This window comes from Gopherus evgoodei, chromosome 2 (assembly GCF_007399415.2).
Source record: "Gopherus evgoodei ecotype Sinaloan lineage chromosome 2, rGopEvg1_v1.p, whole genome shotgun sequence".
Classification (NCBI taxonomy): Eukaryota; Metazoa; Chordata; order Testudines; family Testudinidae; genus Gopherus; species Gopherus evgoodei.
This window is the reverse complement of record NC_044323.1, coordinates 251,434,495-251,493,032: the sequence shown is the minus strand read 5'-3', so window position 1 is coordinate 251,493,032 and position 58,538 is coordinate 251,434,495. Positions and strand designations below refer to the sequence as shown.

Genomic DNA, 58,538 nt, shown 5'->3' with positions numbered 1-58,538 from the left:
TGCACCCATAGGTTGGGGGAGAATGGGGCATGAACTCACTGCCTGGTCCCCAAACCCTCGCTGCTGCAGTCCTGGGGTGAAAGGAGCTGTTACTTGCTCCCTGCTGCAGTCACAGCCTGTGGAAAATGGGGCATGACCTTGACATACCAACTACCACCCACCCACCCACACCCCCTGCCTCCACCTCATGCTAGCAAGACTGTACCATCTCAGCTCTGCACTTCAAATCTACCCCCATTCTGCCATTAGCTGCTGAGCCTTTGGCCGACCCCGCCTCTCCCACACTCCCATTGGCAGAAGCAAAGCAGAGGGCAACTACATCAGCTAAAATCTTGGGCATCAACAGTCACACATGTGCATGTCTGTCTGTCTCAGGGTATGTCTACAATGGGGAGGGGGGAGAAAAAAAAAATCACCAGCAGCAAATTTGTAAGAGTCCAGGTAAACTGAATCAGGCTCATGCTACAAGGCAAAAATTATAGCACAGATATTCCCTCGCTCAGACCCACGTTTCCCCTCCCACCCATTGTGACTGTTATACAGACTACAAACACTTCAGGCAGATCCTGGCTGCGCAGTGTCTAGGACAGTGGCTCTCAAACTTTTTTACTGGTGACTCCTTTCACATTGCAAGCCTCTGAATGCGACCCTCCTTATAAATTAAAAAAACTTTTTTATATATTTAACCCATTATAAATGTTGGGGGCAAAGCGGGGCTTGGGGTGGAGATTGACAGCTTGCGACCCCCAATGTAATAACCTCACGACCCCCTGTGGGGTTCCGACCCCCAGTTTGAGAATCCCTGGTCTAGAACAATTGGGCCCTAATCTCAGCAGAGCGCTCTCAAACATAACGCAAGGCCTATACCCCGGTTAAGAACTTTACAAACCCGAAGTTCATATTTGATCTGCCCTCTTAAGAAAAAGATGTAAAGAGAGAATATGGTTGTAATGACCAGAGCATTTTGCATACCAGTAGTCAAATCACCCTATTTGCATCAAGTAACAAAGATGAACACCAATAGGAAACACAGGTCATTGGTAACATGCCAACAATGTAGCAAAAGGAGGTTTGGAGCCAGACAGCACTGAAATGCCTTGTTTGATGAGCTGATTGTGAATTTCATTAAAGTTCTGTTCACTCTGTTTTTCAGTGATAATACCTGTAATAAAGAGATTAATGTTAAGTATCCCACTGACCATCTCTCCCTACTGCAGTTTTATAAGCCTGTAGCCAGTTTTCAACACATGTGAATGTTGCTACTCAAGTCATCCTGAACTAATTCTGGAAAAGTCTGATAGGATGTTTCTCATTGAAATGCTTCACTAAAGTTCACATGTATGGCAACTCCTTTAGCCACCAATTCTGTAACTTTATCAAAAGCAAAAAAGTGTTTGCCTGGAAAAAACAGGAATAATCTAAAAGCACCAATTTATGCGAAAAACAGCTGAATGTTTACAGCTTGGCTAAACATGCCAAAAAGAGGACATTTATAGAGCCCTGCAAATCCACGGATATCCGCAGACCATTCTGGGGAATCATGGATTGGATGCGGACGTAAATTGCATACCCGCGCAGGGTTCTAGACATAACTTTCTAGAGTATTTGAAGGGTGAGACACCAATCAAAAAGTGGAGGAATATTTTGTGGCACAAAGGACATAACTATAATAATGGGATAAAATTGAGAAATTAAAAATGTGAATTAAATAGCAAGAAAGACTTCAAAGCAGATCTATAATTTTAGAAGCGTCAATGGAAATCATGTAAGCTATGTTTCAATATGCAGCAAAAAGTTAAAATGCAAAGTGAAACAGGGAGCTTTTGTAATATCTAGCTGGCACATTTCACTTAAGATGGGAAAATTCTATAGTACGACAGAGTGGATGCTACCAAAAAAAGCCATGGCAAGTACAACTGGTAACACTAAGAGATAATTTAAAAACAGGAGAAAATGAGCTTTTGGATCTCTATTTCTTTAATAGAGAGTTGTCTTCTTGAATGGAACTTGTGGTTGACTAATACATGATGTTGTTGTAGGATCATGACAAAAGTGAAAATCATTAAGTTCACTAGTTTCAGAGGGAACAGGAAGTACTGCAGAGAAATTCTGTGATAGATAATCTATTTCAGGACAAATGATAAATGGAAATCTTATCCAATTCAATAAATACAAATCAGTTTCTAACTTCTTAATTAAAGCAGATTAAAAGCAATGGAAGTTTCCATATTTTTTTGGGGGTGGGGGGGAGGGGCAAGGAGGGGAAAGCAAGGCCCATACAGCATGAGCAAAGGTCCTTTGCTCACTATAATTAAATATTATTTTGCTTTGTACAAGTTGAAAACATCTTAAATTGGACAAATTGTTGGATACAGACATATTCCAGAATTCCAATATCATCTTTTCCCCCTTTCAATTAGGGACCCAGGAATAAATTCTGATCAAATCTCAATTAACTGACAATTATTCACCATTCAGCTACATAAATCAGCATGTACACTGCCTAATACATCAATTTTAGGTAACACTAAAAACAGTATATTATTGTATTATGGTGAAAATCTTTACGGCATTAAAGAAGATTTCTATATTAATTCTCTCTCGCTAATGAATCAATTTCTGGTAACAGGCATTGCAAAAAAAAGTCTGACTCCTGCAATCAAGACATCAATTGGGTTCATCCAGTTCTTACAATAAATACCAAATGAATAAAGATTGCCAAACAATGTTATATTTGGTTAATACTTGTTTTGCCTGGCAGGCTCTATGCTGTGAAATTCATAATCAAACATTCTTTATGTGGTAAGACTACAAATTTACTTGTTTTATAGGTAAAGTCCTCATTTGCATCTCTTTCAGCAAGACCACAAAGTGCTTTCATTAAATGACCTACAGAAAAAAAAAATAGTTGGTTGTGTGTCTTCTTTATATATTATAAAAAAGTAAGGCATGAATTAGTATCAGGAATGTCAATTTGTTTTCTGGTTTTACTGTACAACTCATCTATTTTGGATGTGGACTATAAACTCTTTCAGCCCTCAGCTGAGGGGCAGCACTGTTGCATCTTTAACAACTGCTTTTCTCCCAAATTGTTTATTCAGGCAGTTAAAAAAAAGTTTTTAAACAGTCTATATAAAAAAAAAATTTCCTGGTATTGGCAGGCTTTCCTTATATGTTTCAAGCCTTCTCTGTATGTCACAAATGACAATTTTTATAACTGTTTGCAACTGGCTGTATAAGGCAGTGTCTACACTACAGGGGCTATATTGGCGTAACTACAGTGCTGAAGTTTTGCCGGTATAACCCCATAACATAGACATAACCTACAACGACAGGGTTTTTTCCATTGCTGTAGGAAAAAACATCTCCCCGAACGATAGTAAGTAGGTTGATGGAAGCATTCTTCCAGCGATTTAGCTACATGTACACCAGGGATTAGGTCAGGAAGACTACAGTGCTCAGGAGTGTGGATTTTTCACACTGCTGAGCACCGTAGGTACATTGACCTAAATTTTAAGTACAGACCACACCTGAGTATTGTAAATTGCATTCCAAACTGCAGATCTGATGGAATGGCAGCACTATGAACAGTATGTTTGGACTAGTTCACTAAGTCTTCATCTGAAATGCCAACTATTGTAAAGAAAAATAAATTACAAAAGAACAAAAAGTTGAATGTCCCCTGTTCTACAGGTGGGACTATGTGGACCAGCAATGCTGTTATCAATTCTCACCCATGTGCTGTCATTTATGGCCATAAGCAGAAATGCCAGCAGCAGAAGACAAGAAAGTTTTCAAAACCTGATTAAAAAATTAAGAAGAGAATCCATAAAAGCGGAAGTTAGGTTTGCAACCTTTTGAGTCAGTTAAGGGTATACTCAGCATCACTGGCGTTGCCTCTGGCTCTTATGTAACTAAAGTATTAGGAGGGTCCTTACTATTGTTTACATGTTTTAGCTATGATCTGTTGGGACTATTAAAGCAGTATCTTGACGGTCACTCCAGTCCAGAATATTATTCAACAGTAATTTAAATGCCTTAATAAAATCTCCATGATCACCATATAATCTACTTGAAAAGGCCTAATAAGAGCCAGCAAGTCACATCAACTCTTCAGTAGAAATGCACAGAAGCAGGAAAAAAAAAAAAAAAAAAACCTCACACACAGGCTACCTGAAACATATACTATTGATCTTTTCACTGTGGCAGAGTATGTTATGTAAACCAAAATACTCAAACTATGCAAGTTGCAACGGCTTACACAGCCAGCATTTTAGAGAATATTTTCTAAAACATAATCTAAATCAGCAGTCTAGGTACTGTTTTAAACTGCTACTTCTGATATGTAGCCAAATCTTTTGTCTTTCTTAAAAGTTCCTTCCCGTTACTTTTGTTTTCCAGTTTTCTTGGGAACCATCCACAGATGAACAGCCCAAAGTGTCAAGTGGCACCCATTATCCACGTGGACTTATGACTTGTATACTAGCTACCATTTTCTGTAGCAGTGTCCGTTAGCAGTTTTACGGAATTATAATGCTCTCCTAATCCATATGCATGTCTCATATACCTAAAAATAAAACAAAAAAGCCATTTAAAAAATTTATATTTAACTAAAATTAAAACATATACCTACTTTCTACTCTCAGATAGTTTAAAGACATTCAATTAAAGTTAAAGACAGCATGAAAAATGTATTATCCTGGAAACCACAGAAGTTTGATTGCATGTTTTCATGAGAAAGGAGTGCTTCTTTAGTTCTACTAATAATGATAAAACCTACACATCATTAATGGAGCTTTAATATAAAATAATATATTAAATCCATTTATAATTGTGAATAAAATAGCTTTTGTTGAATAACTGAAGGCTGCTAACAAATCAGTCAACTGACAGAAAAGTAACAGATGTCTAAGTTCCCTCTAAGCTACACAGCCGCCTATTAAGCCCTGCACAGGGGCTCAGGGCTGCAGCGGGGAGAGGAGCCAAGCCCCTCCCCACCAACCCCAGCATGGACCTGCCACGACTGGGGGAGAGGCAGCTCTCTCCGCCAGCCCCGGCACAGACCTGCCCTGGACTTGCTGCAGCCAGGGGAGAAGAGCCCCTTCCATGGCTCAGCCCAGCCCAGCCCAGCCAGAGCTGCCACGGCCAGGAAAAGGCACCTCTCCCCTGGCCCCAAGCTGCTGCAGAGAGAGAGGACTGGGCGGGTGCAGAGACCTCTCTCCCCACTGCATCCCCAGGGCAACCTGCACCCCAATCGGTCATCCCCAGCCCCACCCCAGAGACCGCACCTCCCACACTCCAACCCTCTGCCCCAGCCCTGAGCCCCCTCCCATACTCCGAACCCTTTGTCCCCACCCCCACCACATGAATTTTGTTATGCGCACCAATATGAAGGTCACCTGTCACATATTACTTCCATATTGGTACACATAACAAAATTCATTTTAAGATGTAAAAAAATTAGAGCGAACACTGAGAATGAGCTTCTTTTGTTTCCTAACCTGATTTATTGATGGCTATTTTGCATTTTCAAGCCAATTTTTTCTGTAACATTCTCTAATCAGACAAGCTAGATAAAATATTGCAATCACTATCAGTCCTTAAATACTCTCCTGTGGGAAAAAACATGATTAAAAAATAGGAATAAAAATATCTACTTACACTAGTATTAATGGTTTGCTTGAATATTCACCACCAACAATAATGGGAGGAGAATCCATTTGCACTACTTCAATTGGTTTTTGCAAAATGTGTGATAGAGCCCTTAGCTTTAAGACAGAAAAACAATATGCTGAGAAGCATAATTAAATACCATGAAAAATACTTAGTTCTAACACACATACCATTAAGTCAGTTTAGGTCTGAAATTAAGGGGTTTTTTAGAAGTGAGAATTTACAAAATCTTCCTGAGGTTAGTTTTTAAAATTCCTATGAAGAGTTTCTATGAACCGTCACTTGCTTTGTTGATAAAAGCAATGCAGCATGGTGCTAGTTCAAAAGAACTCGAGAGAGCAACTATTCTATTTTCAATGCTGAAACGGAATGAAATGCAAAACCAGAGTTTAAGTGCTAAAAAAAGTTTTTTATTTCAGATTTAATTATAAATCTCACTCTCCAATTACACTTTGCTGTATGATAGCTTGCTGGGCTGCAAAGTATGTTGACTCTGTTTAAACAAAGAAAATAAAACCAACTTTGTCTCTATTTTTTATTCTTTCCCTCCATGTTGTCAATCATCACATTAGAAAACACCTGTTCTACAAGTTTTAAAGACTTAAGCTGCTGTAAGCAATACAGACACAGACAAAACTGGTAACATTCTGAGAAAATATTTGTCCACAATGTAAAGTTTGTTAAGAGGTTAAAAATGGGAATAATGATACCTACTTACTTTCTTTGTAAAGTGCTTTGAGATATACTGATGGAATACGCTATACAAGAGTAGGTATTGTTGTTATATTTCTTTACAATCGTGCTTGCTTAGGCCTCCAGAAATTTTTCTATTACAGAAAAGCCCCTTCTTTGAAGTGGAGAAGGGGCATTTCTAAGAATCTGTATCTAAAAATCCATTAATATTTTCGACCACTTCAGAGTTCCATCAACAAAAATAAACAGTATCATACTTACTTCCAGCTGACCACCCCAGGCAGCTGTGTTGACTATATCATCACAGTACTTTTCAAACTCCCCTGCAGGAAGGGGAAAAAAAAAAAAAAAGAGTAAACCTCTCAGTAAATCTCTTTCCTGGATGTGGGTCGGAAAGATATTGATGAGATAAATTAAAAATAAATGTTGGCTTCTAAAAGTAGAACATAATGTAGGAGAATAAAAATATTTAAGTGCAGGGAAAGAGAAAACAAATAGGAAACAAACATCTACAACAAAGGAAAAAGTATAGTATGTTCTCTTGTTGAAAAGAACAGGAAAAAGGAGAGCAAAGATAGGGTAGCAAAAATACAGGAAACAGCAAGTTATATTTTAAGCATTTCCTGAATAACTGTTATGGACAATATAATCTTATTACATACCGTACCCAATAAGTGGTACACAATAGCTTTACACTGCAGGAGTCATAGCTTTGGGAGACAGCATGCAGTGGAAGTATCTTTCTATCTAATTACTGGGCTTGGCTCTTGTGCAAGATAGATGTTAGATAAACTTTCAGGTCCTGTAACTAGCTGCAGTTCTACTATATTTTTCTCCAAACTGACTGGGTTGTTTATTTCTCATTAAACTATAATATTTAGAATCCAGAGAACATTCCATTCTATGCATGTCTCCAGAAGACAGTTTTAAGGCAAGTAAGATTGGGGGTTGCAAGTAAGATCTGTGCTCTTATAAATAAAAGGAATTAAAAGAATAAAGTTAGCTGATCTCTTCATAAAAAACACTATTAAATATGTTCTGGGTGAAGAATAAACTGAACAAAATTATACACTACAAGACAAAAAGCATTTTCTTAGAGAAACCACCCTTCTCAACAATTAAAGAAAATCAGTTTGGATTTCAAAAAGGCTACCAAGGTTAAAAAATTATGAGGCAAACTGCAGGTTTATCTATTTTGATACACACAAAATAAACCTACCAATAAAAATAGAAAGGTAATTTAAATTTAAGAAAGGAAGTTTAGCCTAAGACAAGAGAGAGACGGCCAGAAGTGCTACCGTGCTGCTAATAACACTGCAGCAGTACGTATAACATTGTCTTTCTCAGGGAGCTAATATGAAGAGGAAGGGAATATGAGGATGCTAGCATCACAAGAGGCGAACATGCAGACTAGCTAACTTTCACAATACTGTACTAATACTCAGCTCTACAGCACGTGGTAACTATGTGAACAACACTTGACTCCGGACTTTCTAACTGTCATGTTAACAGGAACAGCAAAACATACCACACCTTTCTGTATCATGGTTCCATGGAAGTTTAAGCTTTTCTTGAAAATTCTTTTGCAGAATGATTTTTTAGGCTATTGAAACATGCTTAAAGGCTCCCTTCTGTTAAATGCCTATTCCAGATACAGGATATCAACAGTACCACTGAGCATTTTTAAAGAGAGAGCTATTTTACTACTGAGGCATAGATGACTTGAAAGCCATTCTCCAACTAAATTTTCCATTATTTCATGCCAAAGTCTCAGTGGTTTGAGCACTGGCCTGCTAAACCCAGGGTTGTAAAATTCAATCCTTGAGGGGGGCATTTAGGGATCTGGGGGAAGAGGAAAAAAAAACACCACCTGTCAGAGACAGTACTTGGTCCTGCTAGTGAAGGCAAGGGACTGGACTCAATGACCTCTCAAGGTCCCTTCCAGAATTTTAGGGGGAGGGACAGCTCAGTGGTTTGAGCATTGGCCTGCTAAACGTAAGGTTGCAAGTTCAATCCTTAAGGGGGCCATTTGGGGATTTAGTTGGGGATTGATCCTGCTTTGGGCAGGGCGATAGACTAGATGACCTCCTGAGGTCCCTTCCAACCCTGTGATTCTATGATAGGACAGATTAATCAAAGGCATATATTTTTCCACAACAAGATTCAGCAAAGAGAATAGTAACATTGATCCCTGCAGGATTTCAACTGTAAACAAGACCATCCTTCTGTTAGGAGGTCCTACCTACATTACCATTTCAGCTCACTCATGGAACATGATTACCACACCATTGTTACCTGGTCAAGATGTAACACGGTTCCATTTTGTATCATAGGTGAGATTAACTGTGTTACATAACCAGGCTGAAGTTGTCTGTCTACATGTAAGAAAAGTATCTTCAAGACATTTCAGTTACAGAGGAGATTACGATCCCGTCTACACTGCATGACATCCAGTGTCATGGAGGGACAACCCTGCTGTAGCTGACTTGTGACCAGTTACAACTGTAATACTGATAAGCTCCAGAACTACTGGTAACATTTGTAAAAAGACACTTTTTAAGAATCATTTATTAAACTATATATTTCTTACCTCGGCTATACATGTCTCCTGTGTTGGGATTTGTTAGAAACGGCAGGAAATCATCAACATGGCTTTGCATATACTCTGCAGTTTGACTTCTCAGGGTTGCAACAGTCCAGGAGTTTTGCTGATTCTTGAGCTGGTCTTCAATAGCTCGGTACATGCAGTGGCCATCTGATGGAATCTGTTTAATCTCCAACTGCCTTGCTGCCAATATCTGAGCAAGCTTTTGACTTTCAAGATGTCTGGCTCCTGTTAAATTTTCTCTCTCTGCTTCAGCAATCCTTTCTTCTCTTTCCTTCTCCAATGCAGCTTTCTTCTCCTTGGATGGAAAGCACAATAAAGAATGCTATACGAGGATGTCAATTTCATATGAAAGTTACTGGAAAAACAATATTCAGTCTTACAAGAGGTCCCAAGTGTCTGTGCAATTCTTGGTTTGCTGCTCAGATCTACAAAATTCAGAATTTTGTTGCTCAGATTTAGGTCTGTGCATTACCATTGTGCCACCGAAGGACGGTCAGTATCTTTCCAGCTAATAAATATACTGAAATTCACCCTTTAGGAAAGAATAACCTTTGTATAATAGAATTAGCAAGTTAGACTAACATTTTCCAAGTCAGTGCCTAAAGTTAAGTATCTAAATCCAAATTCATCTAAATCTCTTGTTTATTTAAGTGCCTAACTTTAGGCATACATTTGAAAATTATGGCCTATGTGTTTATCTTGAAGCCATGATATAGTGACGCATCAGTTCATGAAGCCAAATTGTAGGAACATAATTTTGTAGAGCAAATACTGAAAGACATGTTGCCTGTTTCACTTTGTTTCACTAGAGGATTTTTTTTTATTTTGTGGTATTTCCAAGATTTTTATTTTACCATCTGATCTCAAGTTAAGTGGGCTCAGAAGTTAGTACTTTGATGGAAGACCTTCAGAAAAAGTGCAGAAAGCAGCATTGGCAATTTAGTAGCTAGCACTCTCCTAATTCATTCATCTTTTGGAGGAATTATAAAATGGAAGCTCTGAATACCTGCAGTTCTTAAAAATCTCAAAATATTGTATGTGAGAAAAATATGGATAAACTTCAGGTGTCCTGGCCAATTCCAGCTGAGATAATATACTGGCTACCCAAGTGTTGCCTCTGCATATTCATACTTGTGGGGTACTTCCTTTACCCAGAACTACTCAACTTTGAGAACCTTCTGGAAAGCAATACGTACTGTTGCCAAGCAACTTCCCTCTTATAGCACAGGATGTCATGAGATTATAAGAGGCTCATACAGGCCTAAGTGCCTCAAGTTTCTCCTGCTAAACCCCAGAGTCCGATGACAGAAGAATTCCAGATAGGGTGAATGCACAGAGGTGACATCCTCAAAGAGCTACAGTTACAATGGTAAGTAGTATTTATTTCTTTAATGAGGCTGCAACATTTTCAAACTCATACCAGTGGGTTCAGGAGTTCGAATTAAACAAGGAGTAGAGAAATGCCAACCCAAAGAGATCCAGATGTCAGCTCAGAAGTACTGCTGTTTAAAAGCACTTAAAGCACTTAAGTAGCACCTCTACAGATTTCTAACATCAAATCATGCACATAACCTATCAATTAGAGTGGGCTAAAAAACTCAGAAATTCTGGTTTGTGGGAAATTTTGATATTTAGTTTTATTCCAAATCAGAATAAAATGAAATTTTTCAAAGTTTCCCACAAAGCAGAAATTCTGAAAAATTTCATTTCAGAAACATCAAAATGTGGTGTTTCTGAAATAGAATATGTTCCCTGGGACTCTGGCAGGTTGAAACTGACAAGAATTATGTTAATTTCAGTCAACAGCTGGCAAGGCTCCCAGCCCCAGCATGCAGACTGCTCCAGGGCCAGAGACCCTCGGCTTCTAGACTCCCTTTCCAACTAGCTCCCATGACCCCACTGAGGAGTCATCAGCTGGATTTCCCAGGACTTCTAGACTCCCTACTGCAGAACCAGAAGCTGAGAAGCCCAGAGAGTCCTGGCTCAAGCAGAAGCTCTCACGGCTTCCTTGTTCCTTGCACCTGACCAGAGTCCAGACTGGCTAGAGCCAGTGCTTCCAGGCTTCTAGCTCCATGGTAGTAAGACTGGGTACCCTGATAGTTCACAGGGTTTCCAGACTCCTGGCTCCAACGTAGGGACCCTGGAAGCTCTGGCATGGCATGGCTGCCCTGGAACCACTGACTTTGGATGCGCTGGGGTCCCTGACAGAGATGTCCTTAAAACACAAACCCTAGAATAGTGGGATCCCCCAGCAGCCTGCCAGGAAACCAACTTGTGGTTCAATTAATGTCTGTCAAATCCAAGATGGGTTTGTTGAATTAGCATTTTCTGATTAAACTTTTGTCAGAAAATTCGCAATCACCTCTATCACCAAAGATATGTTAGACTTGGTAGAGCCCATTGGGAAGATGCCTGAATTTCTTTAGAGATTAAAGTAAACTTAAGGGAATTAGCAGTTGTTGAGCCTAGTCATGTGTTAGTAAACGCATACGCTGGTGTGAAAATGCCCACACTTCTTTGCGGAAAACATTGAAACTGGTATCATACCCGCCTTTTCTGTGCTTTTGATATTCGAGGTTGCTGCATCTGTTGCTCTCTTTCCTCAAGCTGAAAACTTGCAATACTATCAGCCACAGAATCTACCTAGAGGGAAACAAAATTTTTAACATTTTAATTAATATGAGTGAGAATGGAGAATTACAACAGATCCTTGAAAATGTCTCTTAAATATGTTTCAATCAATACCAGGTTACACTTTTCAGTTTAAATATTGAACAGTATTATCAACATTTTAAAACATTTTAAGAGAAAATATTTTAGCTTACTTTTATTTGTAGGAAGGCAGCCAATACTTTATCATATTATCTATTAACTTATCCTATTTACTCCTCACCTTTTTTTCCTTACTATCAGGAATGTTAAGACAATTCACTTAAGAACCCTTTGATTGAGAACCATATAGCATAATGTGTACAGTGAAAATTACACAAAAGACAACCTCCAACAGTAGATTCTGTCTTAAGGCATAAATGGAGCCTTTACCTGATCTGCACACCTTAAAATCCAATATCATAAAATTTTAGAATTTGAGACAGTCAGTCAACATAATTAAATCTGTCAAATGTCACAAGGAAATAGGGTTACAAGTTATGCATCCAGCTTTCCTGAATGTTAACCATGAGATTCAATAGTCTCTTAAGACTCTTTTAAATAAAATCTCATCATTAAGACATATTAGGCCAAATAGAACTGTAATGTTTTTGCCACACTTTGCAAGGTCCTCTGAACTGAGTTAATTCCTGTATCGATTAAAAGGTGCAGGCTTTACCTTATCTCTACCGCCCTACCTCATTTACTGCACAATTGCTAAATTTCTCAGTATTGTATGCAGTGTTATGGTAGCCAGGTTGGTCCCAGGATATTAGAGAGACAAGGTAAGTGAGGTATTATTGGACCAGCTTCTATTGATGAGAGACAAACTTTCAAGCTAAAAACAGTTCTTCCTCAGGTCTGGTCACAGCTAAATACAAGATGGAACAGACAGTTTGGCATAAGTAGTTAGCGTATATTCTAAGGGACCATTCAAGGTGAAGTGGCCTGTAAACACCTCTGTAAGTCAGAACAAAAAGGGGGGTTAGTGGGTTACAGATTGCTGTAACAAGCCATTGGTTCTCAAACTGGGGATGCGTGGCTGCGAGCCCCAACCCCGGGCTGTGGGCTGCGAGCCCGACAGGGATGCATGGCTGCAGGCCCAATAGGGACGCACGGCTGCAAGCCCCAACCCCAACAAGGACGCATGGCTGCAAGCCCCGACCCCAACCCTGGCCAGGAGCGGGGCTGAGCTCCAGGCAGGCGCAGGGCAGCGAACCCTGACTCTGACCCCAACTCTGTCCAGGAGCGGAGCTGTAAGCTCCAGGCAGGCGCAGGACAGCGAGCCCTAACTCCGACCCTCCATGGTGCTGCAAGCCCCAACCTGAACCCTGGCCAGGATTGGAGCTGTGAGCTCCGGGCAGGCACAGGGCTGTGATCCCCAAGTCCGACCCCACCCATGGGGCTGCAAGCCCAGACCCCAACCCTGGCCAGGAGTGGGGCTGCGATCCCAGAGTCTGACCGTCATGCAGGGTTGCATGTCCTGACCCCAACCAGGAGAGGGGCTGTGAACCCTGAGCTGGGAGGCATCCAGGACACTGTGAGCCCCAACCCCTGCACTGGGGTTGTCAGGCGGAGCCCAGCCATGAGGAGGGTTATTACTTGCTTCAGGTCATCAATGGCTGTCAAGTATTAAAAACAAAATTCTACTTAAAAATAACTTTTCCACTTATATTTATTTAGTGTCTAGCAATTTAAACTCCAGGTTTGTCTTTTGAAAGTGTTGTGCAGGTTTTCTTTGGGGAGGAGAACGATAGGTCGGATATCGAGTGATCGCTTTGTGAAGAGTGTTCACCCACAGGTGACAGGGTGTTTTCGTCTTATCTTTTTACTCAGAGTTCATTTGAGAGCATAGTGACTGTCTAGTTTCATCCACATAGTTGTTACTGAAGCCTTTAGTGCACTGGTTGAGGTACACATGTGTTTTAATAGGCATGTGTAGGATAAATACATCTTGAAAGGTGTGCCGTGGGGTGGGGGTGCTGATCATTGTAGCAATGGAAATACATCTATACATCTGCCAGTTTTGCATCAGTTGTTCTGGCCGGGTCTGGTGCCACTTTGCGTTGATGTGTCCTGGTGTGTAGGGAGCCTGCTTCTGATGATGAGCTTGGAGAGGCTGGGTTTGAAGGCCAGAAGAAATTTCTTTCAGGATGGAGTGCCCATTGAGTATGGGTTGTAGTTGTTTGATATCCCATATAGGTGCCATGTTTGGGGTGGTAGGTGACACCTAGCGGAGTGTGGTCGGGGGGATTTTACTTCTCTATTGAATCTGGTTCTTTCAGGGTATTTGGTTGGCTCCTTCCATGATGCGATTCACTTCTCTGATGGAGTGTCCTTGTTTGGTAAATGCAGTTTTGAGTATATTAAGTTATATATCCCAGACTGCTTCCTCAGACTATATTCTGTCGTATCGGAGTGCCTGGGCTGTAGGTAATAAAATTTTTTGGTGTGTTTAGGGTGGTTACTGGATCTATGAAGGTAGATGTGGTGATCCATGGGTTTCTTGTGTATAGTTTTTCTAAGGGTTAATGTCTCTTTCACCTGTAAAAAGGTTAACAAACAGTAACCTGAAACATGTGACCAGAGGACCAATCAGGAAACAAGACTTTTTCAAATCTGGGTGGAGGGAAATTTTGGGTGTGAGTTCGTTGTTCTTTGTCTTGGGTCTGTGCCCTCTCGGCTATGAGAGTGATTTTTCTATCTCCAGGCTTTCTAATCTTCTGTTTCCAAGTTGTACGTACAAGGATAGTAAGACAATAGGTTTATATTGTTTTCTTTTGTATTTACATGTGTGTAGTTGCTGGAGTGTATTCTTTTTGGATAAGGCTGTTTATTCATTTTTCTTTTAAGTAATTGACCCTGTATATTGTCACCTTGATACAGAGATCCTTTTATGTCCTTTTTTCATCCTTCTTATATAAAGCTTTCTTTTTAAGACCTGTTTGAGTGTTTTTCACTGGTTAAGGCTAAGAAACGAAGGGGGGGTGGGGGGGAGATAAATCTCTTTGTGTTAGATTTACTAAGCCTGACTTTGCATACCCTTTGGGTGAGGGGAGAGAGAGGTTACCTCTCTCGGTACTTGTGTTTCAAGGACTTGAAGCAGGGAGAGTGGAATCCCTTTGTTTAGATTCACGGAGCTTGAATCTGTCTCTCTCTCCAGGAACCCAGGGAGGGAACACCTGGAGGGGAAGAGGGAGAAGGGAAGTGGGTTATTTCCCTTTGTGGTGAGACTCAAGGAATCTGGATCTTGGGGTCCCCTGGGAAGGTTTTGGGGAGACCACAGTGAGCTAGGCACTGTATAATTCCTGGCTAGTGGCAGCAATTACCAGGTCCAAGCTGGTAACTAAGCTTGGAGGTTTTCATGCTAACACCCATATTTTGGACGCTAAGATCCAGATCTGGGAAGAAATGTTATGACAGGTGATCCATGGGTTTCTTGTATATAGTTTTTTGTATGATTCTATTGTTGAAGCTGATCGTGGTGTCCAGGAAGTTGATGCTAATGTGGAAGTGTTCCAGAGAGTGTTTAATGGATGGGTGGTGCAAATCTATGAGGGAGTTTAAGTTGTCTCTTCAGAAGATGGAAATATCATCAATGTATCTCAGGTATATCATTGGTTTCATTGTGCAATTGTCAAATGATATACCCGAGACATCAATATTTTCATCAGGTCATAACTTTGGCAACTCAAAACCAATTTCACTGGAATTCTCAGAGACAGTCACTTGTCAATAAGGACTATTTCTTTAACAAATGATCACAAGAATTTTTCATTCTTCTCATACTTTCAAACAGCTGAATATGTTTTTTCTCAAGCTTTTCAAATCTGCCATCAGAAAATACTCTTAGCCTAGAAAATTTCAGCCAAATATATAAAGTTTCAGAAAGTTGTAAGAGACTGAAAGAGGTAGGCTGGAATGGAAATGCTAAGGAAAATTTACTATAGCAATATGTATAGTTACCTACTAGTTGTACTCCCCTAATTTAGGGAGATAAAGTCTACAAACAAGCATACGCATACATGTGACCTTTACATTCGAAAGTAGTTCTATTTCAGTCAGTGGATTTATCTGGAGTGGCCCACAATCGTGAGTGCCAACCTCAGGGTAGACTGTCAGGAAACAGGGCAGGGACCCCAAACTGGTGATATGTTCTATAAATTAGATTTCACCAACCCTGAAAAATATGTCAACTCCTGGATCACTATAACAGTCTTAATCATGGAGTCACAGGCAGTCCCCTTAGACTCTCTAGTCTATCATGCCACCAGGCAAGCTGGGATTAGTGATAAATGGCCACTTATACCAAAAAAATATTTTGGTTGCACCCAGTCCCAAGAGACCAGTCACTTACACCAGATCAACTGATACCCTAGATGAGTGGTTTTCAACCTGCAGGTCCACAGACTACATCTAGGATTTCCAAAGGGGTCCACACCACCATTTGAAATTTTTTTAAGGATCCAAAAATGAAAAAGGTTGAAAACCACTGCCCTTAGATCCTACACTAAAGACAATACATGTAGCCAATCTTGTAATAAGCTCTAAAGATTTATTAGCTGGGGAAACAACATGAGAGTTATTTATAGGTTAAAGCAAGCATATATACAACTAGCTTGTTGGCCAATTTTTGGCTTGCAGCTTTTTTTTTTTTTAAATCAGCTCCCATCAAGCAGGGGCAAAGGGGAGGGGTAGTAGCAGGGAAGAAAGAGTCAGAGGTGCAAAGGGGGCCCGCTACAGTCCCAGACTGCATGCTGGGGGAATCTTGCGTTAGGATTCTTAGGGATTGGCTTGTTTTGAAATGGGATTAGCTTGATTTTTGGCTTTCTTTGAAAGTTAGGGTGCTTATTTAACACATGAAAGTTGGCAAGTGTGCATCCAGCTCTACTCAGCACAGCAGTCTCTCCGAAAGCAGCCCGCTCTGGCTGCCTAGGGTTCTGCGATTCCCTCCGAGTTCTCCCACAGCCTTCTCAGTTGCTGGGAGCAGCATCCTGAGCAGCTCTGTGAGCGCTCAGTGCTGAGGAATGTCAAAGCAGCACAGCCCAGCAGTCACCACCTGTCCCACACACACACTCCCTGCCTGTCTTCCTAGTGCAGGGCAGAACAGAAGCATCCCACATTAATGATTTGCTCTTTGTTCACCAAAAGGAGCACATTCATCTATCAGATATTTCCCAGAGCTTTGAAAGAGAGGGAAGGTGTGCATGCCCGTATGGCAGCAGAGATCAGAACAGTGAGCCAAGCAGTCACAACAGGCATTGTGGGATACTGGTGGAAGCCAGTTATGTTGACAAAACCAACTGATGCTTTTTCACTTTAATTTTGCCACAAAAACTTTATGCCTCTTGTTAAGGTGGTTTTATTTTGTCAGCAAAACAGCAGAGTTTTGCCACCAAAAGTAGTTTTGTAGTGCATACACCTCCCGTTTTGTCAGCAAAAGGTAGCTTTTGACGACAAAACTACGTAGTGTAGACAAGGCCTTTATGTTCACTACTTTTATTTCCCTCTTCTGGTATTCAAAATATGGGATAAGGCCTCTGCATGTTCTTAACCATGAATAGAGGAAGCAATTAACAAGTCTTATCTTACAATGACCCACTTACTTTGATAGTCCTCCTGGTTGGGGGGATGATTCTCATGCATGGGTTCACAAATTCAGAGCAAACATTTTCAAAGTCATAAAGCAAAACTTACATATTTCCTTATAGCATGGAATACAGTCATTACAAGGGAGATTAACGCAGGCAGCAACTAACAAGCATTTCATTGAGTCTAACACTAAATACATTCTTATAAGACCAATACCTGTTTTGAACAAAACTAACATACAGGTGAGCTGGTTCGGTTTCCAGCTATGAGCTTGTCAGTTCTTAGCTAACCACTTACAGCCTTGGCCAGAGCTGGCACTTGAATTACCAGCATCATAGCACGCATAGAGACTGTAAGCTCTTCAGTGCCGGGACTCTGTTTTTCTATTTGATTATAAAGTGTCACAAACTTATGTAAATTATTTACAGAGCACAAAAGAGTGTTTAATTTTAGCAAAATTGCCATACTGGTCCACATTTTTCACAAAATATATAATTACTTTTGAAAGTAAGAAGAATACCAGCAGGTTGTAAAGATTATGTGACTGCAAATGTAACTGTTTTAATAGCAGAAAGGAAGTGTTTAAATAGTAAAGGTCATAAAATGGAAAAATTGATAGGATTATTCCTGGGGGTATCCTGCACCACTGCACACGTGCAGAATTCATGTCCCACACAGATCTATTTTCTTCGCAGAAAATACATTCTGCCAGAGAAGTCATGCAGTTACACCTGCCCACCAGGGACTGCTGTGGTACCAAAACAGAGGGCAGCCGCTCCGGGGTGGGAGCAGCCTGGTACAGACAGTGAGGAGAAGAAACAAGTTCCTCACAGCACCCTGCCCTCAGGGCGAGGTCAGGAGGCTTGGGATATTGGAGGGATGGACAGAGTGGGGCATATGGGAGGTCATAGATTGAGTTTCAGAAGGGCTAGTGGGTAGGAACAGACTGGGTTCGGGGCTAAATGGGAGTAGGGGCGCAGGGACACATGGGCGTGCAAGGGCAGATGTGTCCGTCTGTCTGAATGAATGGAGAGGGCCTAGGGATCAGTGCGGGGGAGACGACTTCCCGAAATCCCTAACAATCCCTCACACACACCCCCCAAACTTAACCCACCCATACCCAATAACCCTCCAGGTTCACTCCCAGGCTTCTTCCCAGCAATTATTTCCCTCTTCTTCAGCTCCTCCACTATCCCTGACGACCCTGAGCCTTTGCACTGCTTCTAAGGGGTGTAAGAAATGTCTCTGTATTGTAGTTTAAATGAATTATTACTCAAAGTTCAATATTAATATGCCCAGTAAGGAACCTATTGGTCAAAAAACATTTCCTGAATCTTTTTTGTCATCTATACCTGTCAGCAAGTACATCTGTAAGAATATTTTGAAAAAAATTACCAAAATAACGGAAACAGGCACGATTATTGTGTGTCATTTTGACAGATAAAATATGAATAATTTTGCAGAATTTTAAAATATTGTGTACAGAATTTCCATGTTTTTGCTATAGAACATATAGGACGGGGTGGGCAAACTTTTTGGTCCGAGGGCCACATCTGGATATGGAAATTGTATGGTGGGCCATAAATGCTCATGAAATTCGGGGTTGGGGTGCAGGCTCCAGCTGGGGGTTTGGACTGTGGAATAGGGCCAGAAACCAGGAGTTCACGGTGCGGGAGTGGGCTCTGGGATGGGGTTGAGGATGCAGGAGTGTACTCCTGACTGGAACCGAGGGGTTTGGAGGGCCAGAGAGGGATCAGGGCTGGGGCAAGGGGTTGGGGCACAGGAGAAGGTCAGGGGTGCAGGCTCCTGGCGGCACTTACCTCAAGCAGCTCCTGGAAGCAGTGGCATGTCCCCCACCCGGCTCCTATGCAGTGAGGCAACTCTGCGTGCTGCCCCGTCTGCAGGTGTCACCCCTACAGCTCCAACTGGCCGCGGTTCCCAGCCAATGGGAGCTACGGGCATGGCACCTGGGGCAGGGGCAGCGTAGGAGCCGGAGGGGGGACATGTCGCTGCTTCCGGGAACCGCATGAAGCCACAGCATACATGGAGTGGGGTAAGCCTTCAACCTCGCTCCCTGGCTGGAGCGTCTGAGCGGGGCAAGCCATGGACCCTGCTCCCTGGCGGGAGCTCAAGGGCCAGATGCGACCTCCAGGCAGTAGTCAGCCCACCCCTGATATAGGAAATACTCAGAGTTCAGGCACAAATCCTTGACAAGAATCACAATACAACAATCACACCATTGAACCTTCTCACAAAAAAAGCAGCAATAACTGACACACAACTGGATTAGATACTTAGCATGAAGACATGCTATGGGAGCTAAAAGTTAAAAAATTTTGAAAAGCAAAGAGACAAGAATGAGCTGCTAACACTCTTAATTGGACATATGATTTTACTCTTAAAACTCTCAAAAAATAGTATGTTGATATGCTTTTTTCTACAGTGCTCATTACTCTCAATATCTCAACATCACACAAGATTTATCATCACCATGATCCTGTGTGAGAGAGAGAAAGAGAGAGAGGGAACTGGGTTTAGGCCTGAAATCCATTCATCTGTGAATAAACCTTTTAATAAATTCTATCCTCAGTTACATATAACATGACTGGTACCTTATTCTGCTCAGGTAAAGTTTCCTTTAGCTGCTTCAGTTCTTCCTTGTGCTTCTGTTCCATTTCTGCCTCCAGCCTGGCAACATCATCAATCAACTGTTTTCTTTTCTTTTTGTCATTCTTAGGTACAGCATTTTTCATAGCTTGAATTTTGGCTGTAGGAACATCCAGTAGAATCATCAATGGTTTATCTCTAATAAATGAAATATACTAAATTTATTGGCGCAAATGTGATTAAAATTGGGCTATATAAATAAGATAATAAAGATTTTGACATAACCTACCTTATGACATACTGGTATGAGCCTGCCTAGCATGATTACTAGGTTTTAAAACAGCTATACTTTTTCTGAAAGATACCATTATCAACCCCAGGGGAAGCAAGAAAATATTCCAGCCACACGATTATTAAAGTATTTGCTACCTGTTAATCTTATAAATACTATGGAACTCAGACATAGCCTTCTCAAAATTATATGGGGCTAAATTTTTCCATACATTGCCTCTGCAAACTGTTTATTTTGAAAAGCTAGCGAAATCTCTGTTGAAATTTGTCTGCGTAACTCAAATGCCTGGAACCAGAAACTCTGAATTTGGATTGTTTCACAATCTTTATTGAAGAAAATAAATATTCAAGACTTATGAAAGTTAGTTCAGTATTTTAAGTTAATGAACTATGGCTCCGATTCTGAAAATACAGACCATTCATCATCACACATCTGAGAAGCCCCATTGAATACAATCAGAACTTAAAATATGTGCACATTTGCAGGATTGGGGTCTTCGCCCTGCATTCCAATACCCCCATACTTCAAGGATGCAGATAGATTCAGAGCACTATAAAGAGTGGGGCTGAGGTTTTGATTTGAACAAATCTTGGAGTTTTGAAATCTAGATGTGACTCCTACTATCTGAGCCACTCTATTATTAATATTTAAATGGAAATCGACTTAGAAAAAAAATCACATCTGTGATTTGTTTTAATCTACCTACTATAGCTATAAATTACTATAAATGAACAGTTTTCATTTGTTTGTTTTTAAGTACTGACTCTGGTCCTTTGACAGTACTTTGTGTATGGTCAGCTAGCTTGTTAGTTTCTTCTTTGGTCTGGGTGGTATTTTACACAATATGATATGACTGTAAAAATCACCGGCAGATGTAGTACCCTATAATACTTAACTCTTTTTAAATTGACTAGATTTTAAGATTGGTGTGTTTGCAAGTGGACATTAAAACTTTTTTTGTAACTCCCTTTACCCTAGAATAGCATAGAAGACTAGACATCCTCAGTTTCTCTCTCTCTCTTTTTTTTTTTTTTTTAATTAAAAACAGAAATGAAGGACAAAAAGCTAATGTTAGTGCAGCATGATAGCTGCGAAGTTATGGGTGCATGAGAAATTAGGACATAAAGATAGTTAAGAGTCTCAGTCCTACAGTTGCATCAACATGCATGCAATGGTCTAATTCAGTGGTCCCCAACCTTTTTGTGGCCAGTAGCACATTCATGTTTTCAGAAGAGTGTGGTGGGCGCCAACAATTTTTCAAGGCTTCTTTTATAGTTCTACATTAGATAATATGAGAAACATCATATTAAATATTACATAAAATATGAATCCATAAGATTAAAAAAAAGGTAATTTTAATGTAAAAGGTATTAATTAAATTATTCGGCAATTACTCTCTCACTTTACCATGTGAATTTGTTTTTTATATACCTGTAAGAAAAATTAAGGAGTTTTTACAAAATAAATATCATAAACAGTTTTCATCTTATTTATTTTAAAAAAGTAAAACATTGTTGAACTGCTGGTCCAAATATATTTATTTATTATTCTTACTTTAACATAGATAGCCAGTCATGGTTAATCAAAATATTCTTTGTCTTGTTACTTGTATCTGGATTTCAAAACAAAACATGAAAAAAGTTAAACAAGTTAATCATACACGCTCATCAGCACTTAATGGAAATAGGTATCATTAATTCACGTGTTTTTTCTAATAAAGTCAGTGTGATTTTTGGCACTGCATTTCTTCAGCCAATTTTTCATAGTTGGGAGAGTAGGATAATATTCCCATTCATAAGCAATTGTCAAGATGGGCATCTGTAAGCCGAGATCTGTATTTTGATTTTATGATGTTCATTGCTGAAAACAGAACTTCGCATAGATAAGTGGAACCGAAATAAGAAGATTTTATTTTGTATGCTATATTTTTTAAGGCAGGAAATTTTTTTCGGGCAACCAGATTCCAGAAGTTTTCATCTGTTGCGCAGGAATTTAGAACAATATCATTTTGAAGGTCCACAATCTCCAGTTCCACGTCTTCTGTTCTTACTTGAATGAGACTCTCAATTGATGTAGCCATTTCTGTTACCTCTATTTGGCAAGAAAAAGGATTTACAAGAAAGGCAACAGGCTCAATGATGGTCAACTATTGAAATCTCTTTTCAAATTGTTCCAGAAGTGTTTAAATGTGGATAACAAATGGTGATGGGTTAAAAAAATCACCGTCACATACCATTTTCTTCATACTTGGGAAATGTAAGAGAGACTTCGTCTTTATACGTGACATCCACAGGATCAGTTTTGCTTTGAATGATTTTACAGAACCTATCATTTGAGCCACATGTTTGTCTTTTCCCTGGAGCTCAAGGATTTAAAATGTTCAATTTGTCAGTTATGTTGGCAAGAAAAGCCAAGTCCATTAACCTGCTGGAGTCTTCTAGTTGCTCGAAGTTCTGATTTGCGGACATCAGAAATTCTTTGATCTCTTCAATTAGGCTTAAAACACATGCAGGAACTTTACCTTTGCTCAGCCATCGTACCTGTGTGTGCAAGATAAGATCAGATTGTTTATCATCAACATCTTCCAACAGGGCCTTAAAAAGTCGGTGTTGCAAAGGTTTCACTCCAATAGAGTTAATTATTTTAATAAATGACATGCACGATGTGTTGAAAAGAACGAACTTTGACGCACAAAGTTTCTTGGTGGATAAAGCCATGATAAGACAAAGTTCGGAAAGGATTCATTCTTCTTACAGAGTGCAATGAATCCATTAGCGCTGCCCATCATTGCTGGCACCCCAACGGTGGTGATTGCAGACAGCTTGTGTAGTGGCATACTAATTGATATTGCGTATGATTTGAACAAATTATAGATGTCCTCACCCTTTGTTCGCCCTTTCATAGGCAATACTTTTAGTAACTCTTCTTTTACGGTGAGGTCATTAAATACCATCCTCACCATAACTGCCAACTGCGCTATATCCAATATCTCTGTCGACTCACCAAATTGCAGTGAAAACCAGTCACATATTTTCAAGTCATCCTTTAGCTGAGTTTGCACGTCACTTGAAATTGCATGTGTCCTCCTCGTAACTATGTTGTCTGATAACTGCAAATCTTGTATTGCCGACAAAATCTCACCCTTGTTAGGAAATCCTTGAAACAGGCAATCAGCAGCAGTCAAAAATGCTTCCTTCAACAATTCACCATCTTGAAAGGGTTTTTTCTTCTTTGCAAGCAGATGAGCAATTTTAAAGGAAGCAATAGTAGCACCTTTAGACTTTACAACTTATCTAGTGAAAACAGATTGTTGAGCACATAGAAGAAAATTAATCAACTCAAATCAAACCTTTCTCAACTCAGATTTAAAGTGGATGGCTAATGTCAAAAGAACCGTGATTAGTTTGGAAATGGCGTTCGACATTATGTTTTTCGGCACTGCAACAGCACCCCTGCACAATAAGCAAACATATTTCCCTTTATTTTCAGTAAAACAATAGGATTCTTCCCATTCTGCGTTGAAATAATATGTATGTTGTCTTTTATTTGAATCACTCATTTTGGGGCAAAATGTTAAAAAAAATAAATTGCAAAGCACAAGAAAACAGCAGTATCAGTGCAGCGAAAGAATACTCACATACAGGGCCGGCTCCGGGCACCAGTGGAGCAAGCACGTGCCTTGGGCAGCACATACTACGGGGTAGCATGCTTTCCATTCTTGGGACGGCAGAGTTGGAGCTTTTTTTTTTGGCAGCAGTTCTGGACAGCGCAGAGAGAAGTTGGAGAAAAGCCACGAGGACAGAACACTGGCACCTGCAGCTTGCAGTCCCTGAGTACTTCGTCCCCAGCAGGCGCAGGGCCTCGGCTTCTCTCCCCTGCTGGGCACTAGTTGGGCTCTGCGCCTGCTGGGGACAGAGAACACAGGCACCTCTCCGGCTTAAGCCGTGGCCCCGCAGCTGCCTGGGACCAAGAACACCGGTGCCCACAGCCCGCAGCCCTGGAGTTCTCTGTCCCCGTCAAGTGCGGGGCCGTGGCTTCTCTCCCCTGCTGGGCACTAGACAGGCGCACATAAATGCCCTGGCAGGTGCCATGGCGCCCGCAGGCACCGCCTGGGAACCTCTGGTCTAATTACAAGAGAGACACCGAGGCTTGGAAAACAATGTTAATTTGAACTTGTTTCTTTTTCTTCAGTTTGTACAAATCTTTTGCTTTTTACTAAAGATTTCCTATCTCTAAAGACCCTCAGTGCTTGCAGGACATTGCAGATGAGCAGCATTGCTGGGAAAAGCAGTGCTTCCTTGAAGAAAACCCGTGGAGATACTGCTGCAGGGAGATCCTGCACCTCGAGGATGGCCTTCCAGGACATCACAGCCAGGACAAACAAACATCTCACCTGCTGCTCAGGAGAAGGATGCTAGAAGGAGATCTTTTCCCTCTTCCTCCAGTGCCCAGGATTCTGATTCTAGTCCTTGTTCTGTTGTGCTGGAAGGTGCTCCCAATCGGTGAGAACAGCCTCTCCTCAGAAACCACCCAGCAGGACCTAAACATCTCACTAGATGCCTGCCCAGCCAAACCTCTCCATACTACTTTCCCAGAGGAACGAGAATTACCCCTCCACACACACAAAACTCATCCACAGAAGGACCAGCATTTCTCCGGAAACTCCCAAGCAACATTGCATCCCTGAAAGGGCCACTACCGCTGCCTCTAAAATTGTCCTTCCTAAAAGGACCAGTGCTGTCCTAAAATCCATAAGGGAAGACTCTGCCCGCATTCCAGAAGATCTGTCAGAAAGGAGTTCTCAACACCGGGAGGGAAAAAGGCAGCAGGCTAATCCCACAGCAGTTTTCCAGCCTGGGCCTGCAGAGATTGAGCAGCCAGAAGAAGCCTACGGTGAGGGCCACCACACCACGGCAAGCTGCTCAGATGGAGGAATTGGCAAGGAGAGCCTCCTTTGAGGACTCTGAGCTCCTTGTAGACAGACTCACTGAAGATCTGTCTGAAGAAATCATATCTGGGAGAAAAGGAACTCAGGAGAACACACCAACTGCGCACAGTGCTCATGCATCCAGACAGAACCACAAAATCATGAGGGAAGCCAGGAGAAGGAACATCAGTCGTCGCTATGACTCAACAGCAGGATCCAGAAGCTCTACCAATCAAACTGCCCTAAGGCTATGAGAGAGAGATGCTCGATGGGCCCCTCATCCTACTGTGCAATCCTGTCCAAGAGACTATTCTCGTACTTCAAGGGCTTTGACTGTGTAGCTCAGAATGACACACAGTGTCCAGAGTGCCTTCATCCTCTACCCGGGTTTGACTATGCAGAGGACCTGGAACAAGACTTCACATCACGGGAAGTCAAGGCCAGACTTACAAAGACCAAAAAAAACACAGCCCCAGGAAAAGATGGCATTTGCTACAACTTCCTAAAAAAAAAGAGACACTCCCTCCCCCCACACACACACACACTCAGTTGCCTGGTACTTATTGCCATTTTCAACAAATGCAAACAGTTCCGCCATACTCCCAGCTCCTGGAAGAAGTCTATGATGGTGCTCGTCTACAAGAAAGGCGAGCGAGATAACCCCAACAACTGGAGACTCATCTCTCTCTGTTCCACCATGTACAAACTATGCCAGCTGCCTCACGGCTAGGATCACAGACCAGTCAGTGAACAGAGGAACCATCAGCTTCAGCCAGAAAGGCTTCATGTCATGCGAAGGCTGCTACAAACATAACTTTGTCCTTCAGACTGCCATCCACATGGCCAGGTGGGCACGGAGGCAATGTGCCATAGGACGGCTCAACCGCTGGTTAATGTTTTGGATCAATGCCCCACTGGCACATTTTTGACACGCATACAGCGGACACCTGAGGATACCATTGAAGAGATCCAATGAAATGTGAGCAGGATCGATTCCTCCCTACTGGCACCATGGCAGATCAACACTTTGAACGCCTTCCTGATTCTCAGTATCTCATTCGTCCTGAGGGGATCTGCCGTGGCAAAGGTACCTCTGAACAAGGAAGACAACACCAACCAGCAGCTGGTGAAGAAGTGGATATTTCTTCCCCAGAGGGCCAGCAATGAACTGGTGTACATCTCGCACAGACAGGGCGGCGCCAAATCCCTCAAAGGCGTGATCTGTGCAAAGTTGCTGTGATCACTCACGCCTTCCACCATGCCCGGATGCCACGGTGAGGAATATCGCAAAGAGTGCTCTGCAGGATGCCGTCAAGAAGGGAATCACCAGGACCCCCTCCAACCAAGATGTCACCACCTACTTGAGCAGCTCACTGGAAGGTGAATTTGGAAGAGACGGGGAAACTTAGCTTCGCTCTGGACTCGTGCCCACAATGCTATGCAACAACTGGAGAAGCATATCAGCTACCGCTGGACGTGGTGTGAGGAACGGCAAGAGCTGGGAGTCCTGGTGCCACAGGTGAAGAATACAGATCACACTATCATTACTCTGAGTGCTAGAACCATGCTGGAGAGGACCCTGAAGGATGCCATCCGCTGCCAATATGTGGAAAAACTGAAATGGAAGCCGGACCAGGGTAAGGCATTTAAGGTGATGTGCAAGTGGGATGCCAGCATCCACTTCCTCCCAGAAGCAGCTTCACCTGATTTGTCGACTGGAGGTTCATCCACAGGGCCCGGATCAACTGCATCCCACTGAACGGAGCCATCCACCATGGGAATCAAGACAAGATATGCAGAAAGCGCGGCTACACCAACGAGATGCTACCAAACGTCCTGTGTAGCTCCAAGCCCCGTTAGAGAGCTTGGCAGCTACAACACACCACCATCCAAGGTCATCTGGTCAGAGTCATCCCGTCACCCCAGGGAAGGTTGCCGTAAACGCCGCCATTCCCGGAACTGACAGCCAACTGCGACCAAACATTGTCATCACCAACGAGGACCGGAAGAATATCATCATGGTGGATGTCAGAATGCCGTTTGAGAACAGGATCCCAGCCTTCCATGATGCTCGAGCTACATGCACTCATCGTCGGAGCCCTAGGAGCATGGAACCCCAGTAACGAGCAAGTGCTGAAAGAATGCAGAATCAATCAATGCTACGCTTAGCTGATGCGATAACTCATGGTGTTGGAAGCCATCAAGTGATTGAGGAACATCTACATAGAACACATCACTGGACATCATCAATACCAGGAGTGATGAGATAGAGTGCTGATGAGAAGCGCAGTCAGGAAAGTAACATACTTTTCTTAGGGATTCTATTTTCTAAATGGACAACCAACCTAATTCTCAATTACTGAGGGACAATCTCCACTCACTGATATATTTTGCTTTCCACAACCAAATCTCTGTACAACTTTTCATGAGCCATGTACCTGATTATTCAGATTCTAATACCTAAACTGTATTGTTAAATCTATTCACCTATATTTGGGTTATTGCTGATTATGTACTCTATGTATCAAAAGACTTTTAAAAACAAACTTTGTATTTGTGGATAATCTAAGCCAGTGGTTCCCAAACTTTTTCCGCCACTAGCGCAAGGAAAGCCCCTGGCAGGCCAGGTCGGATTGTGTACCTGCCATGTCCACAGGTTCGGCTGATCAGCCAATTGGCCTGAAGCAGCGAACCACGGCCACTGGGAGCCACGATCAGAGTTTGGGAACCATTGATCTAAGCACTATACACAGATGTACAGACACTCTGTTCTCAACTTGTGTATTATATAATGTTTTTAATATTAGCTTTAATTAAATGTTCTTTTGTATCTCTGAAATTTTCTTTCTGAAATTGAAATGTAAACTAATAACTGTTCATTTATGGTATTTTGTAGTGTACTACTGCATTATAAACCTCAATTTCTGGAATTCTCACCTTGTGGGTTTCATTGTTCATAACTGCACGATGGTAGTTTTTGTACCTTATATTCAATTTAAGTGTTGTCCATAATGCAGTAAAAAGCTGCACAGAGATATGGACTGGAAGACAAATTCCTGGGCCATAACCTTGCCTCTCAAAATGATTCACCAAGTGGGGAAATCACTTCACCATTCTGCTTCCCTTTCTTCATCTGTAAGAAGAGAATTATTTCCTACTTCCCAGAAAGGTCTTAACATTTAGACAACACCCATGAACTGCTTTGAAGTGTGACTTATATGCTGCACTGCTACCTGCACAGAAAGGTGGCTCCAGCACAAACTAGGTCAGTGGCTTTCAAACTTTTTTACTAGTGACCCCTTTCACATAGCAAACCTCTGAGTGCGGCCCTCCTTATACATTAAAAACAGTTTTAAATATATTTAACACCATTATAAATGCTGGAGGCAAAGCAGGGTTTGGGGTGGAGGCTGACAGCTCGTAACCCCCCCCCATTGAATAACCTCACAACCCCCTGAGGGGTCCAGACCCCCGGTTTCAGAATCCCTGGACTAGGGTCCCAGCATAGGCATCATGCTCACCACCCTTCCCAGGCCAGACCATAACCTCTCAACTGCCTGCTCTGACTCCATGTCCGGCACACACTCCTCTACCTCTCCCCCCAGCTCCCACCACCCCCTTCCGCCGCCCCGACCCAACACACCCCTCTACAACCCCCATACCCTGCATACACCTTCCATCCCACCTGACCTCTGCCCCACTGCTCCCCCGTGCCAGCACCCCTGCCCCACTGCTCCCCCATGCCCGCACCCCACATACACACCCCTGCCCCACTGCGCCCCCACGTACGTACCCCGCCCCACTCTACCCCCACACCGCTGCCCAGGCACCCCTGCCCCACTGCACCCCACGTCTACACCCCTGCCCCACTGCACCCTCACGCACGTACCTTGCCCCGGCACCCCTCCCCCACTTCACCCCACATCCACACCCCTGCCCCACTGCACCCCCACGCACGCACGCACCTCTGCCCCACTGCGCCCCCGCGCACGCCCGGACCTCACGGCCGCTCCTCACCCTGCAGCTCCCGCTTCTCCCTGCGCTGACTCCTGACGAGCAGCTCGAAGTCGTCCGCCGCCGGCTCCTCCAGCCCGAGCCCCTCCATAACCCCGAGCTCAAGCCGGGCGGCCCAGCACAGCGCCACGCCGCGCACCCCGGCCCCGCACCCGACGTGAGACACGCCGCGCGCGCAGTCGGGAGCGCGCACGCCCCTCATGCGTTCAGCGGGTGCCCATGGGGCGAGCGCTCGGGAGAGACATAGGCAGGGATCGTTCCCAGGCGGTCCTAGCGCCGCCGAATGTCGAGGTTCAGTATAGCGATGGCTCACTGGGCCGCTCTATCGGCCGCCCGCCGCGCAGGGTGCCAGGATGTGCCGCTTGGTCTGCCCGGGCACGGAGCCTGGGGTCGGTAGCTCAGAGCGAGGCAGACCCGCCCCTGGTTCGGGGTTTGTTGTGTGTCCAGCCCCTCGGCCGCTGATAGCGGGTGGCTGGGAGAAGCACGTTATCATCGCCGCCCCTAGCAAACCCCGGGGCGTGTCAGAGCCACCATTTGTTATTTTTATTTTTTTGGCCCAAATTTCTGTTTGGCAGAAAGGGCCGTTTTTCTCTGGGGGAAAAACCAAAAACACCAACCCCTTCATTTTGTTTGTAACAGTTCAACCAGTTCTAGAAAAGTGGTTCTCAGCCAGGGCTCCAGGGGAACCATGAGCAGGTTTCAGGGAGTCCACCAAAATAAACCAGGGAGCAGAGCCAGCATTAGACTCATTGGGGACCCAAGCAGAAAGCCCAAGCCCCATGGCCCAGGCCTGAAGCCACAGTCCGAGCAACAAGGCCCCAGGCAATTGCCCTGCTTGCTAGCCCGGCCCTGGCTTTTAATCTACTGGCTATAAGGAAGTTGTTGCAGCACAGGCTGGCCATGATGTTTTTATAGCATGTTGGGTGGAGCTCAGAAAGAAAAAGGTTGAGACCCCCTGTTCTAGAATAAATCAACAGCATCATTTGTTAACCCTTCTTGCTCAGTCCACTTACATGTGGGGGCATGAGAGACAGCTCAGTGGTTTGAGTATTGGCCTACTAAATCCAGGGCTGTGAGTTTAATCCTTGAGGGGGTCACTTAGGGGATCTGGGGCAAAATCAGTACTTGGTCTTGCTAGCAAAGGCAGGAGGCTAGACTTGACCTTTCAGGGTCTCCTCCACTAGTATGAGATAGGTATATCCCCATATATTATAGGCATGTCTTCAAAAGGGGAAAAAAATGTCTTTAACCTGCGTTAACTGATTGGAGGTAAAAGCCTAGTGAAGATAAGGTAGCTTGTAACATTCACACATCTCAGAAGCAAGTAGTGAACTCACCAGGCTAACACATGTGAAAACTACAAACTGCCCTTTTATTTCAAGTTGGTTAACTCAAGTTTGCTAACTCAGTTTAAGAATATACCTTTTTTCATAGTGCAGGCAAGACCCGTGTCTTGAGTCCTCAGGTGGTGGGACATGGCACTTTGTGTCATTCCAGAGCAGTTATGTGATTGTGTGATCGTGTGATCAGTCTTTAGGATGAAGGCCCAATCATACTAGTTGCTCAGTCTCTGTCCTGAAGAGAATGGAAACTCATTATTTATAGACATTTATTTAAATATAAGGTGCACTGTGCCAACGAATTACTTGGTGCTGTCACCAAAACTCTTCTTTGGAATATCACCATAGATGAGCAGAATACAATCAGTTAATGTTGATAGTTTCAGTTGTTTTTAAAATGTTTTCAGATTTGGCAAAGGTAGAAAAAGTTATTTCATACTTAACTGTCATGGCAGTACTATAATCAACAAATATACAGGGTGAGCAAAAATGCATAATGCAAACAAAATGACAAAAACCCTTAAAAAACATTAGTCCAGATCTTCTGATCCTCACGTGGTAAAATATGCCTATATACCAGAAGCAGATTTCCAATTAGACACAGTAGGCACATGGGGTGCTGGTGTTCTGCGGGCACAAGCTGCCAAGCATGCAATTTTCGAGCCCACCAGCACCCCATGCCTACTGTGTCTAATTGGAAATCTGCTTCTGGTATATAGGCATATTTTACCACGTGAGGATCAGAAGATCTGGACTAACGCATTAGCAGGTGTGTGGTAAACAAGACATGAGAAGTCATTCTTCCACTTTACTCTGCGCTGGTTAGGCTTCAACTAGAGTATTGTGTCCAGTTCTGGGCACCGCATTTCAAGAAAGATGTGGAGAAATTGGAGAGGGTCCAGAGAAGAGCGACAAGAATGATTAAAGGGCTTGAGAACATGACCTGTGAAGGAAGGCTGAAACAATTGGGTTTGTTTAGTTTGGAAAAGAGAAGACTGAGGGGGGGACATGATAGCAGTTTTCAGGTATCTAAAAGGGTGTCATCAGGAGGAGGGAGAAAACTTGTTCACCTTAGCCTCCAATGATAGAACAAGAAGCAATGGGCTTAAACTGCAGCAAGGGAGATTTAGGTTGGACATTAGGAAAAACTTCCTAACTGTCAGGGTAGTTAAACACTGGAATAGATTGCCTAGGGAAGTTGTGGAATCTCCATCTCTAGAGATATTTAAGAGTAGGTTAGATAAATGTCTATTAGGGATGGTCTAGACAATATTTAGTCCTGCCATGAGGGCAAGGGACTGGACTTGATGACCTCTCGAGGTCCCTTCCAATCCTAGAGTCTATGAGTCTATGAGTCTATTTTTAGCTACAGGAGTATTAGCAATTGCGTGTTGCTGTATTTTGAGCTGCTTTGCTGCAACTAGCGGCACTGATTCGATCTCCGGGTGAAGATCCGCCTCCCGATCTGCCCCGACCCCTGCCTAGGCGTCTCCCCTTATGTGGCGTTCGAGCATGCGCAGAATTCTTGAGGGAGGGAAGCAGATTTTTGTCCTGCAGAAAGTGTGCTGCAGTTCCACCTTTTTCCCACCAGAGGCCGCTGTGCTGCCAGAATAGCCTCAGCTGACTGGTCTGCAGCAAAGAGCTAGCTGTCTCCAGAGCAGTGGTTCCTAAACTTTAACAACCTGCTAACCACTGTCACAAAAATATCAAATCTCACGAATCCCCTCCTAAAAATTAATATTTACAGGGACCTTCTGCTTACCTGAGCATAAATGACAGAGGCAGTGATCTTGGACATAGTGTGTAATAAGTGTGTCACAAAAAAAACAAATTATTATTATTAATTTTATTACATTATGAAAACAGCAACGCTCTTCCAAGATTTCACTTTGTAGCTCCTATCACTTCAATTAAGCCTCCTACATGTTTCATCAAGGAGTACCTGACATGAAACTGCATACAAGTATTTACAAAGCCAACTCAATTAAAGAGGTCCTCCTACAAGCATTTGGGTCTTGAGCAGTCCAGGCAAACAACACATGACTACAACATAACTTAAACTTATCTGCCAGGAAGTCATGGTCACAAGGCTCGGGCTTCTGGCCCCCACACACGGGGTCCCTAGGGATGGCTCTGTCCACCATTATGCAATTTTTTTCTGAGAACCCCCGATACATTTCATAAACCCCCAAGGGTTCATGAACCCGAGTTTGGGAACCACTGGTGTAGAGGTATGTAAGGTGTAAATCTGGTCCTGCTAGATACATTAACTTCAATGGAGCTATGCCAGTATCTAACAGCTGCAAAGGTAATCCAGTGTCTACAAATATTAAAGTAGAAAATTATGAAGTTATGGACTCTACCACTGGGTAATTGACTATGAGATAGGCTAAATGACCCATGTCATAGGAAAGAACAGGGTGAATATGGAGGTCCATGTAAGAAGCCTGTAGTTATGAGAATACACCATTAAAAAGGTTTAGCACTGGGTCATTGCTTCGTCTTCCAACACAGCTATTAGTCTAAGACCTATAATTGAGCAAGTAGGCCAATATTTTCGAAAGTGACCATTTATTTTGAATGCCTCAATATTTCAGTGCCCAACTTGAGAAATATTGGGCCTTTTGATATTGATATTTAACAAATGTGGAACAGGACTGGAAAGAAAGCTAATATTGTTTCAATATTTTAAAAGATAAATAAGAAAACTTGTGTAACAGAGAATCAGTTAGACTGACATTGTTCCTTGACACAAATCAAGGATTTAGAAAAAAAAATACTAATGGAGCGGGGGTCTTTGCCTTCTGGATTTTGAACCTTGAGGGGACATTTGAGTCACATTTTGTCATGTTTGGGTGACATTTTCTCAACTGTAAAGGCTAGAAACTTTAAAAAAATCTCTCAAACCACTTAACTCCAAAAACTGAAGTTTTAAGAATCCCAATTATTGTGAGTCTCACAGTAAATTTGTGAAAGTTGGCAACACTAAAGTCCTCTCAGTCTTCTGAAATCAATGCCTATGATTTTTCTAGAGCACCCAAAACCCAGTTGTGGGTGGCTCTAAGGAAGCTGTGAACATGTGGAAAAAGCGGGAGCCCCTGTAGGAAAAGCAGTGACAAGATTTCTACCTTAATGATCAGTGCACATCTGTTTACATTTTTAAAATTGTGTTCAAGGCTCAGAAACCAGAAGTCAAACAAAAATGTTTTTTCTAAATCCTATGACTTTTAAGCTAGTCTTTTACTTTTTTGGAACGTGATTTTTGTATTTTGAGATTGGCAATATTGTAAAAAAATTGTCACATTTCATTTTGTCACTGCAGCCATTATCAAGATATTTGGCCTACAGTCCATCTCTTCCCAGACCCCTGAGGCTGCCATAACTTTCACTAGGCTAAATTTTCCTCTGCTTGCTCCCTGAGTTAGGGGAGTGGCAAGCCATTCTGTTATAAAGAAGCAGGTTGGAGCAGAGGCCTTTTCCAGTCATTTAATAATCTTTCCAGATTGCATGTGAGTAGGGGCAGCTCCAGGCCCCAGCACGCCAAACGCGTGCTTGGGGCGGCATGCCGCGGAGGGCACTCTGCCGGTCGCCGGGTGGGCGGCAGGCAGGCAGCCTTCGGCAGCTTGCCTGCAGAGGGTCCGCTGGTCCCACGGCTCTGGTGGACCTTCCGCAGGCATGCCTGAGGAGGGTCCGCTAGTCCTGCGGCTTCAGTGACTGGCAGCGCACCCCCCAGGGCATGCCGCTGTGGTTGGGGTGGCAAAATGTCTAGAGCCGCCCCTGCATGTGAGAGAATGGGAGCAAACCCTAAATACTCAAACTGCCACTGAAATGTGCTGCAATTAACCCATCTGAGCATTAGCTTGTTACTACAGTCTCCAGTCCAGAAATAATTATCGCTCTGCAATTACTCCTGACAGATAAGCACTTGGGAGCTGCAAGAGTTGTATTTTACTCAGATATACAACAGTTAAGGATCCCATCACTAACATAAAACCTACATATAACTAAACATGTTAACACTGGGAACTTTAACCTAGCTTATATCATATGCATGTAAAAGGATGGTTATATTTCATATTCTAGGTCACAACAGAAGGGATTATTCTCTTTCCATTTTGGGGGAGGTTGAAATTTTCATTTTAAAATCCATTAGCATTTGGGGGGAAATGCTAGTACACCTTTACCCCGATATAATGCTGTACTCAGGAGCCAAAAAATCTTACCGCTTTGCTCCACTGGAGTGCGCAGCCCTGCCCATCCGGAGCACTGCTTTACCACGTTATATCCGAATTCGTGTTATATCGGGTCGTGTTATATCAGGATAGAGGTGTAATTAAATTAATACATTTAAAAAGCTAAGACTACAAAAGAGCATTTAAGCTAACCTTTATTACAAGGTTTATTGATTAGGAGAGCCAGCACCATATGCAGGGAAGTACAGATTTCTCCAGGCTGCTCAAGTACCCTCAGATACACCAGTGCAGACCTCTCCATTTAAAAGGATAAAATGTCCTATGAGATTGGTTCTGTTTCCAGCACATAGCAGGGAAAAAAGCCCTATCGGCAGTAACTGTGCACCTGTTAAGGCCCCAATTCTGCAAATGACCTCTGCACCCATGCTCAGGAAAAGAGCTGAAGAGTATGAACTCATTCAGAAGTAAGTTAATTCTTTACTATGTGTTACCATCAGTAACAGATAATAAAATGGAGACTGCTGGATAAGAGCCAGAGCTTCAAGGTGTGAGTCTCTGATATGGAGAGAATGATGATTACAATCCTATTATCCTGGATTTACTCAAGGACAATCAGAAGGTGTTTCTCCAAAAAGTCAGTAAAACAGAGAAAGGTTATTTTCACCTCAGTAGAATCTCTGAGATGAAGAGAGTCAGGTAAGGAAATATTGGGGAGTCAAAGATATACTGAGTTGCTGTGATTTTATTAGCCTAGAGATCTAGTCTGTTTGAAGACTTACAGATGAAAGAAATCCATGAAGTCAGTTACTAGTAGATGTGTCCAGTTGTTCTGGAAATAAAAATATTAGGAATAAAAGCTATAGATATTAGTGGGAGGTTGAAAATATTAGGTTTGATGGTGGAAGAATTTGAATCTTTTCATATTTTTAGTAAATTATTTGTTTAATAAAAAGATTCATGGAGCTTCCCCATACAAAAAGGAATTCAATCAATCTATAAAGTGTTTGTCATTTGTACTGTACCAGCTTATTGACAAAAAAAGAAACCTTATCCATGTGTTGGATGTGGTAAGGGGAAGAAAGAGCAGCAGATTTAAGGCTGTAGGCAGTTGAAGCATAGGTAAGGAGCAGAGGCAGATTAGGGGTTTGTGGGGCCCTGGACCAGAACAAGTGGGGGCCCCTCCTCATCCCTTCCACCTGCATTTCTCCCCCCCGCCCGGTGCTCCTGCCAGAGAAATGGGGTCAGAGTCCAGGGGCTGGAGCAAGACTGGAGTGGAGAAAGCCCCTGCACCTCAGTCCCACTCCCCGGCAAAAGCACTGGACAGTCAGAGTAGATCAGGGCATGAGGTGCCCCAATTGGCTGAGGCCCCAGGCATGGTCCCTGCTGGCCCAGTGGCTAATCCGCAACTGATAAGGAGGGGCAATGCAAAGAGGATAGGGCTAAGTGTCAGGATCTGGCCCATTATATTTATTTTTAGTCCATTTAGTGCTCTTGAAAGAGAGTGAACACTGCCACTCTAATAAAAATAGATCCTTGTCGAGCTAGGACTTCACAACCAGGGCCGGGTTAACCTTTTGTGGGCCTGATGCCAAACATATTTGGGGGGGCCCATGGGGGCAAAGGAGCATAGTGTGGGGAGGTCAATCCCCAGAGCAAGGGGCCAGCCAGGAGCAATGGGGCATAGCATGGTGGGGCTGGCCCCGCTCTACCCAGACTAGTGTAAGTGCACTATCTACAAACTGGTAATTGCCAGACGCCCACTGGTCTGCCCAGCCTTGTGCTGCCAGCATGCCCCTTCCCCTCGGGGGTGGGCCCATGCCATGCCATGCCACACAGCCCCCAACTCCCTATGCCCAGCATCCCCTAGAACTTTTATGCCCAGCAGCCCCTACACACAGACTTTCCACCACAAATGCACAGCAGCTTACACACCATCACCCCTGTCCAGCACCCCCACACAGACCCGCACCACTACTGCCCAATGCACTTCCCCACAGCCCACCACCACAACTACACAGCATCCCAATCATACCCCCCCATTGCCCAGCATCCCAACACAAACTTCCCCCAACACCCTCCAAGAGACCCCAGCAGCCCGCCCATGCACCTCCAGAGACCCACCCCCTCACACCGTGGCCACACTCACCGTCCCTGCTGGAAGGTGACAGCGTCTGCCAGGCTGAGCTGGCAGCGCGGCTGGGGCTGGTCCAGTGCCAGGGCGGGGAATGACTCCAGCCTCTCGGGACTGGCGTGATTAGCCAAGCCAGGGTCTGCCCCCACCCTGGCTGGACTCCCTCATGACCCACTTGCCTGGAGATAGGTTGACCATACATTCCCGTTTGGCTGGGACAGTTCCCTTTTTAAGCTCTGTCCTGGCCATCCTGACTTTTTTGACAAAAATGGCAAGAGCAAACGGGATAAATGCCCAACTGTTGGCAAGAGCAAATGAACAAATGCCCGGTTTACCAAAAAAGTCTGGATCAGCCCCCTAGTGGGGCATGGAGGAACATCTGTGGGGGGGTGGTAACCTGAGGTGTCAGGCAGCATGGCTTGGGGGGGTCAGCCCTAGCCCCAGCCAGAATGGAGCTTGGGTGGGGCTAGGGGCCAGCCCCAGCCCCTGGCAGCAGTGTGGGGAGCTGGGGCAAGGGAAGGGTAAGCCCCTATCTTGGCAGTGGCATGCAGCTCTCAGGGAGTGGAGGGGGTCAGCCCCCGGCTGCATTGTGGGGAGCTGTGGGGAAAGGGTCAGGAGGCTTGAACTGGTTTGTCAAGAATACTAGGAGCTGATGAGGAAAATGCAGGTGACAGCAAGACAGTTGGCAGAAGGGGAACACTGAGATCAGATGAGGAACTGGGGGAAAAGAGGAAAAACTGAGTCTGGGAACAGCGGGAGGAGACACAAATCTGACAAGGAGTTCAGATATGAGGAGACAACTGAGGCTAGCTCAGCAAAGAAACTGGAACAAGAAGCCAGAGAGAAGGGAGAATGGAGCAAGGACCCAGGGAGGTTGAAAGGATTATAAGGGACATAGAGATGACAGGTGGGAGCATACAGAGAAACTGGATGAAAAGCTGGGAGGAGAAAACTAGGACTGGCTGGGCAAGGATACTGGGGACAAAAAGTCAACGTAGGGAGCAACTAGGACTAGCTGCACTAAGAAACTCGGAGTGGGAAGAGACACACTGGGCTGTAGATGGGGAGTCTGGAGGGGGAGAGACTAGGACTCACTGAGCAAGGTGATTAGGACTAGAATGAGAAGCCTGGAGCATAGAGACTAGGACTGGGAAGGTAGGAAGGATGGGGTAGGTACAAGGAGCTGGGATGAGGGGGAGAGAGGACTGGGACAGCTTGAAGAGACAGGGAAAAAGGGTCAATCTTTGGTGTATCAGGCAAAAGAGTCTGACCACTAGAGCACATTTCCTTACGGAACCTGGCATGGAACCAAAGATTCCTAAGTCCCCAAATTATTCTGCTGACAGCAAATATCCGTGAAAAAAACCACTGGCAAAGTGTGTGTTTCATCTCCCTCTAATGCTAGTCCACATAGAGGATCAACCTATTACTGGCAAAAAGAACAGAAGTACTTATGGCACCTTAGAGACTAACACATTTTTTTGAGCATAAGGTTTCGTGGGCTAAAACTCACTTCATTGGATGCATGCAGTGGAAAATACAATAGGAAGATTTTATATATATACACACACACACACGTCCCTGCCTGCAGGTATATGGGATCTTGGGGAGCAATTACCACACAGGTGGGGTGTCAATTAGTTTCTTTATTAAAGGAAAAAGGAAGTGGTGGGAATTTAACAATGAAATACGATGGGATGGGGTGTATAGGGTGTTTACAATAGACAATGATGGGGGGTTCTTCTTATTGAACAGTGTAGGGAGTTCTAAAAGTGGGGTACAGTAAGTGGGGTTCAGCACAATGGGATACAGTACAGTCAATAAGCATATCAAAAGAAATGCAAAATAAAATGGTAGCTTCTATATAAAATGGTCAACAATCTTAGATAGAATGTATTAAGTGGTTAGTGGCCTTATACACAATGTAACACAATGGTATCAATGCAAATACGAAGTATATCAGAAAAGTGGAAGCAACCAATGGGGTGTTATAATTACAAGTAAAATGTGAATCACAGTGCAATAATACAATATGGGTGATAAGTGAAATTATGCAATGTAACGGTATAAAAGAAAAGTAATGACTTAATTTGTGAGGCTAGGATAGCAAATAATCTGCAAGAGTGTACCTAAAGGCTGGGTCAAGGAACAGGAGGGGGAGGGGAGTGAATGATTAGTGGCAACTGATGAGAGGAGAGTGCGGCTGGAAGCAGCGAGAGACTCTGAAGCCCTGCAGGGTAAGGACAATGGAGCAGTGTGATGGTGATCTTCGGTAGGGGAGGGGCAGCGGAGAAGTGTAAAGAAGGGCTAGAGAGAGGTTTAAGCAACAAGCGGACACCAAAAACAAAGGGAAAAAAAGCGGCAAAGGGTTTGGGAAGTTTCACAGGGGGAGAAGCAGGAAGGGGGTTGGGAAGTTCAGAGGGTGATGCAGACACGGGGGGGAAGCGGCAAGGAGTTGGGAAGTTCGGAGAGAGTGCAGATGCGGGGGAAAAAGCAGCAAAGGGTTATAACAGGGAGACACGGAGAAGCACACAGAGGGGGAGATTGGAGTGGGGGAAAAACAGACACGGGAAAGTTCAGGGAGAAATCGGGACAGCGGGAAGACAAATTTAAGCAGCAAAAACCTTATCTATCTTAACCAATGACTACGCAAAACAACAAATATCACAGTTCTAAGCAAAACTATAACAAGCAACTATACGGAGCAACAAAACAGTAACCAAAAACAGTAAACTATAACAAGGCAGGTGAACTTACAAGCTCTACAATCTTAACAAACTATGACTTATTAAACTAAAAAAAACCAAAAAACCTATGGTGCACCTTATGCTATGGGGAAGTCACAGACGGCAGAGTGGTATGTGCCCAGGATACAGCTCCCAAGACAACCCCCAAGGAAGCCAAGGGATGGTGGCTGCAGCAATGGATACAGCTGAAAGCAGGGAGCCCCGAGGCAAAGCCCACAGGAGCAGAGCTTAGCAGCGGCACAAACTTATTTTTAGCGGCAAAGCGCTGCGGAGTTTAAGAGAGGTTTTAAGACACAAACCAAGGTTTAGCTTGAGTCTGTGTGCTGGGAAAACAGAGCCAGCAGCTAAAATAATAAAATAAAAGTACGGAAAGTTTCGCAGAGGGATTCTTACCAGTCCCCAAAGCAGTAGCAAAGGCAGAAGCAGCAGCAACATCAGAAGAAGCAAGGAGGGCTCAGTACAGTCTCAATAATCAGGAGATCTCTCAGGTAGCAATTCGTTCTTCGTGGGGGGGGGTTTAAAAAACCGGGGGTATACTCAAAAATAAAATGAGAGCGGAGAAAGGACCCCCCAAAACCCCTGGCTGATCAGACCAGGCAGCAATGCAGGAACCTTTCTGATGTTTGTTTCAAAAATGTCTGTTTTTAAAGGCAAACTCAGGCAGTTTCCCGCCAGTAATCCTGATAGGCTCCCTCTGTCACAGGGGAGGAGGCACAGGGAAAAACTGCAGGTGAGCACAGAGACATGCCCGGGCAGAGTCCTGTGCAATAGGTGACTCAAAAGCACATGAGGCCTATGACTCATGCCCAGGATCTTAAAAACACAATAGGTCTTGCAGCTCTGGACATTGCCTGCCCTACACTGAGCCCAGGTTCAACGAGGTGATAATAGGACTAACCTTCTGAACAGGGGAGTGGTCCCATTTAGCACGCAGCACAAGTGGCCATCCCTTTGAGAAGGGCAATGGCTCTTCGTTAAACAACTTAAGAGGCCCTCCCTTTGAAAAGGGCAGTGGCCCTGGTAAACAACTTAACAGCCAGGGAAGGGTGGCCACAGGAGGAGAACAAAAACAAAATGGAGTAATGGGACAGCTGTAAGAAACAAAATGGAATAGGAGGATAGCTGTAATAGACAACACACACACACACACACACACACACAACATGTAACAATGGGTGTTATGATAAACACTAACGAGAGTGATCAGTTAAGGCGAGCTATTACCAGCAGGAGAGAAAAAAAAGTTTTGTAATGGTAATCAAAATGGCCCATTTCCAGCAGTTGACAAGAAGGTGTGAGGAACCGTGGGGTGGGGGCAGAAATAAACATGGGGAAATAGTTTTACTTTGTGTAATGACCCATCCACTCCCAGTTTTTATTCAAGCCTAATTTAATGGTGTCTAATTTTCAAATTAATTTCAATTCAGCAGTCTCTCGTTGGAGTCTATTTTTGAAGTTTTTTGTTGTAATATTGTGACTTTTAGGTCTGTAATTGAGTGTCCACGGAGATTGAAGTGTTCTCCAACTGGTTTTTGAATGTTATAATTCTTGACGTCTGATTTGTGTCCATTTATTCTTTTACATAGTACAGACTGTTCGGTTTGGCCAATGTACATGACGAGGGGCATTGCTGGCACATATTACATTGGTAAATGTAAATGCTGGCATATATTACATTGGTAAATGTGCAGGTGAACTAGCCTCTGATAGTGTGGCTGATGTGATTAGGTCTTATGATGGTGTCCCCTGAACAGATATGTGCACAGAGTTGGCAATGGGCTTTGTTGCAAGGATAGGCTCCTGGGTTAGTGTTTTTGTTGTGTTGTTATCTTTCTACTGTATTTTCCACTGCATGCATCCGATGAAGTGGGTTTTAGCCCACGAAAGCTTATGCTCAAAAAAATTCGTTAGTCTGTAAGGTGCCACAAGTACTCCTGATCTTTTTGCGGATACAGACTAACACGGGGCTTCTACTCTGAAACCTACTATTGCTATCAGTTGCTCCTTTAGTTCTAGTGGCAGAGATCTGTGCAGGGTATCTAAAGGCTCATGATGAAATATATTGATGTCAATATGATGCCAGACAATGGAATTTGTTTTTTCAGTTTGCTTTTTGAAAAACAGGAAATTACACCCAAAAAGCTACATTACAGGAGCATTAAGGTTGCAAAGTTAAGGATTCAAAAAAAAGTTAGGAAATGCCAGAATTAAGGTTGCCTGGGCAACCTTAATTCAACCATCTTGTGTGTATGTATTATGATACAGTTTTTAACTAATGATCACATACTGTTGTTTTGCTTTTGTTTTTGCAATCAGCCTTAATTCTGGCATTTCTTAACTTTTGAATACTTGATTTGGCAACCTTAATATTATTCTAATGTAGTATCTTGTGTGTAATACAATATAATCTTGACAGACAGGACTTCATGATCAACATTCCATCCAGAACAGAGCAGCAGCACATATAAATACTAGGCCTTACCTTAAAAATGGCTGCATTTGGATATTGTGCAGTTGCTGTGTAAACTTTCTGATACAGATCCATCAGTTAACCCCAGTCCTATAGAGTAATGTCTTGATTGGTCCAAACCTGGGCTTTTGTGCAAAAACTGCCAGATTGTATAGGAGCTTCCTGGAGTAGAACAACATAATCATATGTGCTACCATATTGCCACATGGTAATGAGAGTGGACAAGAAGCTGTATAATAATGAAGTGACTGTGTCAGAAGTAAAGCTAAGGATGTGTGCAGAAGATTTTTGCATGTCACCTACCTTTGTAGATAAATTTGGAATTAAACACATCATAAAATGGGAAAAGGTAGACAGTAATAATAATACCAGTACTTAGGTTTTATACAACAGTGGCTCTCAGCCTTTCTAGACTACTGTACCCCCTTCAGGAGTCTGATTTGCCTTGTGTACTCCCAACTTTAACCTCACTTAAAGACTACTTGCTTACAAAATCAGACATAAAAATAAAAAAGTGTCATAGCACATTATTACTGTAAACTTGCTTGCTTTCTTATTTTTACCATATAATTGTAAAATAAATCAATTGGAATATAAATATTGTACTTACTTTTCAGTGTATAGTATATAGAGTATAAACAAGTTGTTGTATATAGGACATTTTAGTTTGTACTGACTTTGCTAGTGCTTTTTATGTAACCTGTTGTAAAACTAGGCAAATATCTAGATGAGTTGATGTACCCCTTGGAAGACCTCTGCATACCCTTGGTTGAGAACTACTGTTATACAATATACATTAATCTAATGGCTGCATCTATAAATGCAAATACGAAGTATTAATATTACAGTAATATCCAGGAGTTCCAGTCAAGATCAGGATCACATTGTGTTGGGTGCTGCTGAAGGTGAGCAACAGTCCCTACCTTGCCCTGAAGTACCTACAAACTAGAGCCCCACTGTGACCAAAAGCTGCCCTGTATTCACACCCTTCCCAATGTTGTAATAATCTTTGTATGACATATGATCAGTCTTATAACTTACTGGTCAATATTATCATGGTGAAATGCACGTAGCAATATTATATGTAAAGTTAGGAATTCCTCTGTATAATGTTATTAGCACTTATTCAAAACCAGACAGCGCTGCCAAAAGTTGTTAAACAGGCCTATCCTAAACAAAGGGGCGGGGGGTGCTTACTCAGTTTACATGTAAGTAGTAAACAGAGTCTTCCAGCCGGCAGGGGAAGGAGATGACAGGAAACAGAACAATTTGGATTTCATCAAACACTAATAGGGGGATAAAGTCTCCTTCACCATTAGACTCCATGTCACTTTCTTTGTTGCTTGAATAAACTTTACTTTGAAGGGTAACCCTCAGAAGAATTCACTTCAAAGGTTCACTGGACTATAAAGAGAAGGGGCAGAGAACCCCAAGTTATTTCTTTCACCTAAGACAACAAAGCCTCTGGGAGAGATCCTGACCAAGTAAAGAGCCAGTCACCATCTTGCTGTAAACGACGAGGGAGGGGAGTGGGGGTGAGAAAGGCCATCTTAAACAGACCCTTGAACCAAAAGTTGCTAGATTAAGTATTAGACTTTTCCATGTGTGTTTTCACTTTTATTTGCTGGTAACCACTTCTAACTATATCTCTTATACTTGAATTCACTTAAAATCCTACCTCTTCTTTTGTTAATAAACTTTTTATTTTTAATCTGAACCAACCCAGTGCTGTGTTTAAACTGAACTGTTTAGTAACTGCAGTTAAAGTAACAAACTATTGAATATTGACCCTTTACAGGGGCATTGAACCTTAATATATAAGCTGTGCAGGAAAGGGCTTGATATTGTAGAATACACATTTGGGGGAAAATCTGGGACTGGGAGTGTGTTGGGTCATCCTGCAAATAGTCCACCACAAAGCTGGTGGAAGCCTGAGTGTGATTGATGTGTTGCTGGCAAGTTGCTGGTGTCAAAGTTTCTGGACCAGGTCTGCAGCTATACAGACACTCAGGGTGTGACCTACATGCTGTTAGGCTATTTGTGAGGAGCCCAGGTTGGGAGCAGCAAAGTGTTATGAGGTGCCTAGGATTACAGGGCAGGGGGTGACACAATCCCTCACTGGATTGCACCCAAGAATGTGACACCCGCTCCTTCAAACATTTATGAATGCACATACTTGAATGTTTGCAGGATCAGGATTAAGACAAGATATAACAGCTGGGTGAGAAGATAAGGATGCCAGTAAGGATTACACATGGTGATATTGATTAGCAGTGCCTAGTTTACAGGTTGCATGGTTTTGTTTTTGTTTTAGAAGATATTATTGAAGAAGCATCAGACTGCTAAGCCACTATCAGCTTACTATGAGAATCATATTAGAGATGGCTTTTAAAGAAGGTGTTTGAACATAACATAAGGTATTTGAACATAACATACTGGGTCAGACCAAAGGTCCATCTAGCCTAGTATCCTGTCTTCCATCAGTGGCCAAAAGCAGGTGCCCCAGAGGGAATGAACAGAACAAGTAATCAAGTAATCCATCCACTGTTGCCAATTCCCAGCTTCTGGCAAACAGAGTCTAGGGACACCATCCCAGCCCATCCTAGCTAATAGGTCCATCAATGGCTATCCTCCATGAACTTATCTAGTTCCTTTTTGAAGCCTGTTATAGTCTTGGCCTTCACAACATCACCTGGAAAGGAGTTCCACAGGTTGACTGTGTTTTGTGTGATGAAATACTTCCGTTTGTTTGTTTGTTTAAAACCTGCTGCCTATTAATTTCAGTTGATGACTCCCTAGTTCTTGTGTTATGAGGAATAAATAACACTTCCTTATTTACTTTCTCTACACCAGTCATGATTTTATAGACCTCTATCATTTCCCCCATTAGTTGTCCCTTTTTCAAGCTGAACAGTCCCAGTTTTATTAATCTCTCATCATATGGAAGCTTTTCCATGCCCCTAATAATTTTTGTTGCCCTTTCAAATTCCAATATATCTTTTTTGAGATGGGGTGACCACATCTGCACTCAATATTCAGGATGTGGGCATACCATGGGTTTACATAGAGGCAATAGAATATTTTCTTTCTTAATGATTCCCAACTCGGGTGACCAGATCTTCTGATTTTATAGGGACAGTCCTGATTTTTGGGTCTTTTTCTTATATAGGCTTCTATTTCCGCCCACCCCATCCCGATTTTTCACATTTGCTGTATGGTCACCCTATTCCCAACATGCTGTTCTCTTTTCTGAGTGGTAACAACCGCGCATTGAGTGGATGTTTTCAGAGAACTATCCACAATGTCTTTCTTGAGTGGTAACAGCTAATTTAGACCCTGTCATTTTATATGTATAGTTGGGATTATGTTTTCCAGTTTACATTACTTTGGATTTATCAGCATTGAATTTCATCTGCCATTTTGTTGCCCAGTCACCCAGTTTTGTGAAATCCCTTTGTAACTCATAGACTTTAAGGTCAGAAGGGACCGTTATGTTCATCTAGTCTGATCTCCTGCACAATGCAGATCACAGAATCTCACCCACCCACTCCTTTAACAAACCCCTAACCTATATCTGAGTTACTGAAGTCCTCAAATTGTGGTTTGAAGACCTCAAGCTGCAGAGAATCCTCCAGCAAGTGACCCATGCCCCATGCTCAGAGGAAGGCGAAAAACCTCCAGGGCATCTGCCAATCTGCCCTGGAGGAAAATTCCTTCCCGACCTCAAATATAGCAAACAGTTAAACCCTGAGCATGTGGGCAAGACTCACTAGCCAGCACCCAGGAAAGAATTCTCTTTAATAACTCAGATCCCACCCCATCTGACATCCTGTCATAGACCACTGGGCATACTTACCTGCTGATAATCAAAGATCAATTGCCAAATTAATTGCCAATATCAGGCTATCCCATCATACCATCCCCTCCATAAACTTATCAAGCTTAGTCTTGATGCCAGGATGTCTTTTGCCCCTACTACTCCTCTTGGCAGGCTGTTCCAGAACTTCACTCCTCTAATGGTTAGAAACCATCTAATTTCAAGTCTAAACTTCCTAGTGTCCAGTTTATATCCATTTGTTCTTGTGTCCACATTGGTACTAAGCTTAAATAATTCCTCTCCCTCCCTAATATTTATCCCTCTGATATGTTTATAAAGAGCAATCATATCCCCCCCCAACTCTTCGCAGTCTGCTTGGGACTTAGCTATCCTGAGTAGTTTTGTATCATCTGTAAATTTTGCCACCTCACTTTTTAACCCCTTTTTTCAGTTTATGAATATGTTGACTAGTACTGGTCCCAGTACAGCCCATGAGGGACACCACTATTTATCTCTCTCTATTCTGAAAACGGACCATTTATTCCTACCTTTTGTTTCCTATCTTTTAAGCAGTTACTGATCCAGGAGAGTTACTCTTATCCCATGACATCTTACTTTGCTTAAGAGACTTTGGTGAGGGACCTTGTCAGATGATCTCTAAAAATCAAGTACACTATATCTACTGGTTCACCCTTGTCCACGTGCCAGAATGGAAGGAAGGGATCATAGTTTTATAAAGGGAAAGCTCCACACACTGAGAACAGCAGCTAAAGGGAAATAATTCTGTTTTCTTGCATCCCGACAGCATAACTGGAGCAATGTCTGGTTTCCCTGGGCTACTTCCTACCCTGCTCTGCTGGCATTGTCCTTTGGCACTGGACTCCATCTTTCTGCTTCACAGTTGGGTGGCATCCCCTCCGCTCACTCCTCGGGGTCTTCTGCTGACTTGGGCACAAGGGCAATAGTTTGCTCAGTTGCTGGTCCAGGATCAAACAGAGGGATCAGCTTCCTAGCAGCAATATCTACGTCCTTCCCTGGTCCAGCACCAATTGTATTTTCCACTCCATGCATCTGATGAAGTGGGTTTTAGCCTCCGAAAGCTTATGCCCAAATAAATTTGTTAGTCTCTAAGATGCCACAAGGACTCCTAGTTGTTTTTGAATTCCCTTTATAATTCCTGTTCGGCCCCTCACTTCATAGAATAGAATAATAGAATATCAGGATTGGAAGGGACCTCAGGAGATCATCTAGTCTAACCCCTTGCTCAAAGCAGGACCAATTCTCAACTAAATCATCCCAGTCAGGGCTTTGTCAAGCCTACCTTAAAAAACTCTAAGGAAGGAGAGTCCACCATCTCTCTAGGTAACCCATTCCAGTGCTTCACCACCCTACTAATGAAAAAGTTTTTCCTAATATCCAACCTAAACCTCCCGCACTGCAACTTGAGACCATTACTCCTTGTTCTGTCATCTGGTACCACTGAGAACAGTCTAGATCCATCCTCTTTGGAACTCCCTTTCAGGTAGTTGAAAGCAGCTATCAAATCCCTTCCCCTTCTTCTCTTCTTCAGGCTAAACAATCCCAGTTCCCTCAGCCTCTCCTCATTAGTCATGTGCTCCAGCTCCCTGATCATTTTTGTTGCCCTCCGCTGGACTCTTTCCATTTTTTCCACATCCTTCTTGTAGTGTGAGGCCCCAAACCGGACAAAGTACTCCAGATGAGGCCTCAACAATGTCAAATAGAGGGGAATGATCACATCCCTCAATCTGCTGGCAATGCTCCTACTTATACAGCCCAAAATGCCGTTAGCCTTCTTGGCAACAAGAGCACACTGTAGACTCATATCCAGCTTCTCGTCCACTGTAACCCCTAGGTCCTTTTCTGCAGAACTGCTGCCTGGCCATTCGGTCCCTAGTCTATAACAGTGAATGGGATTCTTCCGTTCTAAGTGCAGGACTCTGCGCTTGTCCTTGTTGAACCTCATCAGGTTTCTTTTGGCCCAATACTCTAATTTGTCTGGGTCCCTCTGTATCCTATTCCTATCCTCCAGCATATCTACCACTCCTCCCAGTTTAATGTCATCTGCGAACTTGCTGAGAGTGCAGTCCATGCCATCCTCCAGATCATTAATGAAGATATTGAACAAAACTGGCCCCAGGACTAACCCTTGGGGCACTCCTCTTGAAATCGGCTGCCAACTAGACATGGAGCCATTGATTACTACCCGCTGATCCTGACGATCTAACCAGCTTTCTATCCACCTTATAGTCCATTCATCCAGCCCATACTTCTTTAACTTGCCGGCAAGAATACTGTGGGAAATTGTATCAAAAGCTTTGCTAAAGTCAAGGAATAACACATCCACTTCTTTCCCCTCATCCACAGACCCAGTTATCTCCTCATAGAAGGCAATTAGGTTAGTCAGGCATGACTTGCCCTTGGTGAATCCATGCTGACTGTTCCTGATCACTTTCCTCTCCTCTAAGTGTTTCAGAATTGATTCCTTGAGAACCTGCTCCATGATTTTTTCAGAAACTGAGGTGAGGCAGACTGGCCTGTAGTTCCCCGGATCCTCCTCCTTCCCTTTTTTAAAGATGAGCACTACAGTAGCCTTTTTCAAGTCATCTGGGACCTCCTCCAATCGCCATGAGTTTTCAAAGATAATGACCAATGGCTCTGCAATCACATCTGCCAACTCCTTTAGCACCCTTGGATGCAGCGCATCTGGCCCCATGGACTTGTGCTCATCCACTTCTTTCTCCACAGAGGGCTGGTCACCTCCTCCCCATACTGTGCTGCCCAGTGCAGCAGTCTGGGAACTGACCTTGTTTGTGAAGACAGAGGCAAGAAAAGCATTGACCACATTAGCTTTTTCCACATCTTGTCACTAGGTTGACTCCCTCATTCAGTAAGGACCCTAAAAGACCATCACATTGACATTGTGGCCCTCCTAGAAACAATGTGAAAGAAAATAAAGCTGCCAGACATAAAATCTATGGCTATACCAAAATCGCTGCTGTCATCCATCCAAAACATGGGCTAGCAGTGTACATGCAAAATGGATTAGAGGATGTGAAAGTTTTAGAAGAATCATCAACCAGTGGAAAAGAGATCAATATGGTTAGAATTAGGACATTATAGTAAACATATACAAGCCAACTAACATCATGTGGCCTGATCCCATCCTTCCTTACCTTCCTCATCCAGCATCTACATAGGTGATTTTAACAGCCATCACAAAGACTGGGGATACTGCTCAGATGACACAGCTGCGGAGCAGATCACAGAAGGGGCCTTCCTTGAAGATCTCCACCTGCTCTATGATCCAAAGCAATCTGGAACTCTTACCCTGAACTCTTAATTTCTGGCCCCATCCCAGAGCCCTCCCTCCACCCACATCCCAAACCCCAATTTCAGGAGCATTCATGGCCTGCCATACAATTTCCATACCCAGACGTGGACCTTGGCCAAAAAGTTTGCCCACCCCGCTCTAAAGTTTTACATAACTGCACTCAAAAACAAAACAATGTAACAAAAGAAAAACACTACATTTGTAAGTTTCACTTTCATTGATAAAGAGATTGCATTACAGTACTTGTATGAGATGAATTGAAAAATACTATTTCTTTTGTTTATCATTTTTACAGTGCAAATATTTGTAATAAATAATATAAAGTGAGTACTGTACATTTTGTTTTCTGTGTTGTAATTGAAATCGATATATTTGAAAATGTAGAAAAACATCCAAATAGAACTAATTGGACTTGTAGGCGCTAAAGTTTTACATTGTTTTATTTTTGAATGCAGGTTTTTTTTGTACATAGTTCTACATTTGTAAGTTCAACTTCCATGATAGAGAGATTGCACTACATTAAATGTGTTAGGTGAATTGAAAAATACTATTTCTTTTGGTTTTGCTGTGCAAATATTTGTACTAAAAATAAAGTGAGCTCTGTACACTTTGTGTTCTATGTTGAATGTGAAATCGATATATTTTAAAATGTGGAAGACATCCAAAAGTATTTAAATAAATGGTATTCTATTATTGTTTAAGAGCGCAATTAATCACGTGATTAATCACGATTAATTTTTTTAATTGCCTGACAGCCCTAAAAATCATATAAATGGAATTATTACAACAGAACTGTAGAGATGATTATAAGTGATGAGATGGGATAAGACAATAAATTACTACACAATAAGCACAATTTTGTTCTTTAAAAAATGTGTAAGAGACATCAAGGAGAGCAGCAGGATCTGCAAAAAAAAGGTCAGATATCAGGTCGAAGGAACCAAAACAAGCTGTAAATTACAAGTGTGAAGTTGAAACTGTAAATCCTCAATTCAAAAGGATTTAAAACTGAATCAGGGACTATATGGCACCATATGTCTTTCAGTATATCTCTCAATATGCTTTATGAGGTCCTCTATTTAGATTTATACAGTGCATTAAAAGGCACCTACCCAAAGGTCTAGATATCTTGCTAGATACTGTATTAAAAATGCAGTAATATTAGTGAAAACAAAAGTCGAACCCAGTAGCCTCCCCCAAACCAGAAAAAGGAAACAAACAAACAAACAAACAAATAAAAGAACCTGACCTCAGTTACAATTCTCAGCCCTTTAAAATATGGTTTAGCTTTACAGGCCCACTACTGATCCTATTGAAGTGAGTGGAAATTTTACCACTGATTTCAAGCAGCAGTTTTATCAGGTATGAGGCAAGACTGAATGGGGGCATAAATGAGCATACACACACATGCAGTCTAATATTATTCTAAACTAACAAAGCAAAACACATAATGCATTTTGCATTGACCACTTGTAGCCAGGTCTCTCCAAACCCAGCATCAGACTGCTGACTCTGCCTCAGTTTCCCATTCATTCATCAGAGCTGTCAGGTCACTTCAGTGACTTAGCCCTCCAGTTAATCCCCTTAAAGGGCCAGCTCACCATGTGAGATCACCACAAGAAACTCACTGCAGATGAAAGAATCCAAGGAAAGGATGAAACCCAAAGATAAGAGTCATTATACATTTGAGTTTTATACATTGTAGCAGAAACAAAGTCAGATGAGCACCACTACCTTTTTACTCCCTAGTATAGCAATAGTCCACCTCTTCCAGGATTTAATTCAAAATCCAACATAAACCCAAAGCTAATTCTTCCACCCTAGACTCTTCCAGTAGTAGCCACAGCCCCTTCCTCTGAATGACTAACCTCTTCCACCCTTCTCCTGGGCGCTGTTGTCAGTCCGACTCAATCAGTTACTCTTCCTCCAGTATGCAGGTATTGCTGCACTCTTTCACAGGGTGGCAGTATAGGAGGACCTACTCACACCATCCACTATATTTTGCCAACCCTGGAACACTTAAACCACGAGGCTATTGCCCCATAGCCTAAACTTCCTCATCTTTCCTTCTAGTTCTTCTTCCAAAACACTCCCAGCCAATGGACCACTCACTCCTTGGTCTGCTCTCACTGGAATGCCTGTCTCAGATTGTTCCCATTTAAAGCACAGGCTGCTTTTATATCTCAGAGGCCTGGTTTTTAGTCATATAAGTCCAGGTCCTCAAAGGTTTTCAGACTTCTAACTTCCATTGATTTCATTGCAAGTTAGGAGTCTAAATACTTCTGAAGGTCTGGGCCTCTATATCTCTATATACATAGTAGCAGAAACAATGGTAGGAGAGCACCACCAGTTTCTCCCTCTCCCAGTCTGACTCTGACAGAGTACTAGGTATGAAAGCCTGAGGCAGCACTCTGTTCATAGCCCCTCTGATAAGGCAATGCAGATTGGAGCTGACTAAGCAGAGCTGTGCCTAATTTGTGGGTGGGGCAGGGCAGGGCAGAAAGGCTAATTAAGTCATTAGCCAGAGCCCATATATAGGTACAGAAAGGAAGAAAGGGGGAAAGCAGATAGTGACAGAGAGAGATTGATTGATTGATCAATCAATCCCCTGGCTTGTTAAAGGTGCTATATATGTTGTGAAGGTGGGAGGACTTTATAAATACTGTAAACTGCACAAGGTGTTGGACCAGCACAAAGGTCTTTACAAAGTTTGTTGACTGAGGCAGAAGCAGGACCCTGTTACAGACCCCAAATATTAAAATTATGGCATTTTCTAGATTGACACCTAAATGAATGTTTGGCAAATTGTAGCTGAGACTCTTGTTAGTAATTCAAGTCAAAGAGTACTGCACCTCTACTATCTATATTGAAATATCTACATAGGGCAATACTGGATAGAGAATCTGGAGAATTGCACAAGATCTTCTGTGGGAGTTATACACACAAAGAGATGCAATAACAGGCCCTCTTATTTTTTATTCTGTTGGCTAGATTTAATCACACTGATATCAAAGATAAAAAATTATTGTAATAGTCTTTCTATGGAGAAATGTATAGCTAAATTGTAGGGAATTTGTTGCTATCATTACATTTTTTAGTGTGGAATCAAAGCACACAGTATGTTGTCTGATTTCCATTTAATTTCACAACACTAATCCCTGTGGCTATTAGTGTCCCAAAGGACCTGATCCTGCAATGGGACTTGTGCAGTCACTTACTTCAATGGAGTTTTGTGTGGGAACATGGGTCAGCCTGCAGATACCCAGTTGCACGTTGGATTCTTTGTTTGAACTCTGAAGATCTTATTTTCACAAAGTTTTCCTATATCATTTAGCTCAATAATACCGCTAAATTCCCATGCAGTGGATAAAGTGTTAGCATTAAATTGCAAAGGCAGCATGTTGAAATAACAGTGTAATGTTATAGTTATGTAATGTCTTTCACACAGCAGGAATCTAGAGAACTTTACAAACGTTTGTACCTGTACATGAATTGTTTCATGCACTGCTGAAATGTGGCAACTGTTTAATGAACACATTGCATTAAACAGCAGTTTCAGCCAGAAAGTGAAGAAGGATGCTCTTTCAAATTGAAATGGCAAAGGAAATTTAAGTAGGCAGAATAATTATCCAAACTGGAATTTGGCCAAGATGCTGCTATGCTTGTGATAAGTGCCATGAGATCTTTAATAATCAAAAGCTTTTGGGACCTCTGTTTTAAGTCTCATTAAAATGATGGCAACTCACTCCTCTTCATAGTCCCCTCATAGCACCATTCTGGTGCATTGGCTTATTCCTTTCTCAGAGAGAAGAGTGCCACCTAGTGAAGTGCCAAAACCAACCTTGGATCACCCTGGGTTTTTCTTGAACATCTCTCATCTAAGAGCTAACATTGTTTAATTTTTTAGATCAAAGACCAAGAGGGTTTAAATGATAAACAGGTAACTTAAATCCAAACTGTTGTGCTCAAAATAACTATGTAATGTTGAAAAAAAACCCTGGAGATGTAACTAGAAATCAGGGATCAAATAAAATTAAAAAAAAAAATCTATGATGCCAAAAAATAGAAGATACATCTAAAAACCAAGGATCAAATAAAATCCATCTAACTAGCAACAGAAAAGAAGAAAGCAGAATATTGCTCAGAAGCAGCTAGTATAGTAATGTTTGATTGAAGTTACTAAATGAATTGAATGTTTTTACAGCAGGAGAGGATCTAGGTGTGATGAATTGAGTCCCTGAAACCCCTTTGGGACTGCCACCTGATGTGCTGGTGTAAGTGGGGGAATGGTCCTGCTATTGCGGGGAACTTTCCTGGCTTCTGCACTACCCGGTGAAGTGGGCTGGCGAAAGGATCCGAGTCCTCGCTCCCACTTCCTTTACCCCGAGGCCTCCCTGCTTGTGAGGACTCCCCTTCCACTTTCCTGTCTGGCAGAGTTCTCGTAACCCCAACAAGGCTGGGCCCAGGATTCCTGGGGGGCTCGACCCCCAACCCTGCTGTGGTCACCTAGGACAGGGGCTAGGGTTTCCCCACTCCGGAGTACCCTCTCTGCACTGGGCACCTCCCTGACCCACTGATTATTTCATACAGTTTAAAGCAAATGCAAGTTGTTTAATTAACAATTAATTTTAAAAAAGAAAAAGGAAAAATGGGAAAGGTTACAGGAAAACACATCTCTCTGCTCTGTGGCAGGGAACATTACAAACAGTGTCTCTGGACATCAGGGCAGTTCACAGTCTGTTCCTTGTAGGTCCCAGGTCTCTGTCTCAGGCCCTGGCTGTGCTGCAGAGATGCTGCGGGTTGGACACTTGCAATGGTGGTGGCCACACACCTCCGGGCTTTGGGTGGTGGGACCCTTCTTTCCAGCATCAGCCCCCCATCAGGTTAAGAACCCCCTCCCAGCCTGGCCTGCAAGGACCCTTGGCTGGGAGTGTCTTTCTGCACTGGGCCCTTTGCCCAAGGCCCCCCTGTTGGCTGGCCCCAGTTGCTCACCACAACCTGGCTCTGTGGATGCATCTCTGCTCCCAGCACAGGATCTGCTCTCCCTGGGCTGTGCCTCTGGCTCTATGGCTGCAGTTCTGTTCCCAGCACAGGATCTGCTCTCCCTGGGCTGTGCCTCTGGCTCTGTGGCTGCAGCTTTGGCCCCTCTGGGTCTGGCATGGCTCTGCTCTCCAGCTCAGCTTGAGCCCCTGCTTTCTCCTTAGCTCAGCCCCACTCTGTCTGACCCAAGCAATTCCAGCTCACAGGGAGGACGGGACCCACCCTGGCCTTCTGTCTTCTTGATTAGCCTGCCTGCCCTGTCAATCAGGCTGACCTGGAGCATTGGCCTCTTGCCATTGTTCCTGGAGAGTGTCTCAGGGTCCTGATTTCCCATCGACCACTCCCCTTTTAGTGCTGGGAACTAGCAACCAAAACACCCCCACTGAATGTTAGTAAGGGAGCAACAGTCCCCTTACACTGGGACTACCTCTGAGCCCATTTTCTCTGGCAGCTTGAGACTTGCCTAGCCTTGTTGAGCCAAACATACTAGCCTGCTACAAACACAGGCCCAGGTCTGAACCACGTCCCCCCAAAACTGCAGGCTTAACTGAAAACAGCTTAAGAAGTGCTCCTGTCTCCAACACCCAGATACCCAGCTCCCAATGGGATCCAAACCCCAAATAAATCCATTTACTCTGTATAAAGCTTATACAGGGTAAACTCATAAATTGTTCACCCTCTATAACACTGATAGAGAGATATGCACAGCTGTTTGCTCCCCCAGGAATTAATTACTTGCTCTGGGTTAATTAATAAGTAAAAAGTGATTTTATTAAATACAAAATGTAAGATTTAAGAGGTTCCAAGTAATAACAGACAGAACGAAGTAAGTTACCAAGCAAAATAAAATAAAATACACAAGTCTAAGCCTAATACAGTAGGAAACTAAATGCAGGTAAGTCTCACCCTCAGAGATGTTCCAATAAACTTCTTTTACAGACTAAACTTCCGCCTCATCTTGGTCCAGCAATCACTCACACCCCCATAGTTACTGTCCTTTGTTCCAGTTTCTTTCAGGCATCTCTTTGGGATGGAAAGACTATCTTCTGAGCCAGCTAAAGACAAAGTGGAGGGCTTTCAGGGCCTTTTATAGCCACAAGATGGGGTCTCTAGCCACCTGGGCAAGTCACATGTCTACAAATGATTCAGCTTTTTGCATTCCAACGTCGTCATTTACATGTTAGTTTGAATGTTCCCAGGAAAGCTCAGATGTGGATTGGCATCTCTCAAAGTCCATTGTTAGTTAAATACTCTCAATTACTTGAATAACCCTTCACACTATGTTGACCAAATCTGTCTTATGTGCGTCCTACAGCAAACGCTTTAAATACAAGCATAGAGCCAATGCTCATAACTTCAGATATTAAAATGATACATGCATATAAATAGGATGAATATATTCAGTAGATCATAACCTTTGCAAAGACATGTTACATGGCATATCTAGCATAAAACATATTCCAGTTATGTCATATTTACACTCATAAGCATATTTCTGTAAAGCATTATGGGGTGCAACATCACACGAGGCATACATATTTATTGAGTTGTGAACTCAAATACAAAGAAAAAGAGGACTCTTGAGAACCTGTAATGTGATTAGGTGGAGATGAAGCAAATAAATTATGTTTTTGAAAGGATTATGTACTTTCCCAGGGAACAGGGAAGGGTTCACTGTACTCAAAATAACTATGTAATGTTGAACACCCCCTCTGCCCACCCCAAAGATGTAACTAGAAATCAGGAATCAAATATAGTGCTTGTAATACACTGATTGTAGGAAGTGAGGCTAGAAAAAAATGTACATCATGTAAGCAGTTTTCCAGACAATCAAGATTACAGTTTCCAATTAAAATAATTTCAGATTTGTACTGAAAATTCTTCCATTAATCTAAAAATAAAGTTAACTAGAATAGGCGAGAGATTATAAAAGAAATGACAGATGTGCCATAAGGCAAAGATAATGACACAAATGAGCTTTACAATAATAGTATTTCCAGCTAGGAATAGTAGGAAAAGGTTTCTTTTTGTGTTAACGAAGATGTCTTCACCATGATCGTTTCTGTCATCATAATCTACTGTAGTAAAATGAATACCATCCAATACAATACAACTTGATAATAGCACACTTCATACAAACACCGGCACAAAATGTTCTATAGTATTAGAGTGCAGAAAATATATTAAATAAATTGCCAAAAACAGATGTGTAGAGGCATTGGCCAAATATTATCCATCACTTTTGTGAACAGAAGGTAGCAAACAGCAGAGGATTTGGGTGAGGAGGGCAGAGTGGGAGACTGGTAGCTCTGCAGCACACTTCCTCTTCTTCTTCACAGCTGTGCAGGTGGGTTGGGAACAACCACTTCCCAGAATACAAGCCACCCCCTATCCCACAGCAAATCAGTGAATAAAGCAACACTTCCTTTCTGGATTCTGAACATGCACTCTCAGCCGCAATGCACTCTCGCCTAGGGCGCCAGGATTCGGGGGGCGGCATTTTGAGCGCTCCCCACAGGTCGTGCGGGAGCTTTGGGTTCCACTCCCATTGCGCCGCTGAAGAAGGACCTCTGCCAGTGTGCTGCGGAAAACAGTGGCAGGCAATTCAGCTAACGCCCACTTTTGGGCAATGACTGCCACTGTCACCTGTGGCATTTTGGTGGAGGGTCCTTGTCATAACACAACTTTCCTACTCAGATCTGAATTTTAGAGTTCAGAACATGAGAAGCTAGCATGAAACCTCCAAACTTAATTACCAGCTTGGATCTGATATCGCTGCCACCAGCCAGAAAATTCCAGTGTCTGGCTCACTCTGGTCTCCCCAAAACCTTTCCTGGGGAACCCCAAGACTCAGATGTCCTGAGTCTCACCACAAAGGGAAATGACCCACTTCCCTTCCCCCTCTTTACCTTCTCCCAGATTTCCCCGCTCTGGGTACTCTAGGAGATTCCCTGCTTCAAGTCCTTGAAACACCGCACCGAGAAATCAAATATTTCTCTCCCCTCTCCCAGAGGTTATGCAAATTCAGGCTTAGTAAATCTAACACAAAGAGATTCTCTCTTCCCCCCTTTCTTCTTCCTCCCACCAATTCCCTGGTGAGCTGCAGACTCAATCCCCTTGAGCCCCCACTAAAAAAAAAAATCCAACAGGTCTTAAAAAGAAAGCTTTATATAAAAAGAAAGAAAAAGACATAAAATTGGTCTCTGTATCAAGGTGACAATATACAGGGTTAATGGCTTTAAAGAAAAAAAATGAATAAACAGCCTTATCCAAAAAGAAATACAATTTAAAACATTCCAGCAACTACACACATGTAAATACAAAAAAAAATATAAACCTATTGTCTTACTATCCTTGTACTTACAACTTGGAAACAGAAGATTAGAAAGCTTGGAGATAGAGAGATCACTCTCAGAGCTGAGAGGGCCACCGAACCGAGACAAAGAACACCCACCCAACAACTTCCCTCCCTTGACATTTGAAAAATCTTGTTTTCTGATTGGTCCTCTGGTCAGGTGTTTGGTTCCCTTTGTTAACCCTTTACAGATAAAAGAACATTAACCCTTAGCTATCTGTTTATGACACGCCCCCCAAATCGCAGACAGTGGGGAATCTCACTGGTGGCGATTTCTTCCTAGAACTCTAAAATAAACAGAGTAATACAACACATGCACCTTTACATATACTACTAAGTATATAACTAACAGACTTCTACATTTTAAGAACACTTTTTAACTAGTGGATTCTGGGAAACTCTCATGGGAGAGAGCATCAGCAACTTTGTTAGAAGCTCCTGAAATGTGCTGAATTTCAAAATCAAAATCTTGGAGAGCTAAACTCCAACGAAGAAGTTTCTTGTTGTTCCCTTTGGCAGTATGAAGCCACTTTAGCGCAGCATGGTCAGTTTGTAGCTGGAACCGCCGTCCCCAAACATATAGGCGTAGCTTTTCCAGGGCGTAAACAATGGCATAGCATTCCTTCACTGACTGACCAGTGACTTTCCCTCTCAGACAGTTTCTTGCTAAGAAACACGACAGGATGGAAGTTGTGATCCGTTGCTTCCTGCATGAGAACTGCTCCTATACCATGCACAGATGCATCTGCGGTTACTAGCAATGGCTTGTCAAAGTCCAGGGCCATTAGCAGAGGGTCAGACATGAGCGTTGCCTTAAGTTGGGTAAAGGCCTTTTGACACTCATCAGTCCACTTAACTGCATTCAGCTGGGTCTTTTTGGTCAGGTCGGTCAGTGGGGCAGCGATTTGGCTGTAGTGTGGTACAAATCGCCTATAGTACCCGGCTAAACCTAAGAAGGATTGAACCTGTTTCTTGGATTTGGGACAGGCCACTTTTGGATAGCATCCACCTTGGCCTGTAGGGGGTTTATGGTTCCTC

General features: G+C 42.9%; 1 protein-coding gene across 3 annotated transcripts; it reads right to left on the bottom strand.

Annotated features, from left to right (window-relative positions):
- Nucleotides 1-737: 737 nt before the first annotated feature.
- OTUD6B (OTU deubiquitinase 6B) lies at nucleotides 738-29,211 on the bottom strand. 3 transcript variants are annotated; one of them, XM_030553430.1, is made up of 10 exons: nucleotides 29,059-29,211; nucleotides 21,669-21,726; nucleotides 19,828-20,020; nucleotides 11,522-11,617; nucleotides 8,957-9,269; nucleotides 6,628-6,689; nucleotides 5,662-5,768; nucleotides 4,491-4,567; nucleotides 2,821-2,889; nucleotides 738-1,162 (listed from the first exon to the last, which is right to left on the bottom strand). In XM_030553430.1, exons 1-10 carry the CDS (start codon nucleotides 29,144-29,146, stop codon nucleotides 1,035-1,037), a joined length of 1,191 nt encoding a protein of 396 aa, XP_030409290.1. In that variant the 5' UTR covers nucleotides 29,147-29,211; the 3' UTR covers nucleotides 738-1,034. The 3 variants fall into 3 exon arrangements, with proteins under 3 accessions (XP_030409290.1, XP_030409292.1, XP_030409291.1); XM_030553432.1 differs by lacking the exon at nucleotides 21,669-21,726 and adding an exon at nucleotides 27,979-28,174 and having other exon boundaries at nucleotides 19,828-19,982; nucleotides 29,059-29,118; XM_030553431.1 differs by lacking the exon at nucleotides 21,669-21,726 and having other exon boundaries at nucleotides 19,828-19,982.
- Nucleotides 29,212-58,538: the final 29,327 nt, after the last annotated feature.

Bases quoted from the DNA above. Each gene is read 5' to 3' on its own strand.
- OTUD6B (XM_030553430.1), bottom strand. From the start codon at position 29,146: ATGGAGGGGCTCGGGCTGGAGGAGCCGGCGGCGGACGACTTCGAGCTG. The intron at 5,769-6,627 runs GTAAGTATGATA...TCTGTCTTAAAG, and splicing joins CCTGGGGTGGTCAGCTGGAA to CTAAGGGCTCTATCACACAT. The intron at 1,163-2,820 runs GTAAATTTGTAG...TCTTTATTACAG, and splicing joins GGACTTTACCTATAAAACAA to GTATTATCACTGAAAAACAG.